Genomic DNA, 60,948 nt, shown 5'->3' with positions numbered 1-60,948 from the left:
CCAAGGAAAGGCTAGTGGAAGCCGGTGAACTTGACCTGGATCAGGCCCTGGCTGCTCCTCCTTCCTGGGATTGGGGCCGAAGGTGGGGACAGTCCCAGGCGGGACTCTCTCCAATAGATAGGACCCACTTGGCAGATGAGGAGACTGAGGCTCAGGGAGTTCCAGTCACCTGGCCACGTCCTCAGAGCACTGTACTGCGGAGGGAGCACGTTTTGAATGCAGGTCCCTCCGATGCCAGGGCGGAAGCATCTTCCTGCTCCCCTCCAGCCTCTGTCGCTCTGCTGACAATTTCCTGAGTCCCGAGGGCACAGAACTCCCAGGGGAGGGGCAGACAGACAACGGACAAGGGAAAGTGCTCACAGGAGCGTCGGAGACTGCAGGGTCGGCTCGGCAGACACAAGCAGCCGCGGTAACAGAGAGTGGGAGAGTCAGGTGGTGGGGTGTCAGGGTGGCATCCGGAAGAGGTGACACCCACTCCTCGGCCTAAAGGATACAGGTGCCTCTGAGCGGCATCGTGGGGGCAAAGGCCCTGAGCATTCAAGGGCCAGAGTTACTCAAACGGCCTGGAGAGCCGAAGCGTCTTGTTCAAGGTCACAGTGCAGGCCTCAGGCGAGGCCTCTCGGCCCCTGGCTCCCACCAGCCGTCTTCCTGAGCCGCGGCCCCAAGTATTCCAGGCTATTCCAGCAGCTAGTGAGGGCCGCCGCTGCCCCCCTCCCCGCCCCGGACGCTCCCTTCACCTGGGTTCCTGCCACACTGGGCGCCATGGGGCCCCCGAAACGCCAGGCTCGCTCCTCCTACAAAGCCCTCGCCTATGCTGTTCCCTCTGTCTGGCATGCTGTTCCCTGTTCTTTTTGTGAGTGTACCTTTAACAAGTCTCCCCCAGCACCCACGGGCTGGGTTCAGCAAGTTGGTTATTTGTTCTCTCAAAACTGCCCCATCAGATGCGAAGAGTCGAATCAAAGAACGTATGTACTTACTAGAGGCCCAGGGGTGGGTCCCTCAGCCCGGCCTGCCCCCTCTCACAGTCTGGAGCCCTCAGGAGATGTCCTACTGAAGGCTTAGGCCCACTCCCCTCTGTGGGAGGCGACCAGGCCGATCAGGGGAAGGTGCCACCCCCATCACCCTGCTGCTACTGCCACTGCCACTGCCGGCCCTGGCAGCCACTGTGGCTTTGTCCAGAAGGACGTCTGGAAGGACATCCAGAAGACATCCGGTCTATCCAGTCTAATTAGCATATTACCCTTTTCTTAGTATAGATATGCATAGCGCACGGATACGGGCAATAGGCTAGCGAAGACCTGGTGGGTGGGTAGGGGCTGGGAGGAGGGGGATAAGGGGGGGAAACGGGAGATATCTGTAATGCCACCAACAATAAAAAATACATCAGGGTCCGCACAGTATGGTGTCTGCATCACCATCCACGTCCCTCACTACCTGGAGCTGCCCGGGATGGAGGCCGCCTCCGCCTCCCCCGCTCTGTCCCAGCACCCAGCCCCGTGCCTGCACACAGTAGGCGCTCAGGGCAGAGGAGGCCCTGGAGGGAGTCACAGCCCGAGGCGTGTGCCAGGCAGCGTGGCCCGGACAGGTGCCCCAGGTGCTGGCAGCAGCAGCAGGCCTCATTTCTGCCCCGCCCCAGTGTGGGGTGGGGGTGGGGGTGGGGGTGGGGGTTCCTCGGCTGGCTGCTGGGAAGCTGTGGGTGGCGGGTGGCAGACACCAAACGCCAGGCTCGCTCAGGGGCTCAGAGCGGAAGCGGGGCTGGCGCTGCCGCGGGCGTGCGGTTGCCCACGGCGAGGGCAGAGGTTGGTCTGCGGAGGAAGAGCTGGGAAGCCCAGGCTGCTGCACCCCACCTCTGGCTGGGCCCCTGGCCAGCCCCCACCTCTGGCTGGGCCCCTGGCCCCCACCCCTGCGGATAAGCCCCAGGAGGGGACCTGAGCCGGCACTCACTCCCCAGGAAGCAGATCCAGGGTCTCCAGACTCTGGGGCAGGGGTCCCAGGCCCCCCCCCCACCCCCCGCGAGGATCTGTCACCTCCCCACGGTCTCCTGAGGAGATTACAACCCCAGGTGCCCAAACTGGCGTCCCCATCCCGTTCTTCCCAAGCCCACACCCGCAGCCCCGCGGCCAGGAGCACCCGTGGGCACCTCAAAGCCAAACTCACCCCAACCTCTCACCGTTCTGCTTCTTATTACCCCAACTGAAGTCCCAGAACCCCAACCCACCCCTTCTCTTTTCTCAGCCTCTCCTCTCCCCCCATTGATCACAAAGACCTGCACCCCATCTCGGGCACATGCCTTCTCCTCCTCCCACCGCCAGCCAGGCCCTGGCTCCCTGGACATGGTCTAAAGCAGGCGTCCTCAAACTTTTTAAACAGGGGGCCTGTTCACTGTCCCTCAGACCGTTGGAGGGCCGGACTATAGTTTAAAAAAAAAAACTATGAACAAATTCCTATGTGCACTGCGGGCCCGGGACGCGTCGGCTGCTAAGCAGGACAGGCAGCGGCACCCGGCGAGCTGGATACATGTCCTCGGCGGGCCGAAGGTGGCCCGTGGGGCCGTAGTTTGAGGACGCCTGGAAGTCTCACCATCCTGTCTTGTGCTCACAGACTTTCCATGACTCCCCCGTCTGGCTGCCTGCGGTATCAATCCCCAATGCTCCCCCCCCCCCCCCCCAGCAGCCAGCCCCCTGCACCTCAGCACACTCAGCCGGCCCCCACACCCTGGGCCTCCTGGCCTCCCCAAGGCCTGCATTTCCCCTCCCCGCTCCTCCCACCGCCACCCAGAGGGTCGGCTTAAATGTCTCCTCCTTCTTTTAAAAACATATTTGTATTGATTTCAGGGAGGACGGGAGAGGGAGAGATAGAAACACCGATGAGGAGAGAGAATCACGGACCGGCTGCCTCCTGCACGCCCCCCACGGGGGATCGAGCCCGCGCCCCGGGCCTGTGCCCTGACCGGGAATCGAACCCTGACCTCCTGGTTCCTAGGTCGGTGCTCCACCACAGAGCCACGCCGGCCGGGCTGCCCACCAGTCCTGATGTGATTTCCCCCCTTTTCCTGTGGGATGAGAGTTAAAATGAATTTAAACCCCAGCCGCCTGCCCTGAAGCTCCGGAACTTCCAGGCTGGGCCTCAACTCTGCCCTCCGCACAGTGGGCCAGCCTGGCCCGCCTCCCAGGCTGGGGCAGGTTTTCTGGGAGACAACACGCACGCACACGCATGCACACACACGTGCACGCACACACACACGCACACGCACGCACGCAGCGCTGTACCCGCCGTCACCGGCTTCCCTGAGCAGGTGCACCGGCCACGTTCCCTTTCTTCCCTCTCGTTTTCCCTTTTCTTTGGTTTCCTTTCCTCGCGGCTCTTTGTCCCCGTCTCCCCCCCCCCACCCCCGCCCCAGGCCCAGAGCCGTGGTCACAGAACCCCTTTCCACCGGAGGGAAGGGTCACAGTCCAGCCAGCGGGGAGGCCCCGGGCCAGGCGGCCCCACTTCCTGGGGCGTCCCGAGGGCTGGGCTGGGAGGGGAGGGGCGAAGGTCCCGGAGGGAGGGGTTGGCAGGGGGGGGCCCTGGAGCGTGTGAGGCGGGCGGGCCGCGGGCCAGGTGGCTCCAGGTTCCGAGGTGGGTGCCGGGCAGGGAGTGGTGGCGGGCAAGGCGCTGCGTCCAGGGGGTAGCGCAGCGCTGGGACCCTCCTGGGGACCGGGCCGGGAGCATGGCCCTGGTGCACACGGCCCGTGGCAGGTCTGAGTCAAAACACCTAAGGCCGACCCTGGCCGGTCATGCGGAGGGCTGCCCAGTCATCGCCTTATGCCTGGGTCACTCAGAAGGGCTGGGCCCCGCCCCGTCAGCCGTGACTCAGGTCCCAGCAGCCCTGCCACGCAGCGCGACCAGGGGCTTGGGACACGGGGACGCCCCCCCCGTCCCCGCCTCAGGGTCCCACTTCTCCCCTCGGCCACCCTGAAGCCCCTGCCCCACCTGTGCCAGGGGCAGTCTGGCCAGGAACCTGGGGTTCTCTGCCCCTGTTGCCCCCAACCCTTCATTGGGGGTGGGGGGGGTGGGGTCGAAGTGGGGGGAGCCTCAGAGCCACCCGGCCCTCGACGGGAAGTCAAGTGGGGGGTGGGGTGAGGAGCTGGCTCCAGAGAAGATTCAGCCGGAGAGGGAAGCAGAGTGGGCCCTGGCCCCGAAGCTGACTGTGTCCCACGAAAGATCCAGCACTCACCCCGCCAGACGCCGGAGGGTCCTGTGCGGGCACAGACCACACGGTAGGCTCCCCGACGGGGCTGGGCTGGGGGGGGGGTAGATGCCAGCCCCCAAATGTATCCTCAGCCGGGCAAACATCCCCTCCTCCCTCATGCGTCTGGTGGCCCGCACGGTTCTCCAGGCCTCAGTCGCTCCATCTGTGTAATGGGTATGGTCAGCCGTGCCCTGCACATCTCTCCGAGGATGTTGAGGCAAAGAGGACAGACCAGATGTGGAAGTGTCAGGTGGCCACGTGAGGGGTTAAAGATCGTCTTGGGGTTAAAGGGCAGAGGAGAGAGCACGGGATGGGGAGGACAGAATCCTGGCTGTGTGTGATCCCCAAGTCGCCCCTCTGGGGATAGCGATTCCTGGATTCCCAGGGAGCCTTCATGTTCCCTTTTCCGATGAAGACGAGGCAGAGGGTCCCTGTCCCTCCAGGAGGGGCTGTGGAGGGTCACGGGGTGGCCCCTGCCTGCCTGTGCTTTGGGAGGAAGGGTGATGGTGGCGTTTGTCAAAGTGAAGTTCCCCACGGGAGGCTGCGGGGAGTGTGGTCAGTCAAGGTCACGGCCCCTTCGTTTTTGACCTTGGGCCAGCCTAGGACTCAACTACTCTGCGTGCTCTTTGCTTATTCTGTAAGGGAGGCCCAGCCGCGGAAACACCGGCTCCGGGGCCATGGTAAGGGGGAAGGAAAAACAACGTCTGCACGGAGCTTGGAGCCTCAGGGCAGGCTTTGGGGAGGGCGGGGACACTGTCCCCAGGGTCTGTCCTGTGCGGGGAGGGGGGCTGAGGTGGGTGGGAAGGGGCAGCAGTGTCCCTCCCCCCTCTTCCTCCTCCCGGACCTACAGCTGGACCAAGGCAGCTGCCCCCAACCCAAGCCCCGTGCCTGTGGTCCTGGCGCCCCCTGGTGGCCGATTATGACGCTTTCCACCCCCTCTTCCTCCCAGGAGGTGCTGGGCAGCGCGGAGACCCCGCCAGGACCTCTCAATCGTGTCTCCTTTCCCTGCCTTGGCCAATGGCCCCTGCCCAGCCTCCCCTCCGAGCCTCAGGCATCCCTGCCCACTTCCTCCATTCCCCAGATCCTGCCCCGCCAGGCTCTGGAAGAGGCACTGGCCAAACCGGGTCGGCCTGGAGCTGGCGGTGTCCTGGCCACGGCGCCCGCTGCCCGCTAGGCAGTGGGGGGCGCTGCAGTCCGCAGCTTGGAGCGGAGCTGAGGGCTGGGCATTGGAGCAGGCTGGCCCTGAGCCCTGGCCCCCGCCCTCCGCCCTCCAGGGCCAGCTTTCCAGGGTGCCTGCTTGCCTGCAAGGCTTCCTCTACCCCCCACAATGTGCCCCCCCCCGCTCCCCAGTCCACTCCTTGAAGAGCCTTTTCTAGCTCCTTCAAGACTGGTGCCCCCCGCCCCGCCCGCCCCCTCCGCCCTCCCCAGGCCTGTGTTACAGATGGGGAAACTGAGACTCCAAGAATCTCCTTTCTGGAACTCTCACAGCCAATCAGGCCCGAAACCCCCGCGTCGCTGACTCCCTGTCTGGGAGTCCACGGGACGCAAGGGCTCACGTGCTGTTGGGGATGTGCTACTGATTTGCTGTGCTGCTTTGGAAAAGTGACTTCCCCTCTCTGGGCCCCACTTCGTTTAAGATGGAAGATAATCACGTCAGTAACTCAGGTGCAGCCTCCGTGCCTGCCTCCCAGGCGCAGCTAACCTCACAGGTGGATCCCCCTTTTGTAGCGGCTGGGACTGAGGCCGGAGGGATGACCGCTGTCGGGGGCAGAACTAGGACTGGACCTGGGGCCTGGCTGATTGCAGAGCCCACCTAGCCCCCCCCTCCCCCCTCCCCCAGCCTCATCTTTCCAGCCTCTTCCCTTTGCAAGTGGGGACGCCGAGGCCAGCAGAGGCCAGGACGGTCAGGCCAGGCTGACTTGACTTCAGGAGGTGGGGGGGGGGGGTTCCCGGAGGCGAGCCCAAGGGGGAGGAACTGCAGGCCGCTGTCCTCCCTCCAGAAAGTGCCGGCAGCCAGCCTGCCCGGCCAGAGTGGACTTGGGGGAGACATGACCACGGAGGGGCTTGCACGGGCTGTGGGCTCTCATGCGATCCCACGGCAGGCTGGTCCCACCCCGAAAGGGAGGAAGCGGAAACCGGGTCCGGGTGGGGCAGGGCGGAGGGGCCGGCTGGGCAGGAGATCAGAGCAGGATTGTGTCATGGAGCCCGTGGCTGATAAGCAACCCAGCGGCCAGCACGGGCAGAAGGGGGGCCCCCGGGGGGGGGGGGAGTCACCCTCAGACCCCTGTGCCCGCTGCTGCCAGTGAGCCCTGCCGGGCTGCCCAGACCCCACGGGGCCTCCCGGCTCCTCACGTGGAAAAGTGGGAGGCTGTGAAGCGTGGGTGGCGGGCTGGCTCCATTGCATCCCCGAGACCTACGACAAAGCGCGCCTCGCCCGGCCTCAGTTTCCACGCCTGCACAACCCGGATGGAGACGCCGCCCCTGGAGACGGGGCTAGGACTGAGATCCCAGGGGCGTTGGCAAGCGCTTTGTGATGGCTCGCTGGGGGGATGTGGGTGCGAGAGAGGCTCATGGAGGCCTTTGGGGTTGTTGCCATGCCAACCACAGGCCGCAGAAAAGGCGGGAAGCAGCTCAAGTGGCCCCAGGGTGGAGGAGACGGGCATCACACCCAGGTTGCCGGATGGATGCAGTGGGGGGCGGGGGGGCAGGGAGCTGCTCTCTTACCTGGCCCCACCCCCGCCTTCCCCTGATTTCAGGGAGCTCAGTCTTAATTCTCCTCCCAGGGGAGAGGATGGTCCGCCTTCAGCCAGGCCCCCCCACCCACCAGGACAGGACCACGCCACCCTCGCCGTGTCATCACCCCATCCAACACCCCCAAACATCTCCGTGTCTGCGGGCACCGAGGGACAGTTTGGGGAGAGGGCCTGCTGCCTCCCTGACATCATCTCTGGGGGAGTCGGGGTGGCCACAGAGAGCTTGACTGGAGGTGGGGGGGGGGTGAGGGTGCCGCAGGCTGCAGGCTGAGTGGGTCCTGGGGCTGCTTCCTGTTCTGTTTATTGCCTCTGAGCTCAGGAAATCACTGAGTGAACCACTCCCCCCCCCCCCGCCGCCCCCCGAGATTCTTTAACGGGAGCCGAGCTGTGGGCTCGCTCTTTTGGAAAATCCAGTGGGAGAAGGAAGCTGTCAGCTCAGCTCTGACATCAGCCTTGTCCCTGGGCCAGGAGTCAGGGTGGCCGGGGCGGGGTGGGGTGCGGGGGGGGGGGGGGCAGGCGGGGTGGGGAGGAAACCAGCTGCTGGTGGCCCCTGTGACGTGAGGCTGCCACACGGTTCCCAGGGGCGGGGGCTGGCGGGTGAAGAGCAGGGATCATCAGAGACACATGCCGGGGCACAGGCACGCGCGTGCGCCCAGGGTCACATGTCCGCGCTCATTCCCAGAAACTCCCACCGCGCGGGACTCACAGACACGGGGTCAGACACCCGTACAGGATCCACGCACTCAGCCCCACAGTCCCACAGAGGGCTCGAGAGTCAGCCAGAGGCATGCACGCTGCAGCTCTCTCCCAGCCACACACAGGCCAACAGACAGCACAGACACACGTATGCACGCACAGACACACGTATGCACACACGCAAGGCCAGACACCTCTGAACCCAGACGTGCAGACACACAAAGGCCCTCGCCACACACACGCACCGACATGGGAATGCCCGCCTGGGCCCAGACAGGCAGGCCCCTGGGGAGGAAAGGCCTGTGACTACCCTGGGCCTCACCCGGGTAGGGCCGGGCAGGGAGGGGAATCTGGGGGGCGGAGGTCTGCGGCTACAAAAGGGAGTGGACAGTGAGGGGCTGGGCCCTGGGAGGGCCTCTGTCCCCGCATAGGGTGATGCCAGCCCCGCCCCCCGGGGACACCTGCCCGCCACACCCCGCCCCGCAGAACCTCAGACCCATTCATGCCGGAGGGAGCCGCAAGGGGTGGCAGCTGAGATGCCAGCCAGGAGCCCCATGCTGACTGCTGCTGAGTGACCTCAGGCAAGTCGCTCCTCAGCCCCTCGGGCCTGGCTGTCATCATCGATACCAGCGGCTCACCAACGGTTTGACCGCGACCCACACTTAGAAACACATCGCACCTTGCAACCCGAGAGGATGCACACGCTGACACATCCGGACAACAACAGAAAGAAAAGCTGAGGGAGGAGGGCTTGCCCTCGCTCCAGGCAATGCCGCTGGTCCTGTGACTCCATCCCCGTCTCAGAATCGCTGGCGGCAACCCTCAAAATTGTGTGCAAAGGTCACTCTCTACCTTGGCCTTCTGCAACAGTCACGGGCTAGTTTGAGATTCAGGGAGAGCCCGGAGGAGGTCAAAGTGCTTGCAGAGGCAGACAGGCCACAGCCACTCAGGGCTGATGAATGAACGGTGAGGGGAGCGACCCATTCGACAGATGGAGACACTGAGGGCAGAGCATGCCGGCTCCGCCAGTGATGGAAGCCCCACGGGCTGCTGCTTCCCTTGCAGTTTCTGTCGGAACGGAAGAAAAAAGAATGCAGCCGCTCGGATTCACCTTCCCAGGCCGATCCCTAGTGCAGAACCAGCCGGGGCAGCTGGCAGGAGTCCAGGGCAGCTTCTGGAACTTCCCTGGCCCCACGGGGGGTAACTGGTCCCTGCCAGAGATTTGATGGGGTGAGGCTGAGAGGGGTGGACAATAGGCCCAGAGCCTGGGCCTGAAGCGCCCCAAAGACAGCAGGGCTCTGCAGGGCCCCGAGGTGGGAAATAGAGCGTGTCCCCCTGGCTGAGGCTCTGAGGAGCTGCCTGCTCCCTCACGCCCCCCCCCCCCCGCTCTGCATTGAGAGGACCAGGAGGCCTCCCTGGCCAAACTCTCAGACCTCAGGTGGTGCCCTGACCCCTGGATGCCCACCCAACTCAAGTCCTTCCTGTGGCCACCCAAACCCTCGTTAGAATGGCTATCCCGTGTTAGAGTGGCTTTCACGTGTTAGAATGGCTATCTATCCCGTGTTAGAATGGCTATCGCGTGTTAGAGGGGCTATCACATGTTAGAATGGCTATCACGTGTTAGAATGGCTATCACATGTTAGAGTGGCTATCAGGTGTTAGAGGAGCTATTACGTGTTAGAGGGGCTATCCCGTGTTAGAATGGCTATCACGTGTTAGAATGGCTATCACGTGTTAGAGGGGCTATTACGTGTTAGAGGGGCTATTACATGTTAGAGGGGCTATCAGGTTTTAGAGTGGCTATCACATGTTAGAGTGGCTATCGCGTGTTAGAATGGCTATCACATGTTAAAATGGCTGTCACGTGTTAGAGTGGCTATCACATGTTAGAGTGGCTATCGCGTGTTAGAATGGCTATCACGTGTTAGAATAGCTTTCAGGTGTTAGAGGGGCTATTACGTGTTAGGGGGCTATCAGATGTTAGAATGGCTATCACATGTTAGAGTGGCTGTCACGTGTTAGAATGGCTATCACATGTTAGAGTGGCTGTCACGTGTTAGAGTGGCTATCACATGTTAGAGTGGCTGTCACGTGTTAGGCACTTTATCTGCCTTTCTCACTTAACATCCTCCCGGCCTGTGAGTTTGTCCCTATGACAACCCCCCTTTCAGAGGAGACGTCGAGGCTTAGAGGGAGAGAGCCCGTTGCCCCAGCTCACCACTCGGAAACGGTGTGGGCAAGGCCTCGAACCCACGTTTACCCGGCTCTCAGCCACACCCTCCCCCACGGGCACCATCACCAGCCTCGCCCCAAAGCTGACTTGCGGACCTGAGCCAGGGCCCCAGGGAAGTCCATGAGAGTGCGTGGACGGTCCCATGGTGCTGTGGGGTAGAGGTGAGGGGCCACCGGTGTACCTGCACCCTCCTTTCTCAAGTGCTGAATAGTGGGGTGCTTTTGCCTCTTGGGACAAGACACCCAACTTCAGGACTGTGCCAGGCATGACTGAGCATCTCCTGGCTCCTCTCACCGGCCCTGGCCCTGGGCCAGACCCTCCGGCCCCCACTTCCTCCCCGGGGCCACCTTTTGAAGTCCTTACTCATTTCCCAGGGGAGGGCATCCAGGTAGGGGCCGGGTGGAGCTGGTGGCGGAGAGCCGCGGCCGGCTGGGCTTTCGGAGAACTGAGACCTTAGCTGGGCACAGGGGAGGGAGCGGCCGAGGACGGGAGGGGGCCGCCTGGGCAGCGGGCTCGCCGGAGCGCTGGGTTTCTGGGTCACTGGTCTTGGGGAATTCCCCGAGGCCCAAAAAGCTGCTTACCTGGTGACTAACCGCCGCTGGCTGCCCACACAGGGTGCCTGGCTGTCAGGGTGCCTCCCTGCCACCTTCTGCCCAGGGCCACTACCAGGCTGCCCTCTACCCTGAGGGCCCCGGGGGTTCAGGAAAGAGACAGACAGACAGGCCGGGGGCTGGCCCCCGCCCCCGCACCCCCCGGGGCTCCACAGGGGGCGGCTGGTGATTCAAGCCCCTCTGAGCCGAGCCCTGTCGCCTTCCTTGTCAGAGGGGGCCCCGGGGGTGAATCAGCTGCTGGGGGCGGTGAGGTCGGGTCAGCCACGGTCCTCAGCCCAGGCCTGGGAGGCGGTGGTCAGGGGCCAGGATGGGACATGGGGGGACGGAGGGTGAACGCACTGCCATGCCAGCCCCTCCACATGACCCATCTCATTTTTTCTGAGCCCCCCTCGCCCCCCCCCCCGAGGCTCAAGGCTGTCGGGGTGTCCTGCCTCCATTGTCCATCAGAAGAGGGTGGACAGGTCTCTCTCCTGCCCAGCTGTCCCCCTCAACCCTGGAGTGCTCCCACGTTTCCTTATCTGTTAAATGGGGACCAGAAACCCCTATTTCACAGGGAGGGGGTGAGGACCCGTGCCGACGTGTAGAGGGCTCGCTGGGCGCCCAGAACTGCACTGAGCCCTGAACCCTCACAGCAAACCCGTGGTGCCGGTCCCCTAATTCCCATTTTACAGATGAAGAGACTGAGGCCAGGGGGTGAGAACTTCCCCAGTGCCAGCCAGCTCATAACGGGCAGAGCCAAACCTCCAGCTCCGCTCCGACTGAGGCTGCAATGCACGCTTCATACCTCCAGACTCTGTACCTTCTCCATGCGATGGATTTGGCACGGACGGCTTTTGGAAATTACGAAGTGCGTTGAAAAAGTCCTTAGCCTGCCCTGACCGGGGAGCTCAGTTGGTTAGAGCTGTGGTCGGCAAACTGCGGCTCCCGAGCCACACGCGGCTCTTTGGCCCCTTGAGTGTGGCTCTTCCACAAAATACCACGTGCGGGCGCGCACGTACAGTGCGATTGAAACTTCGTGGCCCATGCGCAGAAGTCGGTTTTCGGCCTGGGCGAGTCTATTATGAAGAAGTGGCGTTAGAACACTCAGGGGCCAAAGAGCCGCATGTGGCTCGCGAGCCGCGGTTTGCCGACCGCTGGGTTAGAGCATCGTCCCGATACGCCAAGGCTGCGGGTTTGATCCCTGGTCAGGGCAATACAAGCATCAACAAATGGGTGGAACAGCAAAGCGACGTCTCTCTTTCTCTCTCTCTCCCCCTTCCCTCTTTTCCCCCTTCCTCTCTCTCTCTCCAATTAAAAAAAAATAATAATAACCTCCAAAAAAAACACAACTTAGCATCTACTCAGGTGTAACCCCGAGCCAGGTACTGTCAATAGTACAAATGAGTATCAGACTCCACCCACGTCCTCAAAGGGTGGGGAATAAGAGCTGTCCCCACCGAGGGACTAGGCCAGGGGTGGGCAAACTTTTTGACTCGAGGGCCACAATGGGTTCTTAAACTGGACCGGAGGGCCGGGACAAAAGCATTGATGGAGTGTTTGTGTGAACTAATATAAATTCAAAGTAAAGGAGCGGAGGGGAGAGCAAGAGAACCGGATAGAACAGCCGGATCCGGCCCGCGGGCCGTAGTTTGCCCAAGGCTGGACTAGGCAGACACAGCCCATCTGGGCCCTGGAGGGCTGCCTGGAAGAAGTGGCCTTGGTGCCCCCGATTCTCCTGGTAGCGGAGGTGCTGCTGGCACCTCTGTGGCCTGCACGCCAGAGGCCTGGGTCCCAGACCCCACTCCCCTGTAAACTCTCCCTGCGGCCCCAGGCAAGGGCTTCACCTCTCTGAGCCTCGGTTTCCCCACCTGGAAGATAAACCATCTGTGACATTCGAGGAGGGGCTTGTGGGTGAAATGAGCAGAAAACGAGGGGCAGGTGGTGGCACACACCGAAGTGTGCAGGAGGAAGCGCCTCGAGGGGCCTGGGCTCGCTAATGAGCAAGTGGGTGGCACGGCCACCTGGGGAGGGCCCCCAGGGCCCCGGCTCCGCAGCCCCCTGCCCCGGGGGAGGGTGCCCCAGGCGGGCCCCGACTGTCCCCCTCACCCTGAGGCCGGTCAAATCCCCAGCAGGCCCAGGGCGCAGGAGAGGACAGGCCGGGGATGAGGTCACGGCTGGAAGGGGCCGGGCTGGGGCTGCCACTCCAGGGTGGGGCCTGGGGTCACGACCCTGGGAGCAGGCAGCCAAGAAGGGAGGATGCCTTCCGTGAGGAAGCGGGGAAAACACACACACACACAGCCGTTTGGGGCGGGAGGGAGGGAAGACAACAGACTCGGAGGCAGAGCTGGCCTGGAGCTCGCCCGGCTGCGTTTCCCGGGGACCGGAGCCACGTTGCAGGCGGCTCACCGCCTGGCGTCCCCGAGACCCTGCCCAGCCTCGGCCCCCGAGGCCCAGTGCACGTGGTGCTGGACATGGACAGGAGAGGGAGGCTGGGCCTGGGGCGCCGAGGGGCCCACAGCACTTGGGGAGCACGGACCAAGTCAGGTACCACAAGAGGGAAAACTGAGGCAGGGAAGGGGCCGGTCAGGATAGGGGTTGAGTGTCTCCTAGACTCTGCCCCAACTTCCTGTTTCCTGTGGGGTGGGGCTGAGGTTCTGCAGCGATTGGGGGGTGACTGCAGGGTTGATGGGGGTTGGGGGCGGGCCGAGGGCGGTGCAAGGCCTTAGAAGTCCATGCAGAAGGATGCTGGGGAGGGGCTGGGCCAGGGGCGCGGTGGGACAAGGTGGAGGCCGGCCACCGGAGAATCAGGACATCCAGTGAGAGACTCGGGCAGGGAAACCCAGGGGGTCCCTCCGTGGGGCACAGTGGGCCCCTGGTCCAATGGCTTTGGGGTCCATGTCTAAAATCCAAGCTGAGTAAGGTGACAGGGGTCCGAGAGACGTGGGGGTGGGGCCGGAGGCTGACCCAGAGTTCACGTGCTCCCAGTGTCCAGGCCTTTGTGCAAGAGGTTGGGGGGGCAGGGGGGGTGTTGTGAGAAGAGGGAGGTGAGCTGCAATGCCCTGGGCTGCGGGGTTGTCTGATCCAGGCGGGGAGGGGTGGGCCTCCTGGGGGTGTATGCTGACCACAGAGCAGGTGTATGGGAGGGGCAAGTGCAGGTGGGGCCTTCTATGTCCCCTCCGCCCCCCGCCAAGAAAGACACAAGGTATTGGGGGGCAGGGAAAAGGAAGGAGAGCTGGCCTGGGCTCTCCTAGCCTCCTCCCTGCTGGGAAGTGCCCGGTGAGATTGGCAATTTTATTGCCCCACATCCCAGGTCCCCTGAACATGGGGTAAGCGAGCCTGCATGGGGCAGAGTGTGTTTGGGGGGGGGGGTGGATGGTAGCAGGCACTAGGGCCGTCCCGGCACGAGGAGGGAGGGATGCCTGGCTGGGCAGGTCTGGGATGTGGCAAGGAGCAGGAGTGGGGGGCACGCGTGGAGGATGGGGGAGGGGTGGGAGGGAGTACTGGGGGCCAGGGAAAGGCCGTGGGGCTCCCCGACCTTGGAAAACCAACTCTCCCGCCCTCCTCTCTGCTCAGGGTCAGGTGGGAGGGCTGCGGTGGGGTCCCAGGAGAATGAGCTCAGTGGGGCCCCCGGCAACGCGTGGGACAGGGAGGCCCCGGATTCCTGCTCTCTGACCATCACCCCCCACCTCATGTTAACTAAATGGTTTTCATACGGGAGGAGCCCCTGTGCTCCTGGCCGGGTCCCCCCGGATAGAATCTGTGACCCTGCCTTCGCGAATCTGGAAGCACCTTGTGGGGCCACCACCGTTCTCCGAGGCTGCCACGGGCCTCCCAGGGCAGGTGAGGGAGGGGCACACGATCTCCGCCCTCCCCCGCCACCCCTCTGCTTCCTGAGGAGGAACCCCGGTCCGATTTGCTAAGCCCCTCGAGGTCTCCACTTCAGATGTCCCTCCAGTGGGCACGCTGGCCTGCCTTCCGTGGAGGGGGAGGGGAGTTGTAACGAGTTTAGGTAAAATCCAGACCCCAAACACCTTCCCAGAAGCTGTCTGTCCCCAAATGACCCAGTCACAGCAACCCCCCACCCCCATCCTCCCAGCCCCCTCCCCAGCCATGCAGGCGTGCTGATGGGGTGGGTGGGGGGGGGCCCGGTCCTGGGGGACCCCGGACAACTGTTCCCTGGGGAGCTCCCCTTTGCCCAGTGGCAACGGGCAGGTGGAGGGAGGCTACCTATGAGGTGGCTCCCAGCGCCCACATTCTGTTCCGCTTTATTACTGTCTAAAGTCCAGGCCGGGTCCCAGCCCCTCTTCCTGGACTCTCCTTCTCCGCCAAACCCCAGCCTGCCTCCTGCCCCCTGTCCCCCAAAACCCTCCATCAGGGGGGCCACAGGTGCCAGCCTCCATCTGCGTGCTTAGTCTCAAGCCACCTCCCCCAAACCCAGGTGAGTCAGGGCTGTCTGGGGCGCCCACTACTTGGGGACCCTGATGACTCGGCCTGGGGACCCTCCCCCCGCCCCTTCCCCATCTTCAGGGCAAGCCACTCAGGAAAACCACAGCGCGTTTTGTCGAAGAAGAGTTCATTATAATTTTATCAATCAAATTCTTAGAAGAGGGAAAAAGTCTGGTCTCCCCACCCTCCCCCCTCGCTCCCCCCCCCTTCACTCTCACTTTCTTCCATTCATAATTTCCTATGATGCACCTCAAACAACTTCCTGGACGGGGATCCCTGCTAAATATAGCCGTTTCTCTGTCTTACAACACAGGCTCCAGTATATAAATCAGGCAAATTTCCCATTTGAGCATGAACCTCTGAAAACGGCCGGCATCTAAGGTCTCCTCCGAGGCCGCTGGAGTGCAGCCCATAATGAAGGTCTTGGCAGCAGGTAATTTCGCCGCCCGCCCCGCGCCGGCTTCCGCGCCCTGCTGCGAGCGAGCGAGCACTTGGCGATCGGGACGGGACACCCACCCGCCGCCGCAGACAGATGGACGCTTGGGGCGCCCGCGCAGCCGGCCCGGCCGCTGGAGGCGCTGGGTGCCGCCGGCCGGCCGGGGCGAGTGCAGGCACATGGTCCCGGCACCGTGCGCCTAGCCCTCCCGCCCGGGGGCCAGCAGGTTGGCGGGCCAAGGAGGGGGCGCCGCAGCCTTCCTCCACCTCCTGCTCCTGCTCCTGCTCCTCCTCCTCCTCCTCCTCCTCCTCAGTCCTGCCACGCTCCCTGCTGCCTTCCTTCTCCGCTGCCTCCCGGACTCACCCTCCCTCTTTTCTTTCTTTCTGTCTTTCCGCTTTCTCTTTTCCAACTGCGTCCCGGGCTGCTCCCTGGGAGGGGCGCCGGCCGCCGAGCCGCTTGCAGACTCTGGCCGGGACGCGAGCAGGTGCCGCCTCCATCGGCTAATACCTGAAAAGCTGCGGGCTGTGCTAGGTGAGCTGGGCCCGTGCAGGGGACCCCCAGTTATCCCGGGGACTCGGCATGGCCTGGGGATGCTGGGCGGAACGGGATACTCCGGAAAGTGAACTTGAGGCTGCCGCTGTCCCAGCTGCGAGGGGATCCGAGCACAAAGCTCCTGCACCTCACTGCACCCCAGCCTCAGGGCTTCCCCAGCCTCACCGGTCTGCTCACCCCGGCCCCTGCCACCGAATCACCTGGGAAGGCCCCTCTGAGGGGACTTAGGAGTGAAGGGGGAAGCGGGGGCCCTAGGGGAGGGGCGATCGGGGACGGGCCCCAACAGCTCCCAGCTCTCCTGCCACCTTTCACTTTCTTTCCTCCCCCGCCCACCTGTCTGCCCGCGACCTTTTCCCTTTTCTGCTTGCACCATTTCCTCTTCTTCCCCGAGGCTCTGGGGACCTGTGGGACCCCTGGATTGTCCTCGCGCCCCCCCCCCCCCACCCAGGGCCTGGGGCAAGGAGTAGGAGAGAGAGAGGGAGGAGGGCAGGGAGATGAAGGGCTGGGCAGGGCTGGGGGACAGAGAGTTTCGAATGAGGATTTGGGGATGGATGGGGGAGCCGGGCCACAGAACTGGATGGAGTTCAGAGTTCTAGTAGGGGAGGGGCCGCATCGGGAGAGGGACAGAGAGAGAAGAAACGGGGAGGGGAGGGGGACCGCATTAGGGGACCCAGGACCCAGGGAGCCCACGTCACGTGACAGATTTGGGAGGGGTAAGTGGGTCAGCAGAGAACCTATAAAACAACGCGTAGGAATCTGACCGTCCTGGGAGATGGGACAAGAGAGATTCTTTAGACCCCCTGGGCCGGGGTCACGGGGCCTTCCCAGCCTGAGGTCCAGGGGGCTTGGGGCTGGATAGATGGTGTCATTCTGGGCCCCGCTCCCAATGGGTGACAACAGCTCAGGGCCTGCCCCTTCACCCCTGTTCTCAGGAAGAAGCAGAGAGAGATGAGGGTGGAGAGAAGCGGAGACAGAGTTAGCCATCTGGAGAGAGGGAGACGCACAGAGGCAGAGCCACGGTGGACACGCGTGCACCAGCCAGGCCGCAGGAAGCCAGAGCTGGGGGCTGGGCGGGGGCACGGTGCCCCAGGGCCCACGAGGGCCGCCCTCTGCCCGGACCCCCCTTGCCCACCCCCCACCCGCCTGCTCCTGACTCCTCCTTGCCTGTCCCCAGGAGTCGTGCCCCTGCTGCTGGTTCTGCACTGGAAACACGGGGCGGGGAGCCCCCTTCCCATCACCCCTGTCAATGCCACCTGCGTCACGCGCCACCCATGTCACAGCAACCTCATGAACCAGATCAGGAACCAACTAGTGCAACTCAACAGCAGTGCCAACGCCCTCTTCATTCTCTATGTAAGCCCTCCGCCGCCCCCCGCCCCCCGCCAGGCCCCGAGGAAGGAGGGGGAGGGGAGAGATGTTTGTGGCACTGACCTGGGCTGGCAGGGCTCCTTAGGGAAGGGACCCTTTTGTAGCTGGAGGGAGAGAATGGGGAGGGGACTTGGTTCAACCACCCCAAACTCCCCCAGCTCCCGCTCCACCCCCACCCCCAGCCCAGGCCTGGAGACTGGCAATCACTTTCCCAGGGTGCCCCGTTAGGTGGGGCAGAGGAGGGGGGAGATGGGAGCTCTTCCCCACATGGAGCCGGAGGCCGATGAGGGACAAAGGGGACAGAAGTGGGGGTGCCTGGGGGGGGGTGCCGCTGGGAGTGGCAGTGGCTGTGGGTGTCGGGGGGCGCAGAGCCTCCCAGGAAGACGGGGAGTGCAGTGGGTGAAAGGGCAAGCAGGTGGGCACCTGTTCCCTATATGGTCCCGACCGTGATGCTGCTGCTGCTGCTGCGCCTTCCCTGGTACAGGCCTTGGCCCTTTCCCAAGCGCATTCACCCCGTGACTGCTTCCGGCCCTCACCCTCCTGAGATGCTTGCAGGACAGTAGTGGGGTCCCTGTGCCATAGGTGGGAAACTGAGTCCTGAGAGCTCGCCCCAAGGGCTGGGAGGCCTGTCCCTGGCTCTCTCGTCACCCCCCACCCTCCACCCCTCTGCTCCTCAGTACACGGCCCAGGGGGAACCATTCCCCAACAACCTGGACAAGCTGTGCAGCCCCAACGTGACGGACTTCCCGCCCTTCCACGCCAACGGCACGGAGAAGGCCCGGCTGGTGGAGCTGTACCGCATCGTCGCCTACCTTGGCGCCTCGCTGGGCAACATCACGCGGGACCAGAGGACCCTCAACCCCACCGCCGTCAGCCTCCAGGGCAAGCTGAACGCCACGGCGGACACGCTGCGCGGCCTGCTGAGCAACGTGCACTGCCGCCTGTGCAGCAAGTACCACGTGGGCCACGTGGAGGTGGCCTACGGCCCCGACACCGCGGACAAGGACGTCTTCCAGAAGAAGAAGATGGGCTGCCAGCTCCTGGGGAAGTACAAGCAGGTCATCGCCCTGCTGGCCCAGGCCTTCTAGAAGGGGGGCCTCGGAGCGCGCAGCGGCCACGGCCTTCGACTCAGGGGCCTCTCGCCCTGTGGCCAGGGCCCGAAGCCTCGCCAGACCCAAGTGCCATCGGCTGGCAGAGCCCGGGGGCTTCCTGGCCCGCCCGTGCCCCTCCGGGGAGGACTGTGCCGGAACCGAGCAACGTCCAAACTCCCGTCCGTCGGCAAGGCCGGTCTCCAGCCTCTTCGGGGAGATCCAGCCGGGCCCTGGGGTGCGAGGCTGTGAGGGGCGTGTGGGCCGGACTTCTGCCCCACGTGTCCCCGCGGCCAGGGCCTTCGTGACCAAACCGAACACAGGATCTCCGGCGACCCTGACCACGGGCGAGGCAGCAGGGTCGGGGGGGATTGCCCGACCCCCGGCGGAACGACCAGCATCAGTGCCTTTGCTGCCCTTGGGTGGACTTGGGGAGGTTTGGGTGGGGCAGGCCACAGGCGCTGGGATCCCAGGACCCCGGGGCCTCTGTGAGTGTGGGGCGTGGAAGTCAGAGAAAGGAGCTCTGGTGGGAGATGTTAGGCCGAGGAGCTGACTGCGGGCCTGGGAGGGAAGGCGCTGAGAGCCTGGATGGGCTCCCCTTCCTCGGGCCGCATCTTCCCCGCGGCCCAGGACGGCCGGGCTCTGGCGGCTGGACCCGGAGGTGGGGGATGTGGAGGCGGGCCGGTGGCACAGTCAGGTGAGGAGGTTGGGAGGGGACCCAGGTCTTCCTCCTGGGGGAGGGTCTGTCACGGAGGGGAAGGACGGAGTCGTGCAGAGTGGCAGCTCCCAGCCGAGGCCTCTGGAGGCCCCGTGAGGTCACACAAAGGTACTTGAGGGGGACAGAGGCCGTCTCTGGTCCCCAGAGCAAGGGGACAGCAGAACTTGAGGTCAGGGTCTCAGGGAAGCGCCTGAGACCCCAGAACGCTGTGTGTCTGACCCGGCACAGTTGTCTATTTATTATGATGCCCTATTTATATTAACTTATTGGTGCTTTCGGTGGCAAAACGAATCCCCCTTTCCCTGTTCTCTACCCAATAGAAATAATAGGGTGGCCCCTTCTCGGGAGCCAGGGCCAGCGCCGGGCCTTAGCGGGGCTGGTCTGGAAACGGAAGATGTTACAAGTGGGATGAGCCTTATGGGCGAAGCTCAGAGAAGGCTTGGAATCCGAGAGAACTGGTCAGCCATCCCTCCACCCCCCGCTGTGTTTTGGGGTGTCAGGATCCTGAAGGCAAGGCAGGCTGGGCACTCTGTGGAGTGGCTAGAGGGGGGCCTCTTCCCAGGGCCGCATGCTGCTTGGCTCCAGGGGGGTCATTCACCGCTGTTCTCGGGGTGCCCCTGGAATTGTGCAGAGAGGGGCTGTGGGCCAGGCAGCCCGGGGGGTGACCTGCCTGTCCCTGTGTCCTTGTCCCCACGCTGCCTGCCTCTAGACTAGCAGTCGAGGAGGGGGTGGAGCAGCCGGGACCCAGCACCCAGCAAGCTCGCACACAGCGGGGAGGCGCCTTCTCTGGTGGCCCGAACACCCACAGAGGGCGAGCGAGTGAGCGAGCGCGAGGGCCTGGCTGGACCTCAGGAACGGGGCGGTGCAGGGAGGAGGCCCTGCTCCGGAGGCCAGGGAGGCCCTGGGATGTGGACCAGGAAGCTGTGGTCCCTCCTGGCCCCCCTCCCTCCACGCCCCCACCCATGTCTGGGCTCCCAGGCAGGGAACCCGATCTTTTCCTTTGTGCTGGGGCCAGGCTAGTGGAGAAACGCCCTCCGGGCTCGGAGCTGGGGCAGCGGCGGAGAGCACAGCAGCGCCTGGCTGCTTCTCAAACCCTGAGCGGGCTGCCTTGCGAGCAGCTCAGCCAATGCAGTTTTTGCACTTTGCACCTCTGTCTTCTCTGAGTGCTTCCCCCAGCCCACCCCAGCCCCACCGAGGGCAGGTGAGCAGGCAGCAGGCCGGCCCTGGGCCTGGGGTGGGGGTAGGGGGTGGAGTTGGAGTTGTCTGCCTCTTCCACAAGATGAGGATGTAAGGGGGGTGTCAGAGACCATGGAGACCCCATGTTTTCCGATGGGTCGATGGGTTCAAATCTCAGCCTGCTGCCCGCCTCATCTCTCTGGCACAAAAGGCTTGGCTGGTGGGTCACACATCATGTCATCACCCCGTGGACATGACCCCCCCCCCCCCCATGCCAGGCCAACCTGGGCCGCCTCTGAGGCTCAGGGACCAGCACAGCCCTGGCTTCCTCCCTGCGCCCCTGTAGGGCAGCCGCTGTCCCGTCCCGCGTGGTTCCTAAGCCGGGGTTGACCCCTCTGTGCAGTCCGTCACCTGCTGGGCCCAGGAGGAGGGAGAGGGCCATCCTGTTGCATTTTATTGAGAGAGGAGTATTGGGGACCTTATTTATTATTTAAATTGTTAAACAACCAAGCACCACTAGTTTGTCTCTCCTCCTTGTTGTCATCCCCCTCCCCCCCCCCCCAGTTCTTGTCCCCTCCGTGGGGACGTCCCCCCTGACAGAAGCAGTCCAGCTCTGCCCGGATGGCTCTCCAGAATAGACAGCGTGTGGGGCTGGAGCTGCGAATCCCGCGAGAAGTTCATTTCCTTTCAGATGGTACAGATGTTTTTACCTTCGGACCACGCCCCCCCATGGATCCCCCCCAAACCCCAGTACCTGGGCGTCTCTCCCACCCACACCGCTAGCTCTGTGCTCCGTGCGCCCTCCCAGATTTCCCGCTGTCCTTTCTACTGGATAGGACTTGGCCTTGGGGACAAATTCCTCTGTGATGAATGTACCCTGTGGGAATGTTTCATACTGACAGAATTATTTTTATTTATTCAATGTCATATTTAAAATATTTATTTTTTTATACTGAAGGAATCCTTTTTTTTAAAAGAAGAAAAAAAAAAGAAATTAATAAAGAATCTGCTCTTGGCAAGCTCTCCAGCGTGTCCTGATGTGGGGAGATGGGGCTGGAGGGGTCGGGGAGGATCTCTGTCCTGCGCAGGCCGCCGTCGGATGGGGCTCTGGTCAGCTAAGGGCAGGGGGTGGGAGAGGGGGTGCCTCCACCACTAAAGGGGTCAGCGAGGGAAGGGAAGGGAAGGGCTGCCCCAAAGAGGGGAGGGGTATTCGTCGATGTCTTTGCTCCTTCACTCCCAGCCCTTCACTCACCTCTGTCATCTCATGAGTCCCGAGTCACCATCCCCATTAAACAGAGGGGGAAACTGAGGCTCAGGGCGATGAAGCCACTTGCCCAGGATCACAGCTGCTCAGGGCCACCCTCGAGCTCCACCTCCGAGGCTGTCCCCCCTCCACAGAACTTCAGGGACCTGGACCATATCAGCTGCCCAGGCCTCTGTCCTCAAGGAATGGACCGTGACCATCCGCGGGGAAGTGCGAGCAGCGGGTGTGAATGAATGAATGACTCTGCAGCAGGAAGTTCAAGGTTCCTGTCCGGAATCAGGCAGGATGCTGGGGCCAGAACCAGGGCCTTTCTGTCCGGCTCTCCTGGGCCCGAGCCGCCCTCCGCAGCGGACACTGCCATCCTTCCTCCTGCCTCAGCCCTGGGGCCGCTGCACCCCGCTCCCCGGCCTCCGGGACCCTTCCCTTGGGAACGAGAGACTCTGAAACCACAGACAGACACAGGGGCCCCGGGGGAGCCCCAGCATCTTCCCTGTACTTGGCTCTAGGGTTTGGGCCTGGGCTCCCCCAGCTGAGATCCATTTTGGGGACCTGGGACGTTTTTCCTGATGGTCCCCTCCTGGCTTGTTCACGGATGTTTGTGCGTGTCAGGTCCTGTGTTGGCGGCGAGGATCCAGTCCGCCCCTCCCGGATGCTCCCAGGCTAGTGGGGACCATGGAGGAGCCACCTGGGATGCTGGGGGTGATGGGAGAAGCTCCTGCAGGTCCCAGGGGAAGGTGGGGAGACCACTCGCAGGGCGCCCCCTGCATCCTGTGCAGGGACGGGCCTCACCTGGGAGCGGACCCGAAGCGCAGAACCTGCCCCCCGCCCCCCGCCCCCCCTCCACCCCGGGCCTGCTGCGTCAGAACCTGCCTGCTCACAAGATCCCGGACAACCCCCCCTGCGCAGGTGAAGGTTAGCGTCTGAGAAGGGCCCCCTGCGCTCCTCCCCGCCTCACTCCTGCGTTGACCGGGATGCCAAGTGCCTGTTGCCCAGGGCAGCGCGGGCGGGGCGGGGCGAGGCCCGGGAGCCAGGCGCACAGCTGTTTTAGCCTCTTCCTCCCGCAGCCCCGGCCTCTCAGCCCCTCCCTGCAGGCTCCAGCCCACGCCAGGCCACACCCCACCCGAGTCCTCTCCCTTCCCCTTCGCTCATGGGAGACGAGGTTGAGGCTTATTCCAAAGATCCCTTTCCTAGGAAACTAGGGGAAAACAAACGCCAAAGCACAAAAAACGAGGGGAGATGCGGGGACGCAGCACCTCAGGCCGTCCTGCAGGGCTGGGGCCACCTGGGCTGCAGGTTCTGCCACCTCTGTCTGGGGGGGTGGGGGGGGGCTCTCAGGTGCTCTGCTCCCAGCCCTGGCCCGGCCCAGCCAAGAGAACAAAGGACGGCTCCACGGTTATTGGGGGCGGGGAGGGAGGTCCCCTGATCTGCTGGGAAGCCCCCCCACCCTGAGACTTGGGCCCTGTGACCCCCGCCCCCCGGTGAGTGCAGCTCCCTTGCCTGTGACATTGCCAGAGGAGTCCGTGGTGAAGGGTGTCCTGCCTGTTCACAGGGCTGCCGAGAGGAGCCCAGGAGGCCGAAACGCTGTGCGAGTGGGACCGGCTGCTGGCCCATCCACAGGTGGAGGTGGGGAGAGAATGAACCTCAGGCAGCCACGCCCGCCCTCTCGGCGGGGCAGGGCCTAGGGGGGTCCTGTCCTCTCCCCTGTGAGCACCGAAGGGCCTGCCGGGGGCCGTGGGAAAGGCACTGTGTGTCTGACAGGTGGGGGTCAGACCAGCCTCGGTCCTTGGGTTCCGGCGAGGAAGGAATTCAGAACCAAGACCCAAACGGTCAGAGAAGGTTTCCTGGGTGAATGCAGAGGCAGGAAAAGCAACTCCTGGAAGAAATGGGCCCAGCAAACAAGTTCTCGGGGCAAAGGAAGGGCCCTTGGAGCTTGGGAGTGAGGAAGCTCAGGGTGACCCAGAGGTAAGGTGCTGGGGGAGGGGAGAGGGAAAGGAAATGGAGAGGGAAGGGGGGGCCTGGGCATGCTCCCCGGAGGGAGAGCGCCCTGGGTCCTCCATCCCAAGGGGTTTAGGGCAGGGATTTTAGAGAAGGTTCCAGGGAAAGATCTTACAGAACCTTCAGCGGCTTCCCAGGTGTGTCCTATCAGGGGTGTGGTCTCCACCTGGTAGATGGCTGGGCCAGCACCAGGCGGGGTCATTATTCTAAGCAGCTGGTCCTGACCTTGGCCGTGGCTGCTCATTGCTTCTCGGGACCTAGATGTTCTCTCAGGAAGAAGAGGTCAGCAGCGGTCCTCAAACTTTTTAAACAGGGGGCCAGTTCACTGTCCCTCAGACCGTTGGAGGGCCGGACTATAGTTAAAAAAAAACAACTATGAACAAATTCCTATGCGCACTGCGGGCCGGGACGAGTCGGCTGCTAAGCAGGACAGGCAGCGGCACCCGGTGGGCCGGATAAATGTCCTCGGCGGGCCGCATGTGGCCCGCGGGCCGTAGTTTGAGGACCCCTGGGTCAGGAGGTCCAGAGCGCAGGACCAGCGATGTGCCGGGGGAGGAGGGTCACCCGGGGGCGTGGTCCCACCTGCAATCAATTGTCCACGGCTGGACACCTGGGGCTCTCTGCCTGGGGACCTCCTGGGCCTGCCCATCGTCCCGGCTCTGCCCACGTCTGTCTAAGGGCCTTTAGCAGACAGACCTCCGGCTGATGGCTTCTCTGAGGCCCCCGCAGCCCCAGTCCTGAGAAGACCTGCACGGAGAGGCTCCCTCACCCCAGGGAGGTGGTGGAGCCAGGGCAGCCCAGAGGCCCAGCCGAGCCTCCTCCCACCCCCGCTTTTGGAGGTCAAAGGTCAGGGGGAACCCTCAACCCCCCCCCCCCAGGAGGAGGAGGATGGCCAACAGCCATGCCCCTGGGTGCACAAGCCCACGGTTCGGGGATGGTTCTGTCCCTTACTGTTTCCATAGCGTTTTCTGCCCCATCATCACATCCCCCCAGCCATTCTGAGGGCGGGACCCGTTTGCTGTCTCCATTTGACAGACTGAGGCCTGGGAGGCAAAGGGACCCTCTTGACCTCACTCAGTTTGGGAGATATTTGCTTATCTTCTTCTTCTTCTTCTTTTTTTTTTAAATATGTTTATTGATTTCAGAGAAGAAGGGAGAGGGAGAGATAGAAACATCAATGATGAAAGAGAATCATGGATCTCTCCTGCACGCCCCCTACTGGGGATGGAGCCCGCAACCCGGGGCATGTGCCCTGACGGGGAATCATACGGTGACCTCAATCGCTGAGTCACACCCGGGTGGGCGATATTTGCTTATCTTCATGTTCATCACCTGTCACTCACCTGGTCAAGACCCTGAGGGCTTCTATGAGCCCAGGTACTCAGGCTCAGAGGTAGAAGAAAGAGGTCTTCTCAGGTCACCTCTGCCCTAAATTCAGACTATGTGGAAGGGGAATTCACTGATCACGCTAAAAAACCCACATTTTCAGCAATAAATCTAACGTCATAATGGAACCACTGTCCTTAAATAGGGCTCTCTTTGTTCCAAACAGCACGGAAAGGCATATCATAAAAATACTGACACAACAGATAAAGCGAGTCAGCACCAGGGGCGGTATCAACAGGGAGAGAAAGCTAAGACTGCAGAGAGAAAGCACATAAATGTTTCGGGTCGCGAAGGGCCACAGAATTACCGCGGCTGAGCTGCAGAGTTGGCTTGAGATTCCTGGCGGCCAAAGGGACAAGGGAAATGTGATCTGAACTCAAGCAGTTCTCACCATCAGAAAAGAGGAGGCTTTCTTGAGCCCCGGAAAACGGAGCCGGGTGGGGTTGGGGTGGGGGTGGGGGGCAGCGATGTCTCCTTCGAGACCCACGGAGGGCGGATGAGGTGCCGGCCTCCACCTGTTCCTTCTGCAGCGGCCTTTGCAAAAGCGGATGTCCAGCACCCAATGGAACCCAGTGAGGGGGTTTCTAGAAGGACCCAGGATGACACAGACGCCAACGAGGGCCTTGGCCTGACCCACAGAGGACTTCTGAGTCCCCAGGGTGCAGAACAGGGGCCTCAGAAGCTCCCCCTGCCCCCAGGATTTAGAAACGTCTTTTAATCGATGGGTGTTCTTCCTACAACGTGGGGGATTCTGTGAGGCTGGAGTGAGGCCCAGAGGTGCATGAGGGGGAGGGCTGGGAAGGACGGCACCAGGACAGAAGCAGGGACGTGGGGGTCAGCGGGCCTCGAGCCTCTGTCCCAGCCTCACTCCCAGGCCACTCGGGTCCTCTGGGGTCCGGCGGAGAGCCTTCCGCTGGGCCACTGGCTTCAGCATCCCGGGACGCTTCCCGCACCCCCCTCCCGCCGCCTTGAGCGGAGTCCAGCCTGAATCCCTCCCTTTGACTTGGGGGAAGCACCACCCTGCTTTGGCCTAGATGCAGGGGCCAACTATTTCAATTATGAGGACGCGGTCAAGCCCTGCCCACTCCGGCCTCCATGACCAGGCCGTTAAGAGAGAGGGTGTCTCTGGGGGAAGAGGTGGGCGGCGTGCAGACGGGAGAGGGTTCGGGGGCTGCGGGGTTAGCCCAGCAGACAGGCCTTCTCTGCAGACGGAGAACAAAACCGCCAGCCGGAGGAAAGTATGTGTGAGGCATTTTTGTAATTCCTGGAGGCTCGGGCCAGCTCTTGCCCAGACGGTCAATGAATCAAAGCTGGGAAGGGCCCTACCTGTCAGCAGGCCTCCTCTGGCCCTGCTCCCCCGGGCCCCACCCCCCGGCCACCGCAGGCCAGCTGGCGGCTGCTCAGCCCCCGGAGGACGGTTCTTTGAAGAAGAATGTGTCACAGGCAAAGGCCAGACACGGGCAGAACTCGAGGCATTTTCCTTTGCCGGCCGCGGCAGTGGTTTGAACGAATGGTGGCCCCCGAAAAGCTCTATCCAGGTCCTAGCCCAGGGAACCTGTGGCCTTATTCGGAAAAGGAATCTTTGCAGATGTCATGAAGTCAAGGATCTCGAGGTGAGATCATCCGGATTATTCCAGGGAGCCCTCCATCCAAGGACAAGTGTCCTTTAGAAGAGACACAGCGGGAAGGAGGGAAGGTCCCGTGAAGGCAGAGGCAGGTGTTGGTGTGATGCGGCCGCAGGCGAGGAGTGCCCGGGGCCACGGGACCTGGAACACGCAGGAAGGACCCTCCCCAGAGCCTTCGAGGGAGCTCAGCCTCCCTGACCCCTGGGTGGGCATGGGGGCTTCTGGCCTCGGCCTCCTACTCGTGAGAGAATCAGTGGCTGTTGTCTTCAGCCACCCAGTTTGTGACAACGTGTTACAGCAGCCGGAGGACACCCACCCATCCAAACACCCACCCCTCTCCAAGGGGCCGTGCATTTCCATTTTGCAAATCACGGAGCTGGTCCTGCCCGACGTAACCTTTTCGGCTCACCTGCCCCACACCCCCTTCCTCCGGCCACCGTGTGGCTTGGGGGGGGGTCTGTTCCCTGTCCCGTTTTTCCCCCTCTCCACACCTGGGCTCTGCTCTCCCCTTTGTCTCCAATGCCCTGCCTCCTGTGCTCCGCGGAGAATTCTTTCTGGTCCTTCAAGTCCCATCTCGGATGTCGCCTCTTCCAGGAAGTCTTCCTTGATGCCTCCGTTCAACTCTAAGTCCGCTTTAGTTCCAATTACCTGTGGGCACAAGGCTCTAGAATTCACCGAGCTCCTCCTCTCTAGGGTCGTGCTTCACGGGGACAATGACACCCGCTGTTGATCGAGCACCTACTATGCGCGGAGCACGTTTAGGGACTTTAACAGGAAACAGAGAGAATGCTTCCACTTACTCAAGGCCTATGCCAGGCTCTTGACCGTTTTACCAGCCACGTCCCGGCCCCGGGAGCTGAGAAATGCGGGGTCCAGACCCCACCTCAGGCCGAATTAAATTCTGCATGGCAGTGCGGTTTTCAGGGGCTTCTGCCCACCCCAGTCTGAGAAGGGCTGACCCATAACCCCCAGCACGGGGCTAGGGCTCTGACACGCCTGGATTTGCATGCCGACGCTCTCCTTTCCGGCGTAGGCAAGTTTCTTCAATCCTCCGTGCCTCAGTTTCCTCATCTGTCACATGAACGCCCATGGCCGTTGGGAGAAGTAGATGTGATGATGCCTGGGCAGAGGGTAGTGGGACAGGTAGCATAGGAGTGTCCAAGTCCCCTCTGCCCTCTAGAACTTTCTAAAGCACACACCCCTCCCCCCACACTGGTGACTCTTCTAAGGGAAACCTCAGATCTCCTAGAGGCAGCAGCGGAGGTCTGGGGGTTCAAGGAGGCCTTTCTGTCTCCTCCACACCTGCCCCTGGCCCTGGCTGGGGACTCCAGGACCCCCCACTCGGTTCAGCCTGCCTCATCTTCTAGGAGCCTCCTCTCCCCCGAGGACCCCCGGGAGGTCCTGCTTCCCAGCAGCAGCGAACCCCCAGGAGAGGCGCTGGAGGAGGGGGGGCGGGTGTGAGGTCATTCCCACGTCAGCCCCTCTCACTTTCCGCGCCGCGGCTGGGAAGAGGCCCCTGAGCCGGTGCCAGCCACGGGGGAGGTCTGTCCCCTGCACTGGGGCCAGACCACAGGCAGCCACTGCTGGGCTGCAGCCAGGCCGGGGGGAGGGATTCTCAACCCCCAAGCTCCTCTCTGTCGGGCCCTGGGGACCGCTCCCCGACCCCAGATCCCAGCGCCAGCCAAGGGCTTCTCCAAGCAGGTGAGCTCATTCTCTCCACCAGCCCAGCCCGATGCAGGGAAGCCAGCCACCCACACGGCCGGGCTCCTGCATCCCCAAGTCTCCTGCTCAAACCTTTTCCCGAGCGGCAGCCCTGGGCCCCCAATTCTCTCCCCTTTATCCCCTCCTGGGGGTCCTCAGGGGTGGGCCCCCAACACCTGTTGAGGGAACGAAGCAGGGAGGGGACACGGAGCAAAAATGGGACCGACAGATCCCCTGACCACCCTGCGGAGTCCGCGGGGGCCGGGGGGGGGGGGGCAGGCCTAGCGCGGGCCCCTGAGTAAGGGCAGCAGCGCCTGGTGCACAGGCAGACCCCCACCTCGGGCCCCGGGCATCGCCCCGAACACAGCCTGCGCGGCCTGCGCCGTGTGCGCCGTGTCCTCAGCGACGGTCACCGCGTGGCCGAGACAAGCCCTCTCCTCTGGTGAGGGTTTCCCCACGGCCCCTCCTGGCTGCCCGGGGTGTTGTTGCCGAAAACCTGGGGAGGATCAGGGGTGAGCACGGGCTCCCCCCTCACCCTTCCGTCGGCTCAAACCTCCGCATCAGTCAGAATCAGTAGTTCTCAGCTGGGCGTGATTGTGTCCCACCCCTCCCCTCCCCCCACCCCAGGACACGGGGTGACGTCTGGCGACCTTGTTGTTCGTCACACGCGACTGGTGCGTGTGCTATCGTGGGGGGGGGGGGCGGGTGCTGCTAAACACGCTGTAATGCACAGGATTCCCCCCCCCCACTGAAGAGTCGTTGGCCCACATGTCACAGGCATTGAGAAGCTGATCCCAATGAACCCATCTATCAGCCCCTCACCTCTCAGCCCCTAATCTGCTCCCAGACAAGACCCACCTCCCCAGAAACTGTTAGGTCTCTGCCTTCAGGTCTTATTTGTGCACCCGTGTGTGCACACATGTACACACACACACACACACACACACACACACACACACACCAGGAACCCAAAAGGTCAACAGCAACACAAGTTCATGCCCAGAAGTGCTGGGCGGCCCCTGGAAACCTCAGAGGACGGGGAGCCAGGAGGCCTTCGTCCGGTCCTGGACAGGCCTGTCCCCGGGCGGTGGGCCCCAGACACATCACCCCACCTCCTCGAACCTCGGTTGTCCCATGAGACCGGTTTCGGAGAGCGTGGCTTTCGGGCCACACGGCCTTGGGTTTGGACCCTGGATCTGGCCCTGACCAGCTGTAGGGACCTGGGCTCCGTCTTTTCCTCCTCTGAACTCCCATTTCCTCGCGTGTAAAACGGGGGGCCCCATGTCTCCCCTCCAAGGGCTGCTGGGAAGACAAAAGAGATACACATGGAAGGTGCCCTGGGCTCTCTTTCCTGTCGCTTCCAAGGCTCACGCCAACCCAGAGTCCATGCCGAGGTCAGCCTGCTGCAGCCCGGCCCCCCCCCCCCCCCCGACCCCCCGGCCCCGGCCTGAGGTTGCAGATAAAATAGAGGACACTGCCATTCGAATGGAACTGGGTATCCTGTATTTGTAGTTGCTAAATCTGCCAGCGGCCTGCTTTTGTAAATAAAGCTTTATTGGGACACAGCCATGCCCGTTCATGTCCATACGGCCTCTGGCTGATTAGGGTGCTAGAGTGAAGGATATGCAACAGGGACCTTCATGATTGGCAAAGCCCCAGACAGTGCCTGGCCCTCTATAGGAAACGTTTGTAGAGCCCTGGTCTATGCTGGGAAATAATTCTCTCAGGGTGGTGTTGGGGGTGGGGGTGGGGGTGTCTGCAGCCCACAGAGCAAGGGGCCCCCCTTTTGGGCAGTGGATAGAGGAGATACGTGAAGAGGACGGCGGGCACTCCTGGTTACCCCGGGGACACAGCCTGGGAGAAATCAGAAAGGGCCCTGGCCCGGGGGAAGCAGAGGCCTGGGACGTGGATTTGGCCTTTCGCGGGTTTTCGAGTGAACTTGGCCAAGTCCTTTCCCCTCCTTGGGCCTGATCCTTACTCCCTTCCTTTGTTCAACAAGTATTTATTAAGTGCCTACTGTGCGCTCCATGCCGCTGGACACGGGTCTCCCTCTCATGTGGTTTCAATTCAAGTTGTGGGGAGAAATGATGCAGTGTCCGCACTGCACAGCGGTGTCAGCAGTGGGAGACGTCCCGGAGGAAATGCCGAGGGGGCGGAGGCAGAGCGGGGCGGCTGGGAGGGGACCTTCGGCAGAGACCCAACGTGGAGAAGGAGCCTCGGTTTCTCCATCTGCTACCCCCTCAGGGCGGCCTGGGCTGCTCAGGGCGGGAACGGGCCAGCTCTGGCCAAGAGGCAGGGTTTCTCCTACAGCCCTTCGCTGGAGACCCCCTGAGAGAGGTGCCTGTCACTTCACCCCTTGTTTTTTTTGTTTTGTTAGTCCTCACTCAAGGATGTTTTCCCATTGATTTTTAGAGAGAGTGGAAAGGAGGGGAAGAGACAGAGAGAAACGGCGATGTGAGAGAGACACATCGATCGGTTGCCTACTGCATGAGCCCCGACCAGGGCCAGGGATCAAGCCTGCAACCGGGACGTGCCCTAGACTGGAATCAAACCCGGACCCTTCGGTCCGCAGGCCGACACTCTAGCCACTGAGCCACACCGGCCAGGGCCACCTCACCCTTTGGTGCGGAGAGGACGGGGCTCCCGAAAGGGCTGCCGTCTGGTGGAGGGTGCAGGTGGGGGTGTGGGGAGTCGGGGGTGCGAAGGGGAGAAGGGTGGAAGGCCTAGCCCTGACCATGCCAGCAGCTGCCTCCCTTCCTGTTTTCCTGTCCCCGTTCCCAGGAGTGTCCTGTCCGGAGCCCACAGCTGGCCAAGCTGGCCTGACCCCGGTGGCCAGGCCGGAGAACCCGGAGGGCCACGCCGCGTGGACTTCCTGCCGAGCACAGCCAGCCCCGGGCCGGGCAGCCCTGGGCACATGGACCAGCAGCTTCCTCCCGGCAGCCTGCTCCGGATGGCCGGGGAGGTAAGAACAGGGCCCGGGCCGTCTGGATGGGCGTGGCGGCGGGGGGCCACGGTGTGACAGCCGTCAAGCTGGTTTATAGCCCCACCTGCGCTCGCCGTACGCCGAGAACCCCCAGCAGCATCGCTTTATGCCTCACATTCCCTCTTCCACGTGGGCGTCTCCCAACACTATGTTGTTGTTTTTTCATCTGTACCCGTTTCCTGCGGGGCTGATCTGATGAGCCAATTGCCAACGATGATGGCATGATGCGGAGGTGCCCGGTGGCCCCTGGAGACACCGCCAGGTCACACATTTACATTTTAATTGGGGCCTTGGGCGCCCTCCGGCCAATGAGTGACTAATGGTGGAATTTTAGGCCCGTGGCGAGTCGTGGGGGGTACGGCCCCTTGGGTTACAGTGTGTCTAACAAAAACAGTCCCTCCTCGGTGGACAGGGCTGTAAAGTTTACTGACGTCGAACTCATCCCGTCGGCATGCGCTCCTTTAATTTCGCGTGAGCCCCACTGGAGAGGCGTTCATTCGTGTATTCGTTCCGCGCCTGGCTCCGTGCCGTCTGCGCGAACGCCAGCGTGAACACACAAGATCCTTTTCACAGGGAGGCCGTGTAGTCACGGTAACCCAGGAGCCCTGGAAGGGGCCAGAAGGCACGGAGCCTCGGAGGAGTGTCTGTCCCTGCAGGACCGACTCTACCCAGCGCACGTCTCCTGCTCTGGTGCGCCTTCCTCTCCAGGCGTCCTCAAACTACGGCCCGCGGGCCACATGCGGCCCGCCGAGGACATGGATCCGGCCCGCCGGGTGCCGCTGCCTGTCCTGCTTAGCAGCCGACGCGTCCCGGGCCCGCAGTGCGCATAAGAATTTGTTCATAGTTTTTTTTTTTAAACTATAGTCCGGCCCTCCAGCGGTCTGAGGGACAGTGAACTGGCCCCCTGTTTAAAAAGTTTGAGGACCCCTGCGTCTAGACCAGCCGTGGGCAAACTACGGCCTGCGGGCCATATCCGACCCGTTCGGCTGTTCTATCCGGCCCGCGGAGCCGAAAGAGCGGAGGGTTCTCTTGCTCTCCCCTCCGCTCCTTTACTTGGAATTTATATGAGTTCACACAAACACTCCATCCATGCTTTTGTTCCGGCCCTCCGGTCCAGTTTAAGAACCCATTGTGGCCCTCGAGTCAAAAAGTTTGCCCACCCCTGGGCTAGGCCCACAGTGGGTTCCACTGCTCTCCATTCCCCAGGGAAGTTCATGGGTGGTCAGAGAATTAAAAAACAAAAACAAAAAACAAACCCCGCAAAACTTTGTATCCAAAAAAATCTGGGAAACACGGGGTTAGACAAAATAAGAACGGTGTTTTTGTGGCCGGACTTCTCAGAGCGTTTAGGGCAGTTGGGTGGCGCCGCACGCACGGATCTTCCAGGACTGCATCCCGTAGGCAGTTTGGGAAATCCTGACCCGTTCGCTTCCTTTAATGTCCCGTTCGACACCTTTCCCCAAGACCAGTGGTCGGCAAACTCCTTAGTCAACAGAGCCAAATATCAACAGGACAACGATGGAAATTTCTTTGGAGAGCCAAATTTTTTTAAACTTCGTCTAACGCCACTTCTTCAACATAGACTCGCCCAGGCCGTGGTATTTTGTGGAAGAGCCACACTCCAGGGGCCAAAGAGCCGCATGTGGCTCGCGAGCCGCGGTTTGCCGACCACGGCCCAAGACCGTCACCTGCCTGACCCACACAGAGGCTGGCGCAGGGCTAAGTCCGTCTGCAGGCCTTTTCTCTTCCAGGCCCCCAGACTCCCAGCGTGACCGGGGCTTCGTAAACAGAAGGGGCGGGAGGAGAGTCTACTGAGCCCCCATCCGCCCCCTTTCCCCCGCCCCATATCTCAGCTTCATGTCACACCTGTCAAGCCAGGGCCTGGAGCTGAACCCCTCCACTCCCAGCCACACAGGCCTTGCCCCACCTCCTGTTTAAAACCCTCCGTGGCTCCCCAGTTCCCTCAAGATCAAGTCCAAAGCCTCGGCCTCGGCCCGGCCCACCCTCCAGCCCTGTCACTTCCTGCTTTAAGCTCCAGCAAAATCAAACTGTTCGTGGTCCCCAGGACACGCCATGCTCATCCCCGCTTCCCTGCTTCTGTGCCCAGGCCTGCAACATCCTTCAACCCTCCTTAGAGGTTCTGCTGGGAGAACCTTCCTGTCTCTCCGGCTGGCCTCTCCCCCAGATTCTAGGAAATAATCTTGTCTGAGTTTATCTCCCCGGCTAGACCGCAGACTTCTGTCCTTCCCCCGCCACGGCCTCAGGGCTGCACGGAGGACTGTTGCGTTGCCAGCACCTACAAATGTGTACCGACGCCTATGTATCAGGAGACACGTGGGGTACCCCAGCGGGGAGCGCAGGCCCACATCCTGGCTGTGTGGCCTGGGGCGAGTTTCTGGACCTCTCTGTGCCTGCGCCTCTCCGGTAGAGTGCAGTCACTCTGAGTCTGTACAACACAGACCAGTGTCTGGCCTGCGGGAAGCAATGTGCATGTCATGCTATGATGGCCATGGTGGCCTCACGCCCGGGCCCCTGTGCCCGCTCTGCCACTAGCTGGCTAGCCGTGGCCAAGAGCTTTTCCTCAGCTGCGCCTCCGATCCCCAACCTCAAAATGAGGCTGTGGGCCCTGGACAGTGTGGCTCAGTGGATAGAGCGTCGGCCTGCGGACCACAGGGTCCCGGGTTCAATTCCGGTCAAGGGCATGTACCTCGGTTGCAGGCTCCTCCCTGCCTGGGCCCTGGTCGGGGCTCGTGCAGGAGGCAACCCGATCGATGTGTTTCTCTCACGTCGATGTTTTCTCTCTGTCTTTCCCTCTCTCTTCCACTCTCCCTAAACATCAATGGGAAAATATCCTCGACTGAGGATTAACATAAAGAAGTAAATGAGGCTGTGGGATGGTTGATCCAGGTGGGGGGTCGAATGGTAGCTTCCTCTCCGGAAAAGGGGTCTTTGTAGAGGTCAGGAGGTCAAAGGCCTCCAGGTGAGATGACCCCAGTGGGCCCTGCATCCAAGGTCGAGCGTCCTTGCAGGAGGAAGGCAGCGGGGGGCCTGGGACACCCGGGAGAGAAGGCAGAAGCAGAGACGGGAACAAGGCAGCCACGAGCTCGGGAATGCCCGGCCTCAGTTTCTAGAAGAATGCTTCCCTCCAGCCTTCCGAGGGAACCTGACCCGGCCAGCACCTTGCTTTCAGGCACTGGCCTCCAGCCCGGGAGAGGGTAAACGCCTGTGTTTTTAGTCACCCTGTACGGCCGTCGTGGGAAACGAATCCGACCCTGACAGGGCTCCCCCCATTTCGACCAGGACTGACTCAGAGATCCGCACAAAGACCAGGCGCCTTCCCGGGGGGCGGCCCCAGGCTCCCGGAAGCCGGAGGCTCTGACTCTAGAAAGAGATCCCAGGATTACCCATCCTTCCTCCCTCATCAGCCCTTAATGACCTACCAATACCTGAGGCCGTTAGAGCTGGAGGAATCCTTTGACATTCTCCCTCATGTCTCTGGGCCTTAGCACAGGCTGTTCCCTCTGAGGGGAGTGCTGTTCCCTGCTGCCTCCATCTGCCACTTGGCTACTCAGCCTCCAAGGAGGACCCACCTCTTTAGAGAGGAAGGGAGAGGGAGGGAGGGGTAGAAACATCAGTGATGAGAGAGAATCGTCAACCAGCTGCCTCCCGCACACCCCACACTGGGGATCAAGCCCACAACCCGGGGCACGTGCGCTGACTGGGAATGGACCCGTGACCTCCTAGTTCAGAGGTCAAAGCTCAACCCCTGAGCCACACCAGCCGGGCCCGGCATCCCCTCCTTGATGACACCTTTTCCAAATGCTCACCCGCCAGCTGCCTGGCAGAGTGAACTCTCAGACCCTTGCACCCCTGACGGAGCAGCGGCCACGTCTCCATTCATTTCTCTCCAGTCAGCATCTAACTCGGTCCCCAGCCCGGAGCAACCACACACGCAACCCACGTGCGCTGATGGGAAGGCGCACCGCAGTCCGACACCCCCAGTTTCCAGGCGAGGAGACCAGGCCCGGGTTGCCAGCGGCCATCGGGCGGATGCTGTGGGAGGCCCCAGGCGGCGGAGGTGACTCCGGCTTCGGCCACGTGCACGTGGCCCCACCTTGCTGAGCCTCGGTTTCTTATTCAGTAAGAAAGGGGGAAGTGCGTGCCACAAACCTCAGAGGGATGAGAAAGTGCTGGTGCGGCCTTCTTCCTCCCACGGCATCTGGGTGTCTCTGTCATCCAAACACCGCAGGGCCCGCCCGGGGGTGCTCGGGCCGTGGCCTGGAACCCTCGCCGGGGTAACGAGTCCCATAAGTTTATTTTTGCCGGGTACTGTGAATCCGTGTTTATCCAGGCGCCCACAGGAATAAACAGAATACTCGGATGACCAGAATGTTCCATCGCAGCGTGTTTAAAGATAACCCGAGTCACAGCTGTCCCCTGGGTCCTGCAAGACCCTGAGGGCCCCCACATATGCATCCCCCTTGCCCCCCCCCCCCCCCCAATCCCTTATGATGTTCGGTTGCATTTCACCATTTGGTGGGGTCAGTTATGGAAGTGCAGACTGCTGGAGCTAAAAGGGCCTTAAAGAGTCCCCCGTGAGGTTTTTTTAAAATATATTTTTATTGATTCCAGAGAGGAAGGGAGAGGGAGAGAGAGACAGACACATCAACGATGAGAGAAAATCAGTGATCGGCTGCCTCCTGCATGCCCCCCACTGGGGATCGAGCCCGAGACCTGGGCATGTGCCCTGACTGGGAATCGAACTGGTTCCTAGGTCGACGCTCAACCATTGAGCCATGCCAGCCGGCCCCCCATGAGTTTCACAGGGGGCCCCAGGATCCCTGTGGGGTGAGGAGGCGACCCAGGGCACCCTGCGGTGGGGTGGGCAACGGGGCGATCGAAGGCAGCGTTCAGGGTTTGACATGCTGGGATACCACATGAGAGCTTCCTTTAAGAAGGGTCTTGTCTCTTCTTTCTCTAAAAACAAAATAAAAACACCCACAAACGCCGGGAAACCGCTGATGTAGTTCAAACCCTTGTCACTTCACAAAGAGACCCCGCGGATCCCGAGCGCTGCGGTGACTTGCAAGCCCGGGGCGGGATCCCAGGCCACAAAGGGCGGCGGGCTTCCTGCCCCCCCAAGGCCAGGTCTCCCACCCCATCAAGACACCCTCTTCCCCGACGGCCCCCCGGCCAGGACTTGACTGGGCTTCCCTCCTTTATCCCCAAAGGACCTCCTTCCAGCTTCGCAGAAAGGGACCTGCCCGGGGACCCAGGGTCCCTGAGTTTGCTAACGGGTCTGGGTCCGTCCGCAGGTCCCCTCCTGCAGGGAGAGCGGATCCTGCCAGGCAGCCCCCTCTGTGTCCTTCCCTTCCGGACACCAGCTGGCCTCTGGCCCAGAAACCTCTGCTGGGGCTGCTGGGGAGCAGCGGGCAGTGCTGGCTTCTCACGGGGCGGGGGGCCCTCCTGGGCAGCACAGGTGATGGGCAGTGCAGGCTGCAGACCGGCAGCCCTGCTCCCCAGGTGGGCTAGCCATGCACTGAGATGACCTCTCGGCCCCCCTCCCTCGTGCATGCATAGAGTCCCTGCTGTGTGGGGCCCACGGGTGAGCAAGACCCAGGGGGCCCTCCTGGAGGAGGACAGATATGGAGGCACTCAGGCTATTTGGGGGAGCAGTGGCAGGTGGAGAGACACTGGAGATGGGAATCGGGGAAAGCCAGGCAGAGGAGGCGGGGGAAATGGTGTGAGAAGGTAGGGTGGCTGAATGGGTTGGACCGTCGTGCCGATACGCCAGGGTTGCGAGTTCGACCCCTGGTCAGGGCACGTATAAGAGTTAGCCTGTAGGTGCATGGCTAGGTGGAACAACAGGTTGATGTTTTTCTTTCTCTCTCTCCTCCCTTTCTCTCTCTCTTTAAAAATCAATAAGTTAAATAAAAATCTAAATAAAAAAGAAGACAGCCCTAGCTGGTTTGGCTCAGTGGATAGAGCATCACCCTGCAGACTGAAGGCTCCCAGGTTTGATTCCGGTCAAGGGCACGTGCCCAGTTTTCGGGCTCAATCCCCAGTGGGGGGCATGCAGGTGGCAGCTGATTCTCCTCTCATCATGGCTGTTTCCATCTCCCTCTCCCTCTCCCTTCCTCTCTGAAATCAATAAAAATATATGGGGAAAAGAAGTAAAATTAAAAAGAAGACAGACAGACCAGGGCAGATTGCGACATTAAATGAGATGATGCATATGAGATTCTTAGCATCATACAGGCCACAAGGGGCTGCAACGATGACAGCAATTCTTGTGGTTCCTTGTCTAGAACGACAGGATCAGGGATCTGAAAGGTCATCAAAGCCAGTGGTTCCCAGCCAGGGGTGACTGGGCCTCGGGAGGCCCTTGGTAATGTCTGGAAACGTGTCTGATTGCCACACACGTTGGAGAGGGGGCGGGAGGAGGGCCATGCTGCTGGCGTACGTAGGTAGAGATCAGAGAGGTTGCTGAAATCTCCCAGAGGTGCACAGGACAGCCCCCGCCTCACGGCCTGTCAGTCGGTCGCTCTGAGCTTGAGAAGCCCCGCCCTCGGCTCCCCTCCCTCAGAATCGACTCCCCTGGGAGTCAGCTCCACCAGCTGGTGGCCAGGCCTCCAGGTGAGCCGCCGCCAGTGATGGGGACCTCACCACCCCTCCGGCAGCTGGTCCATCGGGAAGGTCAGTGTATTCACAAGGTTCTTCTTTTCACAATGAGTTGAAATCCCTCCCACGTGCCTGTGACTTCCAAGCCTCTGTCCTAGCCCGGCCCTGGCATAGCCCGATTCAGTGCCTTTAGGAGTGGCCTTCAGACATTTGGCCATATGTGTGTGACTCCTTCCTGCCTGGATGTCACCACCCCTCCTCACAAGCCAACACGGCAAGCCGACGGTGAGGTCCAGGCCCCCAACATCCCGCCTGCTGCATGGTGCTCTCAGTCATACAGCCGCTCTGAGCCTCAGTTTTGTCATCTGTCAAATGGGTAGGCCGCCTGCCTGGCCTTCCTTGCTCAGTGCTGCGATGCACAGAGGAGGCAACAGATGGGGAGATGCTTTGAAAGGTGAAAACCCTGCCCAGAACACGACCAGGGATCCTGACGTACGTGACTCTCCTCCTCCCTATTCATTGATAGCGGAGGCTGAGCAGCAGCAGTGATCCCATTTCACAGATGTGCAAACTGAGGGGCAGAGCCTGCCCTTAAGACACGGCGGGGCCAAATAACGGAACTCAGTCCTCTGGGTCCATACATGCCAGAGCCGCGGCCACAGGAGGAGGCCACGGCGAGGAGAGAGAGAAAGGGGGCAGGCGCCATGGACGGGAAGTCCCCGGCGGTCCCCGTCCCCGTCCCCAGGGCTGCTTCCTCTCCAGACTCACTTCTTTTGTGGCTTTGAAGCTGCCCGGAGCTGGGTTCACCCGAACACACCTGGAGGGGTGGCTGTGGGCCCACGCCCAGCCCCCGCTTCTCGCTCACACCTGCCCCTCTCTTTCATTTCCTCTCGCGGCCTGCGTTTCCTTCCTTCCTTCAAAGCGTGTGGGTTCTCTCCTTTAGAAGCCACTTTCTCTTCTTTCTTGGAATCTGCCCAGGGAGGGACACCTGTGTTTCTGTTTCAATTTCTGCTCAGCCACTCGTGTTTCCTGGGAAGGTCAGGGTGGAGACGTGGCCCGTGGGCAGCAGGTCAGCATCCGGCTCCACCGGGCTGGGAAGCTGGTGTCTGCGAGGCCCCGGGCCTTCTGTTTCCGGGCCCTGACACCCGCCATCCTCCCCCCTCCTTCTGTCACCAGTTTGTCCTCTTCACTCCAATCTCAGCCCCAGAGACTCACAGCTTCCGAGAGGGGAGGGTTGCTGTGGGAATCCAGGCCCAGGGAGGGGCAGGGGCGTGCGAGAGGGTACACAGCCCAGTGTGGGCAGATGGGGGGTCCCCCTGCCTTTCCCACGATGCCAGGCAGAAATCTGTTCTCAGCCTCTCCCCCCCTCCTACCTAGCCCCTCAGAACACTCTCTGAATGTGCTTCTGCCACCTCCACCTGTGTTATCTTTTTCTTCCCCCGCACTTTCTTGCCCAACTCATTTTCTTAGGACTCAGCCCCAGTATCACTTACTCCAGGAAGCCCTCCTGGATTGCCGCTCCCTCCCCCCAGTTCCCTGAGCTGAGAGGGATTTTTCTCTCTTTCCATAGCTCTATACCAACACGGCTTCATGTGCAAAATATGTTAACTTTCACACCGGGGCTCCGACACTTGTCCCCAGCCAACCCCACTTGCTCTCATCCTGGCCTGCGTTTTCTGGTGCTGTGAATGAAAGCGCTTCTCTGCCCTCCCTCACCTGGGAGCTCCCTAAGGCTGTACCTTACGTCTTCTCTTTTTAAGACAATTTTAGTAAGGTAGAATTTATTCACCGTACAAGTCCCTCCTTTAAATAATGTTTAGTATATTCACAAATGTGTGCAACTATCACCACAGTCAACTTTAGAACATTTTCATCACCTCAAAAAAAAAAAAAAAAAAAAGACAAGAAAAGATCATACCCTTTGGCTATCACCCTCCCTCAACTCCAACAACCACAAATCTCTTGTCTGTCTCTATGGATTTCCCTATTCCAGGGGTCGGCAAACTCCTTCGTCAACAGAGCCAAATATCAACAGGACAACGATGGTCATTTCTTTGGAGAGCCACATTTTTAAAACTTAAACTTCTTCTAACGCCACTTCTTCAACATAGACTCGCCCAGGCCGTGGTATTTTGTGGAAGAGCCACAACACTCAGGGGCCAAAGAGCCGCAGTTTGCCGACCATGGCCCTATTCTAACCAGGGCCGGGGATTGACCTTGCAACGGAGGCACATGCCCTTGACCGGAATCAGTCCCCAGTAGACCCTTCAGTCCTCGGGCCAGTGCTCCGTCCACTGCGCCAAACCGGCCAGGGCGAACCTCACACCTTTTATCTGCTGGGTGGTGGAGCCCTGGAGGCAGGCCCGGGCCTGGAAGCCCAACTCCTCACGTCTGCTGGGGGGGGCTTCAGGCAAGGACCCCTCGCCCGCTGAGCCGCACAGTTCCCTCCTGTGGAACGGAGTAAGGGTGGGTGCCCGAGAGAGAGAATGAATGTCAGGTATTAGCAGAGCTGCCGGCATAGGACACGTGCTCAGCCCCCGTGAACTACAGGAACAGCTGTGATGATCACGCTAAAAGCCTCGACGTTTCTGGCGCCTGGTGAACCCTCGTGGGCGTGGGAAGAGTGACCGGCAGCAAGCGTGCTCCGGGGAGGGTGCCAGCAGAGGTCCTGGCTGGGACGACAGGGGCCTCTGGCCACGGCCCTGCCCAGGCCACGGCCCTGCCCAGGCCGGCTCTTGTCTGGCAGGCAGGACGGTTGTCTTTCTAGGGGCGTTTGGAGACTCTGCGCGTGGACGCTTGCTCCCGGCGGTTTGATTTAGAAAGCAGCGGGTGCCTTCTGGAAAACCCAGGGAAAAACATTATTGTTGGAGGCCAGTCTCCTCCTTGGCACAGCTGGCTGCCCTGGCCTGGCATTCCTGAGCACAAAAGCCTTTGCTGGCAGAATCGGAGCCTCCTGGACAGAAGCTCTCCCCCTCCCCCCGCGCCCCCCCGCCCCCGAGCCCCCCAGCCCCCCAGCCAGCCTCCGTGGGCCTAGCAAACACTGGTTGTTGGATGGGAGTTGGGACAAGAATCCCAGGCTGTCTGGGCCCGTCCACCACAGAAGCATTCGGTGGACGGAGGTCTGACTCCACTCCCAGCCTGGCAGAGGCCTGGCGTCTGCTGTGGCGCAAAGGTGGTGCCCTCTGGGCCAAGGGGGGGCGACGGGGGAGGAACCAGGGCCAGGAGGAAGGTGGGGACGGGCTGGCTGGACCCTGAGCTTAGCAAAAGAAAGCCGGGGTTCCTGCTTCCGTTGGACAGAGGAGGAAACTGAGGCTCAGAGGGGCGATGTCTCCTGCCCATGGTCACAGTGCCAGCGAGGGGTGGCCTGAAGCCTGGACCCCAGGCCGGCTCCCGGACCCCACCTTCCCCTTTTCGCGCCAGGAAGGGGAAGAAAAGTGCTTTGCAAACCTGAAATCACAGCACACCCACACGAGGGGCTTTGACAACCATTCTTCCTGCTCTTTCCTTGTCCAGATCTGCCCTCCTCCCCCCGACCCAGAGCGGCCCCGGGGGGTGGTCCGAGGGGTTTCAGGGCCTCCCTGGCCGCTGGCATCAGTGCTGCCGTGGCTTCCGCCTGGTCACTGGCAGTTACAGCCACATGACGGGGGCTGCCGCCTTATCTCCTCGGGGGCCAGGCTCGTGCGCAGATGGGCAGTGTGATTGTGGCGATCTGCAGGGCCCTGATAAAGCCACAGCGCCCGGGACCCGACGGATGCAAGGTCCCCTCGTGTCCCTCCCTCCACCACCCGGGCTGCCCGGCTCCCTACACCCCTTTCCCTCCTCACCAGGGCCGATGGCACCCCCCAGGGTCGGTCTACTCCAGCCCCACGGACACCCACCACTAACCACCTGAGGGGCCCTGCGCCCATTCTCCCGTTTCTAAGGTTCAAAGCTGCCATCTAAGGGCCTCTCAGCCCGGCCGACGTGGCTCAGTGGTTGAGCGTCAACCTATGAACCAGGAGGTCACGGTTCGATTCCCAGTCAGGGCACAGGCCCGGGTTGTGGGCTTGATCCCCAGTGGGGGGCGTGCAGGAGGCAGCTGATCCATGATGCTCTTTCATCATGGATGTTTCTCTCTCTCTTTTCCTTCCTCTCTGACATCAACAAAAATGTTGATTTTTAAAAGTGCCTCTCAGATCCTACCTCCTCTGGACTCCCCCTGCCACCCTGCCCTGAGCCCGGCTCCTTCTCTGCTGCCTCCGGCCACAAGACCGCAAGTTCCTTGGGAATAAGGGGTACATCCTACAACCCCCCACCCCCCGCCTCCCACCACCTGGCACGGTGCCAGGAGCGCAGAGCGAAGCCATGATGATTATGGTGGTAATGATAGCAGCCACTGTGCCCTGCACCCTGACCTTGAGCCTCCTCACCTGCTCGGCGGTTGACCTGGATGTTACGTAACGCCCTGGCAACCCGGAGGTGCAGTCGCTACTGATTGCATTTTCAGGAGGAGAAAAGGCTGCCGTGAGAGGAAGGCCTGAACCTCAGACGGCGCCCGAGGCCTGGCGCTGGGAAGGCCTGTGTCCCCTGCGGCCCGGGCCTGACACCTGCTCTCCCTCTTCCCGGCAGGTGGCTGCAGGGGCCACACAGCACAGTGAGCCCAGTGTCAAGTGCAGAAGCTGCCCGTCCCGTGGCAGGTGGGGGAATGCTTATTGGAGAACCTGCCCAAACCCGGGAGCTGGGAAGGAATGGGGATTTTTTTTTTAAAAAAATATTTTTGTATTGATTTCAGAGAGGAAGGGAGAGAGCGCAAAACATCAACGATGAGAGAGAATCATCCATCCGCTGCCTCCTGCACGCCCCCTACTTGGGATTGAGCCCAGCCACCTGGCCACGTGTTCTTTTTTTTTTTTTTTTTAATATATTTTATTGGTTTTTTACAGAGAGGAAGGGAGAGGGATAGAGAATTAGAAACATCGATGAGAGAGAAACATCGATGAGAGAGAAACATCGATCAGCTGCACACCCCCCACTAGGGATGTGCCCACAACCAAGGTACATGCCCTTGACTGGAATCGAACCTGGGACCGTTGAGTCCGCAGGCCGACGCTCTATCCACTGAGCCAAACCAGTCAGGGCTGGCCACGTGTTCTTGAATGGAATTGAACCCGGGACCCTTCAGTCTTCAGGCCGACGCTCTATCCACTGAGCCAAACCGGCTAGGGCTGGAATGAGGGTAATTAACATTCCCTTTCCCACTTGCTCTCCAAGGATAACAGAGACAGTCAAGACGATTCCAGTAGCCCTAGTCCTGTAAGGGGAGGCCCGGGTGCGAGGCAGGTTGGCGCCGACCCACAGACCTTGGGCGTTCCTCCCCCAACTACGTCCCTCCCCCCCCCCCCGCCCACCCATCTTGCTCCTCTGAGATGTCAGCCCCGTGAGGCAGCCCTCCCCAGCTCCCAGCCCTGGTCTGTGCCCATGAGAGACTGGCAGAGCCCCAAGCCTCCCCGGGGCTCTTATTTTTGCTCTAATGAAACAATTAACGGCATCATTACGGCATCGGTCTCTCTTGCCAGGCAAAGGCTCTATGGGGCAGGGAGGGCCCGTCCTGTTCGGGCCGTGTCCCAGGGCCACTCGGCAGAGCAGGTGGGGATCCGCGAAGGCTCGCTGGTGACAGAATGAGTGAGGAAGGGATGAGTGGACATTCCACTCAGCCTCATCCCTCGCCAGAGCTCAGCCCGGCTGTGCTGTGAGCCTCGTTGGGTCCGGCCAAGGCTGCCCAATGATCCTGACATGTTCGAGGCGCGTGGCGTACGGGCTCTGGAGTCAGAGTCCCAGCTCTGAGCTGTGTCATGTGGAGGAAGTTGCTTCATCTCTCTGGGCCTAACTACAGAACTGAGACAGCACCTCGTTGGTGCTGCTGATAGAAGGCTCATGTGAAATACAGATGACAACGAGTGGGACTGTCATTATTATTTCTGCTGATGACTCAGAGGACTCCTCCTCCCAATTAGGATCATGGTCCCTCCTAGCAGGGGCCCAGGTCATGACAATGGAGTTGGAAAGAGAGCCAGAATCCAGGGCCTCCAGCTCAGTGGCCCGGTGGATCGGTCGGTCGTGTGACCAGGAGGAAGTCACGCCATCTTGCCCGCTAGCCAGATGACTAATAGCAGCAACCACCCTATTTCCTAACCTGCTACCTCCCAGGGGCGTGGGGGCAGATCACACAGAGACATGAATGAGACCCATTGTCCCTGCAAATGTTGGTTGAACACCTACTATGCTCCAGGGCTCCGAGAGGACCAGGGAGCAAGACCGCAGGAGCCCAGGCTGGGAAGCCAGAGGTGAGGGGGTTTCTACAGGGCGAGCGAGCGCCCTGTGCACGCCCCTTCTGCTCACCGAGGGGCCACGTGGTGACGGAGGTGTCTCTGCAAGTCCCAGGGACAAGCTAACGGTTCTGGGCAGGCGTGCCTTCCCTCCTGCCTCCTTTTAGTGATGTGACCTGGGCAAGTCCCTCCCTCTCACAGCCTCCAGGTCTTCATGTGTGAGGCAGGCTTCGAGGTGGGGTGTGAACGATCCCTTCCCGGCCACACGGGTGTAAGGACGAAATGAGTTCATGTGTGAGAGCTGTCTCCTCTCCGTGGGTGGTGCTTACTGCCAACGCCATGAACTTGGCGTGCCCTTGTCATGACCTTGTTGCCCGGCCCTGAACTGGCACCCGGGGTTGGTGAGTGCAATGCAGATATGACATTGTCTTCTAAAGAGAGAGACCCTGGCCGGCGTGGCCCAGTGGTGGAGCACCGACCTATGAACCAGGAGGTCAAGGTTCGATTCCCGGTCAGGGCCCGTGCCTGGGTTGCGGGCTCGATCCCCCATAGGAGCGTGTAGGAGGCGGCTGATCAATGATTCTCTTTCATCATGGATGTTTCTCTCTCTCCCTCTCTGAAATCAATAAAAACATATTAATAAACAAACAAAGAGAGAGAGAGAGAGACCAGGAGTGTGGCTGGCACCCGGGGACCACCCTTCCGTCCCACATCAGGGCTGACTTGGGTTACGCACACATGCGCGGTTGTATGGGGTCATAGAAAGGATGGACATATTCCAACCCGTTCATTACAGAGGGTGGGGTGGGGATCGCTACCAATTATCTATATGCTATGATTATTTGAACAATAGACGACGTCGTGTGGTTTGTGTTTCTTTATTGCGATAAAATATAGATACCGTGAAATTTCACGTTGTAACCATTTTTAGGGGTTACAGGTCAGCGGTATTAAATACATTCACTTTGTTGTGCAACCATCACCACCATCTCATGTTCCCCAACTCAAACCCTGCACCATTAAGCACTGACTCCCCCTCCTCCTCCCCCCGGCCCCTGGGAAGCTCCGCTGTACTTCCTGTCCCTCTGACTTGGACGATGCGAGGTCCCCCATGTAAGGGGACCCACACAGCACTTGTCCATTTGTGACTGGCTTAGTTCCCTGACACGGTGTCTTCAAGGTTCATCCGTGTGGCAGCATGCGTCAGAATTTCATCCTTTCTAAGGTTGGATAATGCTCAATAGATTACTTTAGCAAATGGGTGGGGGGGAAAGGAAGATTAGGGGGGGGGGGGACCAACCAAAAGGGTGACGATGTGAATGACTGAAGAAGGGATGGGTGAGTGAATGCTGGGGGCCTCCCAGGACTGAGTCCAACTCTGTGAATTTTGGATGGGGGGCAGCAGCAGGTCAACAGGGTGATAACTTTGGGCAGGCACCCCATGAATCAGCCCTGGGCTGCTTCTGTCATCAAAGGAGGGCATTGGGCCCCCCGTCAGGGCTCCGGCCTCACTGTCCCACGGCCGAGTGGACAATGAAGACACTCAGCCTGCCAGCCGAGGGCTGTGACTCACAGGCCATGAGGCCGGACAGAGCCCCCACGCTCGCCCCCGATGCCCCGGCCATTCAACCTGAGCAGTGAGCCGCACGGAGTTCCCGGTCCCCTTCTGATACCGGCCCTGCTCCCAGCCTCTGGGGACGACCCAATCAGCTGGTGAGTAAGGAGGCCTCGGACAATCCTTCCTTTCATAAACCTCCTCTGCTGACTAATGACTCCAGTCATGCCGGCCCGTCCCTTCCAGAACCAGTCCCTGCCCCTGAGCTGGCCCTGCAGGGATTTGAGGGAGGCTGCCCCTTTCCCGTGGGGCTGCCCTCATGCCCTGCCCTCGCCAACCTCTGAGCTTTGCTGGTCAGCTCTCTCTCTCCAGGCGAGCTTTCCTTTCCTCCTCCTTCCACCTGTCAATCATGAGCCCTCCCAAGCCCTTACCCCCTCTGCGTTGCTGTGAAGCCTCAGGTGGGTCCTGCCATAATCCAACCGTGGCTGAGGGCCTTCTTGTCAACCCTCCTCCTGCCCATCCCTGGCCTTTCCTGTTAGAAAGGAGCGCCTGGCCACTCAAGACGGGGGCCACCAGGAGATGAGGCGCTTGGGCAGGCGGTCAGGGGATCTCTTTCTGAGCATGTGTGCAGAGGTGCCCCCCAACTCCTTCAGGGCACATGGAGAGGTGCTGTAGGAAGAGACAGGCTTTGGAGTCAGACCTGAGTTCAAATCCTGACTCTCACTAGCTGGGTGACCACGGGCAGGTAACTCGACCTCTCTGAGCCTCAATTTCTGCATCTGTTTTAAAAAGTGGAGTGGGCCTGGGAATAATAGACCCTCCCTTCCCTCATGGATGTGAATGAAGCACCTTCCAGACTCCACTCAGGTGACAGTCCCAACAGAGGGACTAGAAAACGGGATTGGGCCAGGCTGGTGTGGCTCCGTGGTTGAGCAATGACCTAGGAACCAGGAGGTCAGGGTTCGATTCCCGGTCAGAGCACATGCCCGGGTTGTGGTCTCCATCCCCAGTGTGGGGCGTGCAGGAGGCAGCCGGTCCACGATTCTCTCTCATCATTGATGTTTCTATCTCTCCCTCCCTCTCCCTTCTTCTCTGACATCAATAAAAATCTATTTAAAAAAAGAAAGAGAGAAAAAGAAAATGGGGTGAGGAGGCCTTGGGGAGACCCTGCCCTCCAAGGGGAGGCCTTGGCCAAGGAATGTGCGCCCCCGATGCCTTGGCACGCAGGGCGGCCCGGCCTAGCAGCCGAGCAATCGCCACTTGTTCTCAGGGCTGGCGGGAGGGTGAATGGCATTCCTTTAGGGCACCCCGTGGGCCTGGGGCCTGCGCCTGGAGCGGAGCCTGGCCTGGGCAGTGCAAGATGTCGGGCGACAGGAAACACGGCCCCTGTGTTTTGGTTCTGGAATGGACTGGCTTCCCTGTGAGTGAGAAAGGGCCGCCCCGGCTCCGCTAGCTCGCGGATGAGGCCCGACGCAGGCCAATGTGGAAATGCCTTGGCAGCGTCCGTCCGTCCGAGAGGCAGCTTGGAAAACCGGGAAAAGCTCCCGCCCGCCCGCAGGCCAATCCCCGGCGGAGCCTCCCGCCAGCCCTGTGACCGTGTGACCGTGTGACCGTGGCTGAGTCACAGCCTCACCGAGGGACAGGGCCCTGATCTGCAGAGGGAGGAGGTGAGACGTGAGGTCTTTGCGGGCCCTTCCCAGCCCTAAGCCTCTCGAGGCGGCAGCCATCTCTTTAAAGATGAAACGCAGAGATGCTGAGCTGAACCAGATGTGGCGGATAAAGCCAAGATAATCAGCCGGCGCCGCCTCCCCCTCCAGCGCCCTGCGTCAGCAAGGCCTTGGGTGAATGCTGGCGTTGGCTCCTGGAGATAGGCAATCAAGGCAACATCTGTGGGCCCCGGCTTCCGGAAAAGGGGCTGAGCGGGCCATTTCCACCCTCAGCCCTTCCTCCGCGGCCTGCGAGTGGTGTGGACGCTCTGGATCCCTGGGGCTCCAGATGGGCTCCCACACCAAGCATTTCCGACAAAGGGTTTCTGCGCTCAGACCCCCACATCCTTCCCACCTTCCACCAGCAGCCTGGGTTGCCCATTTATTACAGAAGCATTTCTATGTGTCTCCCCAGCGCCTGGGGCCCCGTGTGCCGGAGGGAATGCCCACGAGGCACTGGTGTATGAGGGCACTGGGCTTCGTGCTCCCGAGGGACCCACGAGCCGGGGTGGGGTGGGGGTGGGGTGGGGAGATGAGAGGTGAACCAATATCCACAGGGCAAACCAGCAAGTGGGTGAGGAAGGGCTCAGGGTGGAGGGCCCAGGAAAGGAGGGAGGGAGGGAAGGGAACCCGGACGGACAGGGAATGACATGGGCCGAGGCGGCCGAGTTCAGATGGCAAACTTAGGCAGCACGCAGCTCTGAGGGCTGGGTTTCATTTCTATCTCCAGACCTGGTTTGTCTCCATCATCATCTTTTTAAAAAATATTTATATAGTTTTATTGATTTCAGAGAGGAAGGGAGTGGGAGAGAGAGAGATAGAAACATCAATGATGAGGAGAATCATTGGATCAGCTGCCTCCTGCACGCCCCCTACTGGGGATGGAGCCTGAAACCCCAGCACGTGCCCTGACCAGGAATCAGACCGTGACCTCCTGGTTCATGGGTCAATGCTCAAGTGCCCGGGCAGAGCCCTGTGCAGAGAAAGTGCTGGAAAAACCCACGCGGCGTGTGTGAAGCCGATGAAGCAGGCGCGTGACACAGTCACAGCGGTGTTTCAGGATGGCAGAGTGGCAAGGCCGGGACACGGTTGGCCAAGGAGGTCTTTGAAGAGCCCGGGACGTTTTTTTCCTCCTTGTTTCCTAATCTGTGGTTTCTCGCCCTTCACCGGAGCCCGGGGCCCGAGCATCCGGGCCTGCAAGGCGGGCGTGCGTGGGAGGGATGCGAAACTGTGCCGGCAGCGCCGAGAACAGAGTCGGTCTTTGTCCTCATCTTCGGGTGCACCTGTCGTCCCAAACCCTTGACAAACATTGTGTCATTCACCTTCCCAGCCTCTCAGTGGATCTGGCCTCGGGAGGGGGGTGCCGGCCGGAGCGCAGGGAGCGGCATTCCGCGCATTCCTGCCTCCTGACAGCTCCTGGTACCACGGCTGGGAGCCCGGGGTGTCCAAAAATTCCAGCTGACTCATCCGTGGGTGAACGAGGCCAAGGCGAAGGGCTGGAAGGGATCTTCGGGAGCCCTGCCTCCGTCCAGGTCCCCGATTCAGAGGGGAACGTGGGGCGGGGGCGTGGGGATGGCCGGGACGCCGGCTCTTCCTGCTTCAGCAATGCTCGGGCGTCGCTGGAAGTCCCAGGAAGCGGCGACGGGTGCAGCCCGGTGTCCTGGGTGGGAGCCTCGGCCAGGCCCTCGGACGCCTGGCTTGGAGTTCTGGCTCCCCCCTTATTACCTTTGCAACCTCATCGCAGCACCTCTCGGTGCGATGTCCTCGGCGTCCTCGACGGGAGACAGGGGCGGGTCCTGGTTCCGACGTCACGCCTGGTGGTGAGGACGGAGCAAGAGAACGTGGGGGAGACAGGAGCACGGTCCGTGGGCCACCGGCGTTGCTTAACGAGGTGGTCTGTGCTCGGATGTCGCCCTTTGGCTGCGATGACGCAGCATCTCTTCCGGGCGGGCAGGCCAGTGTGTCATGAGCTCTCGCTGAAGCCGCCAGGGTTAAGGCTGCAAAGCAGCACGGTGGGGATGCCCCTGCTCTGTTTGGGGGTTCAGGGCGGAGCCACCCTCTCTCTGAACATCCCCTGCCGCGGCTGCACCTCCCGTGACCACACTCAGGGAATGACACGGCCCCAAAACAGGCAGCAGCTTTCTGGTCCTCACACCGGCTTCCAGATGGCCTGTCACCGCATCCCTGCCAAATCCTCTGACCGCCCCCCCCCCCCCCCCCCGGGCCTCGTCTTGCCAAAGCGTTTCTCAAAAGGGGGAAATACAGTCCTGACGTCATCAGCTCGTCACGGCCTCCCGGGCCACGCCGTCCAGCTGTCCTCCCGGGGATGTCCCGGAAGGTTTTTCCCCAGCTCCGTCCGGGGGCTGCAGGGAGCGTGAAGTCCGGGAACGAGGATGGGGACACGGGGCGGACCGGCGGACGTGACCTCGGCCCGCTCGCTGGCCTTCTTTGCTTTCCCGGCCGGCGTCTGTGAAAGGAGGCGGCTGGTTGAGGTCATTTGTTTCCGGCCGTCGGGTCCCCGGGGGTTCTGGCTACTGAGCGCGGGGGAGAGGCCGGCAGATGTGCCTCCTGACACTCACTCGTCCCTCTTTGTTAGGGGGGCACAGACATTAGGAGGCGAACGGCTCTCGGTTCCAATCCTCACCCTGCCCCCTGGCCGGCTGTGTGGCCTCAGGCGAGGCGCACACCCTCTCTGAGCAGAAACACTATCTGTAGAGTGAACACGCCAGCTGCCACCTTTAGAGCTGCACGGATTAGGCGAGATGACGCCGGGCAGAGAGGGTGTCTTGGCACCGGGGGCCTGACCTCTTTACTTTCCCACGGGCATATGCACGGGCTTGCTCGTCTTCTCTGAACCGCTGGCCTTGGCGAGCAAGGCGCCGGGCCCGCCGGCGGCTGGTGGGGGGAGAAGTCAGCCAGCCGTGTGTCCGTGTTTCCGTGGCCACCCCGGGCCGGCTTCGGAAGGAGCTGCTGTCACCCCGGGGACAAGTCCCACCGCGTCCGCTCCAGCCCCGCGGGCGGCTCTCAGAGCTCCTGCCAAGGGATGGCTTGGCGGCGTGCTCTCTCCTCCCTGCGCAGCAGCGTGTTCCAGATGTTCCAGGCAGCAGCCCGGGAGGCCTTACAGGCCCTGTGCCATTGTATCTCCTTTCCCGCTCTCTTGTTGCTTTCCCCCAACGAGCCACCGGAGCTTTATAGACGAAAAATGACCTCTTTCCCATCCCCTTCGGAAGCCCCGACCACAGGCCCTGTCTCAGAGACCCCTGGAAGTGTTCTGACCCGTCGGTCACAGAGGGAGGGGCGGGACCGCTGGCGACCCGATCGAATGCTCCTTCACCGGTGACAGCTGCCATGCGTATGGCACACGCACTCTCTTTCGTTCTGTCCCGCACGTGCCCGAGGCCCTGGGAAACGGGGTGGCCTGGGGAGTTCTGGGGGACCAAGAGCAGCAAAACAGAATGTGCTCTCTCCTGAACACCCACTCCGCGTGCCCGCTTCGCCCGTGTCATCACCATGAAGTCTGTGATGTCAGCCTCCCTTTTTTGGACAAGAAACGAAGACTCGGAGAAGCTGTGTAACTTGTCCGAGGTCCCCGAGCTACTGAGATGAGCGTTTCGGGCCCCGCGTGGCCCGACTCCAAGGCCCGGCTCTCTGCGTGACAGATGCCAGGAGCTTGCCTGCACAGCCTGGCACGGCCTGGGCTCTGGGCCTTTGCTACCGGCATCTACCAACCTGGTCCCAGGCCACGAGCTCCAGGTGAGACCTGGCCCGGGACACAAGTCACCGGCCTTGCCTCGTCAAGGAGGAGAGCAGCCAATCTGCTCCCGGGGCAGCACCCTCAGCCAAAGGGGTGTGTGTGCGAGTGTGTGTGTGTGAGCCTTCAAGGGTGGAGGTGGGAGGGTGCATGTCTATGTAAGGGTGTGTGTGTGTTTGTGACTGAGGATGCACGTAAGCATGTGTGCACGTGTGCGAGGACATGTTGTGGGATGAGAATGTGGACTCGCTTGTGTGTTTGTGTGTGAAGGTGCACTTATGGGTAAGGATGTGTGTGCTTGCGCATGAGAATTCTCTGTGTAGAGAGACCTCCCGGGTGTTGAGTACCAGGCATTTCTGGCATCTGTTACAGATCTTTTTATTTTATTTTTTCATTTTTAAAGTTTATTTATTTATTTTTTTTAATATTTTATTGATTTTTTACAGAGAGGAAGGGAGAGGGAGAGAGAGCCAGAAACATCGATGAGAGAGAAACATCGATCAGCTGCCTCCTGCACACCTCCCACTGGGGATGTGCCCGCAACCAAGGTACGTGCCCTTGACCGGAATCGAACTCGGGACCTTTCAGTCCACAGGCTGATGCTCTATCCACTGAGCCAAACCGGTTTCGGCTAAAGTTTATTTTTTAATGGACTTTATTGGGGTGACATTGGTTCACAAAATCATACAGGTTTCAAGTGCACAGCTCAACGAAACCTCGTCTGCACGCCGCATCATGTGCCCATCACCCCAAACAAAGCCTGTGTCCCCCCTTCTCCCCCTCTGCCCACCTCCACCTCCCTCCCTACCCCCTTTCCCTCGGGCTAGCACCACACTGTTGTCCAGGTCTATGTGTCTTACGTATATGTGGGTGGTTGTTTTTCTTGCTTAATCCCTTCATATTACAGATCTTTTTAAAAAGTGTATTTATCTTCTCACGTGCCTATACATGGTAGGTGCATACATGCATGAGGACTGAGTGCCTGTGTTTGTGTATGGATGTGTATGCAAAGTGTTTATGTGTGTGGATGTTTGTGTGAGGATGCATACGTGTAAGAATATGCGTATGCATGGGTGTGAGGGCCTGTGCATGTGCGTGAGTGTACACATGTGAGGACATGTGTTGGGGTGTATGTACAGAATGGAGACCTATAGGGTGAATGCATGCACCCAGTGTGTGCACCCAGGTGTGCATACATGTGTATGTGCGTGCACCCACATGTGAGGATGTGTGTGCATGCGTCAGGAAGCAGGGAGCGGATGATGGCGGGGTGGGTACACTGTGATCACCACCCGACGGACTCCTTGTTCCCAGAGACCTCCTGGGTGTTGAGCACCAGGCGTCTCCCAGCACCGACGACAGGCCTTGCTGAAGCGTGTTTATCTTCTCACGGGGCCACAGGGCCTGCTCCCGGCCGGGCCGCGCGGCTCAGGTTCACCCTGGCCCTGAGCGGGCTCGCAGGACCAGCTTCCTGGGCCCGCAGCGGCCTGGCCGGCTCCTCTCCGCTTGCAGGCGTGGCCCCGCCTAGCTCAGGCCGATTACCTTCCCTGGCACCGGCTTTGTTTGGGCTCATTAAGGAGGAGCAGCAGCGAGAGCAGAGGCCTCTCCCTTCCGCCCCGGGCCTGGTTCTGCCGAACACACGGTGAAAGCAGGAAGGCTCGCTTTGCATCCCTGGCTGGGCGTCCCGGCAGGAGGGGACGCACCTTGGGCCCAGGCTGTGCTGCCTGCTGAGATGGGGAGGGGCTCGGTTTCCCCACGGAGGTGGCTCTGGCCCCGCAGCCCAGTGGGCCTGGGCGGTTTGCTTGCTGAGCCTCTGCTCCTGGGGTGGGGGGGTGAGGCTGAGAACAGGGCAATGGGAAGCAGGCGAGTGGAGCTTAGGAGCGTGCGGGGGGGCGGGGGGGGAGCCTGCTTTTCTGTGCGTGTCCTGCTGGGGACAGCGCCTCCGTGTTCCCTGAAACCCTTTCTAACTTCTTCTTTTTTAAAAAAATATATTTTATTGATTTTTTACAGAGAGGAAGGGAGAGGGATAGAGAGTTAGAAACATCGATGAGAGAGAAACATCGATCAGCCGCCTCCTGCACACCTCCCACTGGGGATGTGCCCGCAACCAAGGTACATGCCCTTGACCGGAATCGAACCCGGGACCCTTCCGTCCGCAGGCCGACGCTCTATCCACTGAGCCAAACCGGTTTCGGCTCTAACTTCTTCTTAAACACGTTCCACTCGCAACACTTTCCCACGTTCCCCTCCATTTCCCCTCTCAGGGACCTTCAAGGCCACCGTGCCTGAGCTCCGAGGGACACGGTGGTCACCGGCCGCACCCTCTCCAGAGAGAATCTTTTCCACGATGGTGAGCACCGTGCCCACCCACCGGCCTAGACTCTTTCGGGGCCACCGGCACGTCAGCTTCCTGAGGGGAAGACCGGTATCTCGCTGAGCCTGTCATGGCCCCAGCATCTGGCCTGGCGCCTGGCTCGGAACAGGCCTCGGTACGGATTCGTCCGTGGGGTAACCAAACGGACTGAGGTAATCGGCTCCTGCGGCAGGTAGACGGCCCTGGGTAGACAGGCTTGATCCAGAGATTCCCTGGGGTCCTCGGCGACTCGGATTAGCTGGACCACGGAGGCTCGGTAACGAAGCAGAAATGACACTCCCTCCTCTCCAGGCGTCCCGCATCCAAGCTGGATGTAGTTCCCACACCATCCTCAGAGCAAACACAAAGGAGCAGCTTTTTTTTTTCTTTTATAAAGAATACATTTTTATTGATTTTTAGAGAGAGGGGCCGGGAGAGGCAGGACAGAGAAACATCAATGTGAGAAACATCCGTAGGCCGCCTCCTGCACGCCCCCTACTGGGGATCGAGCCCACAAGCTGGGCATGTGTCCTGACCGGCAATGACCCCGGTGACCTCTTGGTGCATGGGTCGATGCTCAACCACCGAGCCACACCGGCGGGGCAGGAGCAATTTTTTCAATGGACGTCTTGTAATATGGCCCATGAGCTGGACCAGAATCCTAGACGTAGCCTCTTCGGCTTTGGTAATGGCAGCCGCAGGACGGGGTGCACGGGACATCCCTCTGGGGAACCCTGTGGTTTCACCCTTAGGAAATTTAAAGGGAGCCCTGACTGGTGTGGCTCAGTGGATAGAGCGTCGGCCTGCGGACGGAAGGGTCCCAGGTTCGATTCTGGTCAAGGGCACGTACCTTGGTTGTGGGTACATCCCCAGTAGGGGGTGTGCAGGAGGCAGCTGATCGATGTTTCTCTCCCATTGATGTTTCTACCTCTCTATCCCTCTCCCTTCCTCTCTGTAAAAAAATCAATAAAATATATTTTTTTTAAAAAAGAAAATTTAAAGGGACTGCCCGAAACGACTGGAATTAACCACAGGAAGATTTAGAAACGAGGCTGGACATACGATAAACACCCCCCGGTCAAGGCGTTTTCGTATGCCGCGTAGCTGAGAATCCTAATCATGATATTCCATTCACATTGGCACCTGAGGCATCAACCACTTACCTTAAACCCGTGTGGCACTCTTATACTGGGAAAATGTAAGAGACTCGAATAAAATAGTGCTGCTAAATGGAAAAAAAAATTACATTTAGGAAATTTCTTTAGCCCCCAGATGAATTTGTTTATTCATTACTAGAGGCCCTGGTAGGGTCCCTAGCAGCTGCTGGCTGGGGCCTCCCTCCCTTCCCCCGACCGGCCCCGTCCCCGGTCAAACTCCCAGACAACTCCTGGTGGAGGGGACAATTTGCATACTACGCTTTCATTATATAGGATTGCCAGTGCGTGTCATATGTACTGGCCGGTCGGATGGATGGACGGACGGTTGGTCACTTAGCCTTTTATATATAGAGATGATTCCAATCAAAACCCGAGGGGTTCACTGTTGCTGTTGTTTTTTTAGGAACAATTTTATATTGAATATGTGAGAGCAAATGGCAAAGACGACTCTGGAGGAAGAGGGTGAGGTGAGGTTGGGAGAGTCCTGTCAGACCAGCCAGTAGAACGAATTATTGCCCGGCCAGTGTGGCTCAGTGGTTGAGCGTTGACCTATAAACCAGGAGGTCACAGTTCGATTCCAGGTCGGGGCATATGCCTGGATTGCGGGCCCAGTTCCCTAGGGTGGTGCGTGCAGGAGGTGGCTGATCGGTGCTTCACTCTTATCATTGATGTTTCTCTCTCTCTCTCCCTCTCTCTCTCTCTCTCTCTCTCTCTCTCTCTCTCTCTTCCTCTCTGAAATCAAGAACATATTATTGACTAAACATACTCAAGCGTATGATACAAAATAGTCCCGTAAATCAACAGACGCTGGCTCCGTGCTATCATCCCCTTCCAGAAACAAGCCCCAAGCGAGGTGTGATGGGCAGGACGGGGCCCGAAGCAGACGAAAGGGTAAAGCTGAGCATGTGAGGCACCTGGGCACCTGCACAGATGGAAGAAAACCCCCACTTCCAACCTACAGCGTGGGGCCCGGCCCCCACCCTGGGGGGCTCGCAGCCTCATCCACTGAGCTGCTTACTCGGATGGAGGGAGGGACCCTCCGGAGCTGCAGGGACATGGCCGCCGTTCCCCAGGAAGAGCCGGAGGCGGGAGAGGCGGGAGGGTTAGGTGCGCATGCATATCTGCTGATAGCTGCGCGCTTCCCTGGCTAGTTCTGCTGCTCACGGTGTTCCCAGCGGGGGTTTTGTAATCACCAGGACCTATTTTTCTCAATCCAGTCGTTTGAATTTCCAGAACCAAATGAGGTTAGGGAAACACCCTGAATTTGCAGATTCCACGTTCTCAGTTTCATCAGAAGTTTGCTGAGCATCGAGGATGGATGTACCAAGCGCTGGGCCAGGCCCGGGGCACAGGAAGTTCATGCCATGCGGCGATTCGTCCATGCCTTGCACAGGATGGATTGGCACCGGCCCCTCGTGAGGTGGGGACCCAGACGTGCCAAGGAAGGGTCCCGCCTGGCAGGCAGGGGAGCGCCGCGGAACACAGCGTGGTGTTGCTCACTTCATTGCGCAAGAAGGTCTAGATGCGTTGCACATGGTCATTGTTGTTGTGACTTAGAACGTTAGGTTGTACCCGGGGGCATCTTCAGGAGGTCTTTTCCCCAGGGCGAGGGTCACAGGGGAGGCCAGATCCCAAATGCTGACGCCTGGAGGGAAGCCCGGGCTGGGACCAGGGAGAGGGGACCAGTGCCAGAGGAGAGGGCTGTTGTGCAAGGAGCCGGCGGGTGTGGCTGATCTTGCCGGCCAGTTAGGGGGCTGGCCGCGTGCCGTGGATGGGGCCTCTGGAGGCCCATCGCAATGACCTGGGGAGCTTCAAAGGAAAAACCTGTGCCCAGATCCCAATTAAATCCGAACCTCAGGGTGGGGGGAGGCACGCAGGGCGCGTCTCGTGACTGCAGCTCCGCAGGTGCTTCTAATGTGAGCGCAGGCCTGAGAACGGCGCGGGACGGGAGGGGGTGGCTGCGTCTGGCTTCGCCGGACGTGGCCTGGTCGGTGCGGATGAAAGCTCGCGCTCACACACACGTGCAAGTCCTGGTCAAGGTTGGGAATCAAACGGACGGAAGACACTCAGCGTCGGTGTGGCCAGGTGTCCTGGCGCGTCGAGGGGACGTGTGGGTGGAGCCGTGTGCGGGAGAGGATCGCGATGGTATTTCCACGTTGGCCTCGTCTCTGGGACTCAGGCACGTGCCCAACTTTTTTTTTTCTCCTTCTTTTTCGCCCATGATGGATGTCTCTGCGGATGGGTCAGAAATAAAAGATTCGGGAGATGCAGAAACAAAGGAAACACGAGGGCTTCTCATCCTACAAGGTAAGCGTCCCTGTCCTGTCCATCTTCATCGCCCACCGGTTTTCTCTGACGAAAGGCAGTTGTATTTGCGAACGCTTCCTTCCCCCGGGGGTCTCTCTCGGCCAGTCTGGTGGCTGGTGCCATCAGCAGAAGGTTGAAAGGGCTCTGCTTGTGTCTCAAAAAGTTTGCTTACAGCCCTAGCCCGTCTGGCTCGGTGGATAGAGTGTCGGCCCGCGGACTGAAGGGTCCCGGGTTCGATTCCGGTCAAGGACACACATACGTCGGTTGTGGGCTAGATTCTTGGCCCCTGTCGGTGTATGCAGGAGGCAACCAGTGGATGTGTCTCTCTCACATGGGTGTTTCTCTCTGTGTGTCTCTCCCCCTCCTTCCCACTCTCTCTAAAAATCAGTGGGAAAATACCCTCAGGTGAGGATTAACAAACAAACAAAAAGAGAGAGAGAGAGTTTGCTTACAGAGTCTATCATGAGATCCGGGAGCCTGCAAGGCTTTTTCTAGACGTTTCTATTCTCCCCAGGGATTTGCTCCAATGGAGGGGAGGGTCGTGGTTCTGAATTAGGCCCATTAGTCGGACACGTGCTGACTTCAGAGTCCTAGCCCGAGGTTCCCAGCGTGAGCTGGTCACCATACGATGTGTCCCAAGGGGAAAAAAACACATCATCGTCAGGTTTGGGGATGGGGCTTCTCCCTGTGTGTGTGTGAGAACCAAATCGAGGTCCGGATCAGAGTGGAAGAAACTGAGACGAGAAAACCCAGCCCTTTTTGGAAGAGGCAGCCCCTCCCTGCCCCTGGGTGGCCCTTAGCCCGTCACCCAGCAGCTCCTCCCGGGAGAAGCCTCCTAGCCACCCGGGTCCTCAGAGAAGCCCCGGGGCAGCCCTGTGGCCGCAGCTGCGCTCACGGAGGAGCGAGACCAGGGCTGACAAGGCAGGCCTCTGTCCACATCTCCCAAGGAGGTAAGGAGGAACACGAAAAGCAAAAAAAAAAAAAAAAAAAAAAAGATTCCCCACTTACACCAAGAATAAACTTCCTGCCCCATTAAACAATGAGGCATTCAACATCGTCTGAGTAAAAGTCCCTGATGTAATGAGAGGGTGAGCAATCTCATGTCGGGCTGTTGTTATGGGATTTATACATGTCCTAGCGAGGGCTGGGGCCAAGAACAATAGCCCTGAACCCCACATGCACAGAAACCTCATTCCCGCAGAGTTTCCTTAGGAGAGAGCACCCAGCAGACTCTTGACAAACAAAGTGACTTCAAAGGTAAACTTGCATCACGGCCTCCTCCACTCGCGCTGACTTCCCTTCAGCCCATCCTGGCCCTTCTCCCTCTTGGTTTACTTTTATGAGGTACACACACACACACACACACACACACACACACACGCACGCACACGCACACGCGGAGCAAGGACCTGAGCACGCGCAGGCCAACAGGAAAGCGATTGTGACTGAGTACTTCCTTTGTGACGCTGGCCCCCGTGGTGGCAGTAGGATCTGTGCCAGGCGCCCGAGTGCCCGGGTACGCCTGGGTGACGAGGCCCCCCCTCCCCCTCCGCTCTCACTCCGAATTCCCGAGGGAGGACGACACAGCGGGATGGGGGAGCGGGGAAATTTTCTTACATCACTTGACGTGCTTGCTTTCACTCCCCAAATCCTGAGTCATGACTGGGGCTGCATTGCCTCGGGCTTCTGGCTGAAACCAGAGGTTATAGGTTTGGAAATCTGACTCCCATCAGCTGACTCCTGTCCAATTCATCAGAGGAAGCGTGTATTGTTTTAGTCACCCCTCCCTCCCCAGGCCCAAGCGCCTTCTAATTGAGGGCATTGCGTGGGGAAGGTGGCCCGGCGGTGGCTTAGTAAGCCGATGCCACGCTGGTGAACCATCTTTGACATTCGGCGAGTTGACCGAAAGGGCAGTCTCTCTGTTTGTTTAAACGGAGATTAAGTGAAAGGAGAAGTTTTTCTTTCCCATCCCGAGACAAATGCGAAACACATGTTTTCCCCTCCGCTGTGCCTCTGCAAGGATTGCAGAACGTTTCCTCTCTCTGGTGGCCAAAGCCAACAGGAGCCTTTGTCTTTCCAGACAGCGGCGCTCATGGACATGGCCCGGTCGCTTCCAGGCAATTAATTAACGCGTGTGCTGCGTTCCTGGGCCTCCCGCAGTCTGGGTAGGTCGGGTGGTGAGATCTAGGGCCAGGGGTCCGGGGAACTGGGTTCAAGTCAGAGCTCGGCCGTTGCCTGTGTGATCTCCCCCGTAAGCCTCGCTCTCCTCATTTGCAAAATGAAGGTGGTTGAGTTTGAAACGTCTCGGTCATTTCCAGGTCTGGAGAGGCCGCTGGCTCAGGTTGGTTGCTCTGGGATGTGGGAGATACTCCTCGTTGAGGGCACCCTTGTAGCAGGGGCCGGGGGCAGCATCGGAGACCTCAGTCAAGCAGCCTGCCTGTGCGCTGACTCACCCACCGTGACCTTGAACTACTCACTGGCCCTCTTTGTGTCCTTCTTATCGGAGCGAGGAGGGTGGGCAGTCTTGCCCCTGACACAGCCGCTTCGATATGTGACAAGCCTGAATGATGGGGGTGAAAGTACTTGGTGTCTCTTGGACTAAAATGATTATTTCTCTTGGAAGATAAGTTTTAAAAGTGCTAGCCGCCCCACCCCCCCACCCCAGTATATTTTCTGATTATCCAAAACTAGAGTAATAAAAAAATCAATATTCTTCACTCTTGGCTTTCCCTCCGTTGCTCCTGGTTCAGAGAAGGCACGCACCAGTCAGCCAGCATGGGCTGTGAAAATCGGGGTTGCTTCCTCCAAGTTGGCCAGAGCAACAACGTGCCTTGTTCTTGTCATGTTGCTACGCGGCTCAGAAACCTGCAAGATCCCCCTGAATCTGAGATTCAGTCCAAACTGCCATTTAATTCCTGTGATGGCCTGGCTTCACCCTGCATGATCTACCCCTCCTACCTAAAATCTTAGAATTCGCTAGACCCTACACAATGATGCCACAATCACCCCGAAAAGGCCACCTTACAAGTGGGCGGAAGGTTTCTGTGTAGACGCAGGGATGGGGAGAAGCCTCCGATACTTTTCAAATCACCCCTCATTGTTGGCAACTTCTCCCTGTGTTGGATCAGAACCTGCCTCATCATAAACCCCAGCGACCCACAGGTCCTGTAAGAGCCGCTCCATTCAGCCTCCTCAGGGTTTGAAGACGCCATCAGGCCCCCCCTGAGAAATCTCTTCTCCAGACTCAACCATTGCAGTGTCCTTAACCGATTTTCACTGGCTAAATGTTGCTGCCCTCACCTCTGCCTGAACATGCTTCACATGGTCACCATCTCTTTTTTTAAAAAAGTGACCCTTGAGCCTGGCTGGTGTGGCTCAGTGGTTGGGTGTCAACCTGTGAACCAGGGGGTAGAGGTTCGATTCCCGGTCAGGGCACATGCCTGGGTTTCAGACTCGATCACTGGTGGGTGGGCGTGCAGGAGGGAGCCGATCAGCGATTCTTTCTCATCATTGATGTTTCTATCTCTCTCTCCCTCTCTGAAATCAATAAAAATATATTCTTTAAAGTGACCCTTTGAACTAAATGCCATGTTTTAGATGTGGACCAGTTGGTAGAGCTAGCCTCTCCTTTGCTTCTCTAACAGGTCAGGTAAGAGATGTGACAATATTCCCGTGGCTTAAAGAATGTAGAATGTTTTTTTCTCTTTTAAGTAACTGCCCGAGATGAACGGGTTAGCAAGTGACCCCTGCTCTCCGCAGTCATGCAGGGACCCAGGCTCCTCCTAACTGGGGTTTCAATAGCCCATAGGGCCGTGGTCGGCAAACTGCGGCTCGCGAGCCACATGCGGCTCTTTGGCCCCTTGAGTGTGGCTCTTCCACAAAATACCACGGCCTGGACGAGTCTATTTTGAAGAAGTGGCGTTAGAAGAAGTTTAAGTTTAAAAAATTGGCT

The 60,948-nt window shown here is 60.3% G+C and overlaps 1 protein-coding gene across 1 annotated transcript; it reads left to right on the top strand.

Moving 5' to 3' along the window:
* Positions 1-762: 762 nt before the first annotated feature.
* On the top strand, positions 763-18,393 carry LIF (LIF interleukin 6 family cytokine; the record flags this gene model as incomplete). The annotated part of the gene is made up of 3 exons (XM_080649893.1): positions 763-853; positions 17,028-17,290; positions 17,983-18,393. The coding sequence occupies 3 exons, from the start codon at positions 763-765 to the stop codon at positions 18,391-18,393; spliced, it is 765 nt and encodes a 254-aa protein (XP_080506019.1).
* Between the last annotated feature and the right edge of the window lie 42,555 nt (positions 18,394-60,948).

This window comes from Plecotus auritus (assembly GCF_963455305.1).
Source record: "Plecotus auritus genome assembly, chromosome: 13".
Lineage (NCBI taxonomy): Eukaryota > Metazoa > Chordata > Mammalia > Chiroptera > Vespertilionidae > Plecotus > Plecotus auritus.
The sequence above is the reverse complement of the archived record's forward strand: the minus strand, read 5'-3'. Positions and strand labels throughout refer to the sequence as shown.